Here is a 72,089-nt window from a genome sequence, read left to right as displayed (position 1 = left end):
CACAAAATCATCTACATGATATCCAAAGTCCTTATAATCTAGACCTGTTTTACCTTTTCGCTTTTCTTATCACTTAGTCTATGTCCACTGTCTTTTGCCTCTCTTTGCATCCATAGCATTTAGCATTGTACCTGTCATACAGTAGACACTTAATAAATGCTTATTAACTGACTGACTATCCAGTGGTAACCTTTTGCTCTCACTACAACTGACCATTTCTTTTTTTTTGGCCATACAGTTCTCTGATAACATCCTTTATACCACTTCTGCTGCATCAGTAATACATTATAGTCTTTTCACATTCATAATGCAACTCTCAGTATGTTATCCACATATAACTCTGGAGACTCTGGTAGGATTCTCTGAGTTTTAGCCATGCAGCATCACTGAAAGAACACTGATGTAAACAAATAAACAACAAGACTACAAAGCTCTTTATTTGTTTAGTAGCCTAATTGTGGAGAGAAAATGTGTTTGTAAATGAAGGTGGAAGATTAAAAAGTGCCATGACCAATAGAAGCGAACAGTGTTGGGAATTAAGAGGAGAGAGACCACTTTGAATTGAGGAAATGAGAGAAAGCTTCATGACAGCAGTGAATGGCATTTGAAGTGGGCCTTGATGGATTGGCAACATGTTTCCAAGCAGAAATGAGAAAAGCAGCATCCCAGATGGAAGAAATGGTGTGAGCAAAGGCATACAAGCAAGACATCCAAGGCAATGTTAAGGAAATACACATAATCTGGTCTGGTGAGAAAGGAGGATAAATGAGAGGAAATTATAACACATAAAACTGTTCTTAGCAGGGTACTCAAAGCCCCTAATGATCTGACTCCAGCTCTGAGGAGTTTAGGCTATTTAAAAAGCAGTGGAGAGCCACTGAAGTTTTAAGAGCAGAAGAGTATCATGATTTCACCAGTACTTTGGAAAATAAGTTTGGCAGCAAAAGTTTATGAGATGGCCTTGGAAAGCAGAGAGGCTGGGTGATAGGTGAGGAGGATGATTGGAGATGGAATGGGATATGTACTGAGAGAGAGCTAAACGAGAGAGAAATTATGGTGGATGTGAGAACGGAAAGGATTGGGATGAATGCAATAGATAATGTCTATGAACTCAATTTTAGATGGTATTTAGTTTATCTTCCTTTCTCATCTCTCATCACAAAGCTTGGGTGGCGGGGAGGAAAGGGAGGAATTCTCTATTATTTTACTTTCTTAAAGTAAACATCATATCTCTGTGTTCTCATCAAATGAATGCTCTCCAGTAAGTCTCTTCTCCATGTCTCATTAGTAAAATGGAGACAGGATGATAATACCTGCCTCCTCTCATCTATCTCCCAGGGACATTGTCAGAATGCATTAAAGCATTTTGAGATGCGAGATGAAAAGTGCTGCAGAGATAGAATGTTTCTTTTAAAAATTCAGCCAGCTCTCAATAATCTGCCCTAATTGATGGAAGTGGCAACACGGATAATCCAAAAGCTATTTACATTTGTCCCCAGAATGAATGATTGAACTTCTGATAGTCGATTTGCTTTCCTGACCATGTGTTTCTTTAGACTAGTGTTAAAATTGTTATCATTTTCTTAGCATGTGCCAGCTGGTCAGTGAGGAGATAAGTGCTTAGGGATGAAGTGGGTGGTAGGGGGAAGTCAACCAGGTGTTACAAATTGGTTCCAGGCAAACCATACACAGGTAATTGAGAGGCAACTGAATATTTACTTGCAAAGATGACCTGAACATTTGTTTTCTGATTTATTATGCTGCCTGGTACATCCTAAAAGCTTAAAAACCACAAGTCCTCAACCTGGGCCAGGATGTGGTTTCAAAGAGGGAATAGAGCAAGGAAATCCATCAGATTAGAAGCCTTGAGAAGGAAAAACAGCCTGCTATTTGGTACTTGGGTACATTTAATCATAGATATTTGGGGTATTTTCAAACTTGGAGTTATTTCTGATAGCCCAGGACTTTTACTTGATTTGCATTGTGGGCCCCTTTGGCAGTCTGGTGAAGTTTTCTCTGAGTAATGTTTTTTTTTTTAAATTACTGAAGGAAGATTTCAAATTTTAGTTAGATATTAGTTTTTAAAATGAGATTTTTTTCTTAGCCAAATTCATTGTTGTTATTATTGTTTCGTTGTTTCAGTTACATCCAACTCCTTGTGCCCCCTTTTAGGATTTTCTTGCTACTAAAGTGGTCTGCCATTTCCTTTTCTAATTCATTTGACAGATGAGGGAACTGGAGCAAACAAGGTTAAGTGACTTGCTCAGAGAGACACAACTAGTAAGTGACCAAGCTCATGGACCCTATGAAATCTAACCACAGATTGCAGGTTAATTAGCTTTGACATATCTCCCCCCAAAAAAACACTAATTCATTTCTTAGCCTACCCCTCAAAGAGTCTTGAGTCAAAAGCGCCAGAAGGTGGAGTGTTGACTCCTTAGCTCTACCTTCTTTCCTGCTGTCACAAAACAAGGGCCAAGGGATAGATAAGTAGCACAGTGGATAGAGCAATGACCCTGGAGACAGGAGGATCCGAGTTCAAATTTGACCTCAAAGCTGTGTCACCCTGGGCAAGTCATTAAACTTTGCTTCCAGAATCAAAACAAAACAGACAAAAAACAAGGTCAAAGACAGATGAAGGCAAGGACTATATCAGGGCCCCCACAGAATGTGCCTTTGTAGAGTGAGAGGGAACCAGTCTTTATCCTTTCCTGATGGGCCAGGTATCATTTGGCAGCTAAGGTTCTACCTAAATCCAAAGGCTCAGAGGTTTAATGAGTGGCCTGGTAGCACCCAAGGACCTCATGTTCTTCAATACTAAGGATCATACCAGGAAGCAATAAAGGTGGGCTAGCAAGTAGAGACAGACAGACAGACAGATAGATAGATAGACAGATAGATAGATGGACAGATGAAAGGGTAGATAGGCGGACGGACAGACAGACAGATAGATGTATGTGTATATATATATCTTAAATCATCCATTACCTTCCACAGATGTAGACTGCTGTCACAACATGACTATTACCTATACATAGAAAACCCTTCACTGTTGCTGGGCAAAAAAACCGAGCAGAACAAACATTATCATAAAACAAGCTACAGGAATTAGTAGGCAGAGAGATTTTCATGCTTCTGGTTTTCTCTCTAGCTCTCCACTGGACCTCAATAATGTATTATCTCTCCTGTAATGATAGCTTTCATTTAAATAACATTTTTGATTTGAAAGCACTTTGCCTACATTATCTCATTTGTTCTTGACAATAACACAGCTCCCAGCATTAAGCAATATGCGTATAATTTTAAAGAAAAGGAAATCAGTGCTCAGAAGGATGAAGTGATGTACCCAAGGTCATACCACCAGTGAAGTATGAATTTTGGACAGAAATCTGTCTTTTGACTCAGAAAGTTATGTTTCTGTTATATTATGAAGCCTCTTCTAATGGTGTGTGTGTGTGTGTGTGTGTGTGTGTGTGTGTGTGTGTTTGCTTTAATATATCTACTAGGTTGACCATCATGAACTACAGGCACTGGAAAATTTATTATTCTGGAGTCAACTCCATGATAAGTCTCTCTAAATTGAGAGAGGAAAGTTTTTAGATATCAGACACCCATCTGGTCAATCACTACACCTGTACTTGAACCCTTTCTAGTTGTGTAAGTCCTGCCAGACCTTATTCTCTGTTGGTAGAGTCTCTGAGAATTTTTCAGAGAGGCAGTTAGGTATAGAAGAAAAGCTTGTTGGACTTGGATTCAGAGAAATTGGGTTCTAATCCTGGTCATATCACTGTGTGACTTATGAGAAACCATTTAATCTTTCTTGAATTCAGTTGTCAAGATTGTAAAATGAAGGGGTTGAATAAAATGGATTTTAAAGTCTCTTCCAGCTCTAGAGATAGTTCTATGAATGCAAGCTCACTACTATGTCATAATGAGGAGCTAGAGTGGGATTTTAGTGGAGAATGTATGTAGATAGATGGAGAGACAGATGGAGATAGACAAATAAACAGAGAGAAGAGGAAAGAAGGGAGGGAGGGAGAGAAGAAGGGAGGGATAGAGGAAGAGAGGGAAAGAGAGAGAGAAGAAGAAGAAGAGGGAGAGGGGGAGAGGGAAAAAGAAAGAGGGGGAGAGGGAGGGAAAGAAGAAGGAGGAGGAGGAGGAGGAAGAGGAGGAAGAGAAGGAGAAGGAGGAAGAGGAGGAGGAGGAGAGGAGAAAAGGTAGAGAGAGAAGGGAAAATGAAGAGGGGAAAGGGGAAAGGGAAGAGGGAGAGAGAAAGAGAGAGGGAAAGAGAAAAGAGAGAGAGGAAAGGAAGGAGGGAGGGAGGGGAAGAGAGAGATTCAGAGGTAGAGGTAGAGATAGACAGAAAGACTGAGTCATTGTAAATAAGTATTTATCAAGTACTTACTAACGGATAATTCAGTAGTCCAGTGGATCAAGAGCCAGATCTGGAGCCAGGTAGACCTGAATTCAAATGTGACCTCAGGAGCTTATTAGCTGGCCTTGAGTAAGACACCTAACCCTGTTTGCTTCAATTTCGTCAACTATAAAATTATCTGAAAAAAGAAAATAGCAAACCACCCTAATATCTTTGCCAAGAAAACCCCAAATATGGGATCATGAAGTTGGATATGACTGAAACAGCCGACCCACATAACAATAAAGGGCCAAGTACTATGTGTGTGAGAGGGAGAAAGAAAGTATATGGATATACACACACATACCTACATGTACATGGCAATGTGGAGGGGGTATCTGGAAATATATTAACAGTATAGTTACTGGTGCAAGAACTTTCTCCACTGATGCAGATATTTAACTCATGATAAGGTATAGGGTTAGAGAACTGCCTATGATTCCTGCAGTGGTTCTCAAAGTATGGTCTAGAGAATCCTGGGGATCTCTGAAACCCTTTTAGAGGGTCTACAAATTCAAAAATAGTTTTTATTTCCAATATGGTAAATGTCTATAAATATAATCCAGATAAACAAAAACTCTTTGGAGAGATCCTCAATAATTTTTAATAGGATAAAGATACTGAAAACAAAAGTTTGAGAACCACTACCCTAGAGGTTATGGTATTTGCTGAGGGTCTGTTAGCAAGTTAGGCAGAGGATTCGAACGCTAGTCTCCCTGATTCTAAAGCCAGGCTTTTCTCCATGTTGCCAGGCTGCCTCTCAGTCTCAATTATAATGGTGGGAAAGTTACTGAAGAACACTCTCCCCTGGCTCCTTTCAACGGTACAGTCCTGATGTTTCAACAGACGCCAGGTAATTATCATACTTTGTTCTCAGTTTATTCCCACTGCTATAAGAGGCTTCTTAGCTTTTTTTTGTTATTAAAAAAAATTCTGAATGCAAATTTGATCTGAGAGAAGTGAGTATAGATTTCTTCTGCATACCAACGTGAGAAATAATGGAGCAAGATTGTATGTCACCGATGAAAATGCTGTATTTATGCCTCATTGTAATCCATTCATTGCTTTATGGATCCAAAGTCCCCCTGGGAATGTCACAAATCCACATCATATTCCTGAGTGCCGGATTTGGCATTTGGATCTCTGATTTAGCTGTCAGATATGTAAAATCACATGTAGCCAGACAACTCCCTAGTGATTCCACAGCTGCGGATGCTGAAGAGTGCAAGTTATTCCAACGAAGGTTGGCATTAATTTACGCTCAAAAAAGCCGTACTCCTTGAGCCACTTCCCCCCCCCACCCCAGCCCATTCCAGTGGCACAGTAAAGCTCAGAGAAGGTCTGAGCTGACTCTACAAGAATCACCCCGTTTGGGGAAGGGGGGACTTGCAAGGACACAAAAAGTAGCAACCAGAACTGCTTATGATCTCTTTTGTCGGAGAACAATCATCCTATGGGATCCTTGCTGTGGAAAGCCATCCCAACAACTTTGCCAAAATTCAGTGCATTTTCCTTCAGTCCTTCCTGACTTTCTTTACCACCTTTTTATTATTGTGCTTATTTTTGTTATTGTGCCCATTTTTATTATTGTGCTCATTTTTATTATTGTGCCCATTTTTTATTATTATGCCCTATTTCCTCACTCTTCATGTACCAAAGCTTCAAGGTGACTCATGATTGTAGATGGCTGATGAATGTATTTCTGTTTTGTTTTTACTCTGCAACTCATAGCCCCTCTGACAATAGGCAAGCTACCTCACCTCTGAGACTCAGTTCTATCAACTTTAAATGCAGAAATATTAGGACTGTGTATGAGGCAGTTAGGTGGTACAATGTATAGGGTGCTGCACTGAAATCAGGATAAAGCTGAATTCTAATCTTATTTCAGATACTTAAAGGCTTTTCATGACTCAGTTTCCTCACCTATAAAATCAGGATAATAACAGTACCCACCTCCGGGGATTATCATAAGGATTAAAAGAGATAGCATACATATTCAAAGTATTTTGCAAATATTAAAGAACTACATTAATGTTAATTTTTTTTTTTTTTTTTTTTTTTACATTATTACCTACCTCACAGGGTTCTCTAGACCAGGACTTCTTAAACTTTTTTGCAACCCCTTTTCACCTAAAAACTTTTTATCTGGGTATATAGGTACATAAAATAGGCATAAAATCAAAACATTTACTGATAATAAATCATAATCACATCCCCATGTTCATTTACAAGGCCCCATATGGGGTTGAGACCCACAGTTTAAGAAGTTAGGCTCTAGGTCATATGAGAAATGTTTATTAGACTTTTTAAAAATTGTAAAGTATAATATAAATATCAGCTCTTAGCATTATCATCTCTTAGTCATATGATCACTCTCCTAACATTCTTCTCCCTTCCCCAGATTCATACTTACATTTCAGTAAGGCCTACATACATTTCGTTGTTTGTTGTTGTTCAGTTGTTTCAGTCCTTTACAAGTCCTTGTTGGGTTTTGTTGTTGTTGTTATTGTTGTTGTTGTTTGACAAAAATACTGGAGTGGTTCGCCATTTCCTTCTACAGCTTAATTAATTCTAAAGAATAAATTAAACCATATCCCACAATGCCAGTCCATTAGACAAATTTCTAATGGTGGCTGGTAACCTCCCAAGAGAAATACGTATAACTTAACCCTAGAGGCTACCAGATAAGTGTCCAATTATCCTCTTTGGGACTTTAACCTTAAATTCCCTAGAAACAGTCCAGTAGAGATGTAACTAAATCCATAGGATCATCCATCTGGTCTAGGAGAGGATCTCAGATCTACTCCAACCCCTTTGTTTTACAGATGAGGAAAATGATTCCTGGAGGTGCTGTGACTTGACTAAGGTCACACAGCAATAAGCATCAAGGGCAGGATCAGAATCCTTTGGCCCTAGAATTAGCACTCTTCTAACCCTAGTACCTCTACAGGATTCAGGATGGCAAGAAAGGTCTGGGCTGGCCCAAGAAATAATAACAAACATAACAATATTGAATTTTTCACTTCTCACTAAATGCATTTGGACCTATTTTGTTCAGCCTGTCTGTCCTGTCTGACTTGCTGTGATCTCATTGGGGTGAGCTCATTTTCTTGGCAAATGTATTGGAGTGATTTGCTATTTCCTTCTTCAGTTCATTTTACAGATGAGGAAACTGAGGCAAGTAGGATTAAGTGGCTTGTTCAGGGTTACACAGCTAGTAAGTGTCTGAGACTGGATTGAACCCACAAAGATGAGTCTTCCTGACTTCAGGTCCCACACTTTATCCACCGTGCTGCCTAGGTATCTCCATTTAGACCGATTAGCTTATTTTATCATGGCAAGGGGGAAAGAAGAGTACTAGCTTTAGGCAAATTTGTGAAATAGGCAGAAATCTGTTTTCATGGTTTCCAGGGTGGGGTGATCCTTGATCCTCCCTCCCCCTCCAATATTCTCAGACTTTCCTCTCAACCCCAATCAACTTGTTCCCAGGTCTTGTGATAAGTGGAATATAATGAAGTATGTCACCCACCTCCCAACAGAGGTGATGGATCTGGGAGTGAAGAATAAGGGTTTTTTTTTTTTTTTCAACATGGCCAGTGGGAGAATTCATTTTGTTTAACTATGCATATTCATTACAAGGGTTTTGTTTTGTTTTGCTTTTTTGAGATGAGAAGAGGTAAGAGGGAAGGAAAATTGATTTTGTTCATTGGAAGGATTAAATTAATTTTTAAAAAATCACTGTAAGTCAGAAAACCCAATTCTAGTTCCAGCTCTGCCACTTATTGTTCCTTGGCAACTCATTGAACCCCATTCAAACCTCAGTTTCCTCATGTGTTACATGGACATTATGATACTCATACAATTTACCTCAGGGAATTCTTGAGAGGAAAATACTTTGCAAACTCCACTGCTCTCTAAACATGAGCTATTATTATCCTTCATTCACATTAAGGTGTAAATAAATCATAACAGTTTAAAATGTAATTCATAATAGCTTAACTCTGCCCCAGGGCTATTTGTATTTTTAATAGGAATCAAAGTCTTAAACTAAAGGGTTGAAGCTCTAATAAGGAAAATTTCAGGCTTCATCAGAGAATGGAGATTCCTGAAGTCTGGAACTGAAGCAGAATGTCAACTCTATCAGACGCTATCCTGCTAGAAATGAAAGCCCAGTGGCAGACTGTAGGTCCAGCCTGGTAAAATTTGGAATAGTTCATCACCAGAAAGCACTGGTCACTAAGCTATGGCTTATTTGGGGGCTCCAATAACGCCTTATGACCATCGCTGAACCGTGGATGGGGTTCTGATCTGCATGGGGTCCCCCAAATGGAAATCTTAGATTCCAGGGGTACAAAAGGAAGGAGGTATTTCATTCCTACTATCATGGCTCAGAAACATTTCCACCCACTCACAAGAACAAGAAGAACCACAGAACTTCTTCCAAAGCTTTTAGCTACTGGGGTCAGAAAAATATAAAAAAGTAAAAAAACTTGATAAAGTGCCTTCTACCCTTGGAATAATCCTGGAGATGGGAGGGAAGGTCTGCGCTCCTGGCCTTAGCCCAAGTTGGCCCCTCCCCTCAGGGCTGGCCCCAGAGTGAACAGGCCCTGGGGGCTGGGGAGACAGAGCTCCAATCGGGCCTGCCATTCACCTTGGGGAGCTCTCCTCATTGTGAGTCACCCCAAGGCCATCCTCAGGCAATAGGAAGTTTATAATCAGTGGAGCATGCCCGCATAGTCCAGTCAGACTCGCTGATAGGAGTTTATTTAGTCGTAAATGCTTTATGGAGATCTGTTAGCCCCCAAAAAAAAAAAATTTGACAGAAGAGAAGGAAGAAAATGAAAGGGTTGCCCCAATAAATGATTCACCAGGGTAGTAAAAAGAACAAAGGAATTGCTCATTGTATCTCCAAGCTGAGACCCCTGAAGTTTATGGGAGTCTAAGTGGCCCTCTGGCACTTTTAAAACAATTTGTCTTAAATTACATTTTCTAAGAGATGGCAATCCCTGCAGAAATGTGGGGTTTCTAATTGCTATGGTCCTATGTGGCAAAGAGGAAAATCAGAAACAACAACTTGTATATGCACAAGCAGGCTGTGCAGTTCTCCCTTCCCCAAGCCCCAGCCCCCACTCCTCCCTGCCTCCAACCTCACACAAATACTCACACACTTCTGTGGAAGAGAATCTGGCAAGCTGATGTAAACAGAGCTAGACGCAGTAAAACAACTCAGGGTAATTTATTAAACTGCCAGCCATCCTGCATTGTCATTTAAAATACTACTCAATCGTAGATTTTTTTTTCCTTCTCCTGCCACTCATGTCAATGCTTCCAAAGATCTTGATTTCATCCTCTGGCTACTACCCCCATCTCATCTCATACCCCCACTCATTGATACTGGAACCCCTTCACTCTCTAGTAGAAGGAAGTTTTAAAAGAGCTGTTGGTGTCCAACCTACTCGCAATGAGTCTCTTCCAATCTGGCTGGAATGGGCCTTAGATGGCAAACACACAGCATTCATGGCCAGGGTAATAATAATAATTAATAATAATAATAACAATAATATAATGGTGACATTATAATAGTCATAATAATATGATAATATTAGTAACAATAATAATAGCTAACACATATAAACTGTCTTCACAAATATCTCACAATAACCTTGCAGGTAAGTGCCAGTATTATTGACTAGAATAGTTATGTGATTTGCCAAGGATGACATAAATAAAAAGTATCTGAAGCTGGATTGAATTCAAGTTTCTTCTGATTGTAGGTTTAGGACTCTACCCACATTGCCCCATCTATCTACTTTATTATACTTGAATGAAGCCTTGTCAATTTAGTATTATAAAAAAAAAAAAAAGGGGGAATAAACTTGGAGAATCCTGGATCATTTCCACATCTTGATGAATCATTCGAATATAATTTTTTCTGACACAGCTGACTTTTTAAAAAATTTTTTTTTATCTAAATCCAATCAATCACAACATATCCAGCAATGAAAGTCATATACAGGGTGTCCTTAAAATTTTAGTGTGCTTTAAAATTTTAAATTTCTATAGTTTAAATGTTATATTTTACAACTACACTATAATTTTAGGGATATTCTGTATATAGGGTTAGGAGTGATCACACTGCAAGTGATAATCTGAAAAGAAACTTTTATAACATCATATTTTTACATCAAAGAGAACAATTCATATCATCCTTCTGTTCTAATGTCTAAAGTGGCTCCCTATTGCCTTTAAATAAAACTGCCTAACAAAGACTCTCAATAAAATGTCACCATTCTGCCTTTCCAGACTTACCTCTTATTATTCCCTACCTTTTAGCCAAAGTGAACAACTGCAAGTTATTGTCCTGTGAGCATACCCTTTCTTAAAATTTTTGAAAGGATATCAATTGGAAAAAAGAGTAGGTTTTTTCTTTCTTATCATGTTCTAGAAACTGTAACTAGGCCTTTGGGTGAAAGCTAGAGGGGAACAGATTTCAGTTCAATATAATGAAGAATTTTATAAGTTAGCTGTACAAAGTAGATACCCTCACAAAGCTGTGAGCTCTCCTATCCATGGAAATATTCAAGCAGAGGTTGAATGAGCATCGGGGATGTCACAGAGAAGATACATGCATTATCAAGTGGATGACCCTGGATGAACTCTAAGATCCCTTCCAACTTAAAAATTCTATGGTTTTGTGACCACTTTGACTAAGTCAGCTAATCAATTTTGTCAACCAAATAGTCAGGATTTCTTTCTTACTTTCTTTCTTTTATTCTTGTGCAAAAACAGAATAACTGAGTATTGTTTAAATGACTTTCTTTTCAACCAAGCTGACTGTTCAACTCAGTCAAAAGGTTAGACATAATTGTGCATGCAGAGATATCCAATTTGGAACAGAAATTCTCTCTGAATAGACAAAGGTTGCTCAAAAATGGAAGACATTTCACCTGTAGTGTTTGGCCTCTGGGGCCATTCTGGGTCATGCAGCTTGAAGGATAATGAATGTCACCCAAGTGATTGGCTGCTTTAAGTTGTGTGGATCATGATAAAGGTGGCCCTCTGTGGCAAGGCCGGCTGGCACTTTGTCATGGGTCTGATTTACCAGATTGGGGATTATCCAAGTAGAGACTTTTCCTGTTTGCTATTTGATGATATCAGGGCCTCCTGCAAGACATTCAAGGACCCTTAAAATCCATCAAATAAAGCAGATCTGGGTTGTTTTTTTAAAAATCTGTTAGTAGAAACTGTTGAAATTCACAGCTAAAATGAGCCTTCTCAGTTGTCTCGATGCTTTATTTATCCAGTATATCCCTCCATTCCCTCTTTCATCCCCTCCCCATCTCTCACTACCACAGGAAAAAGAAAGAAAGATATTATTAAACTATACTTAATTCAATCTCTTTGCTGAAAAGGTAACTATTTTTTTAAACCTCTTCTGATGCTCCTAAGGAACTCCTAGAAAATCAAAATATCACTGCTGATAATGTTAGCACATGGTGAGTATGGCTCATACTCTGTGTTCTGGACTGCAAAGTTATCAAAATTATATGACTCTCTCCACACCTCCCCATTTTTCAGGGAAACAGATGTCAAAAGATAGATGAAACTGTGCAAGTAAATCCACTAGACTTGTGTTTCTTATAGCAACCCTCTGGGATAAATCTGCGAAGTTGAATCCCCAGAAAAAGACTGGCTAGTTGTCCCCTTAAGTTTTTTGAGGGGGAGGAGCAGTAGTATAACCCTACAAGATTCGAGTGTTTTTCATCATTATTCACGAGCCCCTATCCTGTCTGCTTTTCTTTATTATTAGCAAGCCAGATTTAATTAGCCTTTTTAAAAGGGTATTTGTGAAATCTTATGATAAGAATTGGTAGTACAAAAATATCCCCAACAAAATTCTAATTCTCCTCTTTCAGGCAAAATTCCTAGGAGGAAATAGGATCAAGTTTAAAGAGTTCATATAGCATAGGGATAACTCAATACCATTTTTTTCTCCCTATGTAGTACTTTATGAAATTCCCCTTCAATGTATGAAGCTGTTTTCTGGACTCCAAAGGCCAGTGACCTGGTAAAATTTTGAGCTTGCCTCTTGCAGTATGTGGAGTGTCTAATTAATTTTCAACTCCTGATGAAAATACTACTTTTGGCTACTGCCACTGACACTGATGGGAAGTCTAAATCTACCAACCTTTCAAAATTCAAAAGTCATTTTCTGATCAAGGGGAGAGGTAGTTGATTTTATAAGAGACTGAGATTCCTAACCTTCACCTCCCCTCTCAAGGGCTTGACTAGAACTCCTTTGCCATCAAGCTGGCTTGATGTTGAATTCTAAATTGCCTTGCCTTGCTATTTCATCCATTCCCCACAAAGGAAAATGTGTGTTGGGGATAGGGAGTAGCTTATGAAGAACTTTGAATGACAAATGGAGGGAGGGATTTATATTTGATCCTGGAGGTGATAAGGAGCCACTGGAGTTTATTGAGTTGGAGGGTAGGAGTTCCTTTATTTTGAAGATAGTACTTCCTTCTGTGGTCATAACTTAAAACCAATTTTTCCACACCTCATTCATAATATTCTATATTTGTTTCCCTCATTGGATCCCATAGCCATTTATACTCTTCTATGCATTTATTGCATTTTAATTTGTAATCATTTTGTTTGCTTCTATGTCTTACCTCCTACAGTTTCTAAGTTTAATAAGGGCAAACTATGTCTTCAATTTTTTTTTCCTACATCTCCCCCAGAACCTAGCAAAGTGTTTTGCCCATAGTAGATATTTAATAAATGTTTGTTGAAGAGATGAATTAATGAGATATATCCTCATTCACTGGCAAGAAATGATCAGCTTGTTTCTCACCAAATCCCTAGGAGAGCAGTAGATTTTACATCTGATGTTTAGTTAGGTGTTAGTCTGGAGATGAATTATTCCATATCCCATCACTAGACTTATAAGGCTCTACTTTCCTCCCTCCATCCATATCCCCACCAGTCCCTTTCTAGTTAAAGAAGAAGGAAAATTCTGCCACAGAACTAGAAATTAGAGCCGGGAAAGATGCATTAGGTTTTGCATTCTTCTTGCACCACTAACCTCTTCCCCCCTCAGCATGCACTTAAAGGGATATAAAACATGGGCTGCCTACCTCGGAGAAAGAAAAGACATGTTCTGCACCATTCCAGTCTCTCAGGTAACTGTGAATTTAGGATAATGTACAGTACATACTTTTCTTCGCCTTGATGATTCCCTATAGAGTCATTATCGTCTATCATGCAGAACTCTCATTATGGAACATTTTCACTGAGCTCCTGAAGTTGACTGTATAAGTCATTCACCACTTTCCTGCCCATGACAAGCCCAGGAACCAGTCCTCTGCCTGGCAGAGCTGACCCCCTCAGCAAGTCCTCCCTCATTACGGGTTCTCAGAATGGGCTGCCCCTTCTCCCCCCGCTCCCATCCCACCCTCTGCAGCAATCTCTTTCACCACTAAGATTGTCCCCACCTCTGTCTTATTTCATTCTTCCGTTTCTTGGAAACAAACGCTCTCCTATGACCCTTCTCTCTTGGTAGAAAAACTAGAAAGTACCTATTTTGTTTTATTCCCATACAACATGACCTCTAGACATCACCTTCTAGTGGAAAAAGCATTGGGTCAGAGGTAGGAGTCTGGATCATCACCTCTCAGTCCCGACACTTTTAACCATCTGACCCTGGGCAAAGCATTTCACTTTGGAGTTTGTCTTTGTGACCAAATATAAACTTAGAATTGGAAAAAACCTTAGAAGTCATTTAGTTACGGATCAAAAAACTGAGACTCAACTAGGCTGAATGACCCTTGCTCAAGCTCACACAAATAGTAAATAACAGGACCAAGAAGGATAGAATGTGAGTTAGAAGGTATATTAGAAGCTATCTATTCCAACTTATACCTCATAGAAGGGCAAATATCCCCTATAATATATTCAATAAGTGACCATCTAACCTTTCCTTAAAGACTTCCACTGGGGAGGAATCCATTAAGGACATGGCCAGGTGATGCAGTAGATAAGAGTGTTGAGCCTAGAATAAGGAACATGTAAGATCAGATCCAGCCTCCAGTACTTACTAGCTGTGTGACCCTGGGAAAGTCCCTTAAATCTCAGTCTGACTCAGTTTCCTCATCTGTAAAATGGGAATAATACTAATACCTTCCTCCCAGTGTTGTTAGGAGAATCAAATGAGATATTTGTAAAAAGTTATATTAAACATAGCTATTACTGTTGAGCAGAGCATTTTACTTTGAGTTAGCTCTAATTGTGAGGAACTTCCTTCTTAGATCTAGCCTAATTAACCCCTTTCTAAATTTTACCTATTGTTTCTAATCCTGCTCCCTGGGGCCAAACATAGCAAGTCTAATTATTTTATAAGACAACCCTTTAAATACTTGAACATAGCTATCATATCTTCCCCCTTTCCCCCCTTTTTCTTCTCCAAGCTAAGCATCTCCCATTCTTTCCCCCTGAGGTAGCTGGGTGGCAAAGGGCTATATTTGGAATCAAGAAGACATTACTTAGAATCCTGCCTCAGAAATATATTGGCTATATCACCACAGACAAGATATCAAGTCTTCTTTAGTTTTCTTATATGTAAAATGGAGATAATAGTAAGTACCTCATTGGCTTGTTGTGAAGATTAAATGAGATTGCTTATGGAAAATGCTTTGCTTTCAAGTCAGGAAACTTGGATTCATAACTGTCCCTCCGGGAGACCAGGTGTACTATTCCTGGGTTGTTATTTTTTTGTTTTGTTTTGAGAAGCAATTGAGCTTAAGTGACTAGCCTAAAGTTATAGAACTACTATCTGTAAAGTATCTGAAATCACATTTGAATTCAGGTCCTCCTGACTCAAAGACCAGAGCTCTATCCATAGTGCTCCTCCTATTCTTATAAGGGAGACATGGCCATGTCTGCCAAAGTGAAAAAGTAATGTAAGGCCCAGGATCTATGAACATATTCAATCTATACTCTATGTCTGTGTTCAGTTTAGCTCTGATAAAACCCACTGAATGCCAATGGACAGATCACTTGAATTCTCAGTGTCCCAAATCAATTCTGCAAGACTTTTATGTTACATATAAGTTGGTGATCTTTATCAGGGGTGAGTGGGTGGGTGGGTAAGTGTGAACTTCCATATCATCAGTTCCTAAATTGATGAAATTACAGATCCAAAATAAATCAATGAGTTATTATAGGCAGAAGAGATAGCTTTGTCTATGATGTGACTTAAGGGATGTCTTCATCCCACCTTGCTTCCCAAAATCTCTCCTATTGGCTTCTCTTGTGCTGGAACTACCCATATTTCTCTTTTCTTTGATTTGAGGAATTAAAATTGACAGTCAAAATATAAACTAAAGTCGAAGGTCATCTGAAAGGAGAAAAAAATATCTTTCTATTAATACAATTTCATAGTAGAATCATAGAATTTTTGATAATTGAAAGAGACTTTGTAGATCATCTAATCCAGTTATATCATTTTATAAATGAGAACTTTGAGGCTCAGAAAGGTCATGACTTACTTGATGTTATAGAGAAAGTCAGAGCTGAGTCTACAACACAGATATTCTGCTGATGCAAGGATCCTTCTGTCTCAATATTCTTTATCAGACCAGGGGTTTCAGTAAAAGAAGAGGGTATCAATTTTAATTCAGAACTGCCACAAGAGATGGCCTATGGTGGGGACATGAGATAAGGATGTCTTGGCAACATGAGGGCATAGAAGCAAGTAATTAGAGTTAGAATAGGGAAAAGAGGATCAAAAGTGAAAAGGGGCTCAGGATCAAGGATACTGAAAACAGATTTGCCTACCTCACGATTCTACCCAGTTCTGGCCCCCGTCAATACTTGGGTTACTGCCACAAACTGCCGGTAGATACTATACCAAGGTACAAGAGTCATCAGCCTGGAAATTGGCCATCATTCCATTATTGAGGATGTGGGCTTTTTACATTTCCTAATGAGCCATGCTGACTACTTGGAAGGCACCTTTAGGTTATAACCTCAGCAGGAATGGACCACCCCAGAGGGCAATCAGGCTATTACCTGAGTGCCTCTGAAGTAAATGGCTATTGTCACACTCCCCTAGGGTACAACAGCTTGCTGTTCCTTCATATTCTGCCTAATGGCCTGGCAAGAGGGGTAACTTAGACAATCTGGACCATTCTTTGTAAGGATTATCCAAACCATGATTCTATTAATGGTCTATAGGAGCTTGGGGGAATGAAAGATTCTTTCCATTTTTAATATCATTCCCACTCTCTTACTCATATCTAGCATTAATCTCCACTTTGATTATATATTGGTCTCTCTTAGGGAGCTTAAGATAATCAATCATTCTCCTTAAGAGAGTTCTCTATGCCATAGAGCATAATATATTAATAGCTCTCTGGGTACAGCACTTTTAAAAATTCTTAAGCACATCTTCACAAGAAATTGGTTAACTAAGAATGAGATGAAAATTCAGAGAGATGTTGATGTTACCAAGGTCAGTCAGTCAACCAGTCAATCAACAATCACCGGATACGATGATGATGGAATAGAATCTAACACTGAAGAGTTTGCTGAGGAGGAGTTTTTTGCTCCATCTCCCAGCCTTTCAATCAGCGGGGCAGACGCCACTGGTGAGGTCTGAGTCCCAAAGCTTAAGCAATCTCCTTGATAAATTTCCTTTTATGGGGGTTGAGGGATGAGGGAGATACTGATTGTTGAGTAGAATCAAAAGACCTGATCCTTCACTAAAAACAGTTTTCAGGACATCTGAGATAGAAAGGGACTAGGTTATGAAGAGCTTTAAATGTCCAGGGAGTTTATGTAGAGGCAGCTAGTTGATTCAGTGGCTAGAGCACTATCCAGGCCATCAGGAAGACCTGAGTTCAAATCCAGCCTCAGATACTTATCAGTCGTGTGGCCCTGGTTGAGTCAGTTAGCTTCTGTTTGGCTCAATTGCCTCATCTATAAAATATGGATAGTAATAGCCCCTATTTCCCAGGATTGTTGTGAAGATAAAATGTGATAATATTCATAAAGAACTTAGCACATTGTCAGGGTACATAAGTTGTGGTATATAAGTGTTAGTTATTGTTGTTGCTGATGATATCATTAGATTTGTGCCCAGAGGTAAGAAGAAGCCATTAGAACATACTGATGAGGGTGGGAAAATGCAAAGGGTTACTATGATCAGAATTATACTTTAAAAAAACTCACCATGGCTCCTGAATAAAGAATGGACTAGAGAAACAATCATTTAAAGACTACTGTTATAGCCCAGGTATGATGTGATGAGGGTTTGAACTGACCTGTAGTTGTATAGGTGGAAAGAGGGGGAATGTATACAAAAAACGTGGAGATAGATATAAAACATGGTAACAGATCAATATGAGGTTGGGGATTGAATTGGCTGATAGGATGGTGGGTCCTCCACAATAATTTCTCTTTCCCCAAATCCTTGCTTCTTTCTAACATCTCCGTTACCATGGAGGGTACAACCCAATGATTCAGGCTTACAACCTGAGTGTTATGCTCTGTTGCTTACTTCCATTCTCCATTTCCAGTCACTTGTCAAGGTTTATCATTTTCATGGTCTATCTACCTTTCTAAAATGTCTTCTTCTCTCCTCTGATACTGCATCCTCCCCTGTTCAGGTTCTCATCATCCCACCCCTAAACCATTGCAATAGTCTGCTGCTGGTTTTCCTGCCTCAAGTCTCTTAGCAATAGAGTCCATTCTCCACTCAGCTCAAATTGATCTTCCCTAAGCACGTCTGGCAATGCCATTCCCTTATTAAGTAAACTCTAACGACTCCCTATTTCCTCCAAGAAAATATACAAAATATTGTTTGCTTTTTAAACTCCTCCATAAACTTTACTTTATTTTTCAGCTTCTATTCCCAACCTCCATACACTCTGTGATCCAGTCATACTGACGTCCTTATTGTTTCTGGAACAAGGTCTTCCATCTCCTGGTTCTAGGCATTTTCAGTGGCTATCTCCTAAGCCTGGAACTCTGACTTTTCATTCCTACCTTCTACCTTCTCTGGTTTCCTTCAAGTTTCAGATAAAGTCTCACCTTCTGTAGGAAGCTTTTCCAACCCCACTTATGTTAGTACCTTCCCTCTGAGATGACCCTAATTTATCTTGTTGGTACATAGTTTATATATTATCTCTTCCATTAGGCTATGAGCAGAGCAGAAATTGTCTCTTTCTTTATATTCCCCATAACGTAGCTGGGCACATAGTAGTCATTTAACAAATACTAATTGACTAATAGGAAGGTTAGGGAAGGAAACGTAATGAAATGTTGAGCTCACTATGCCTTTGGGATCATAGAGTTAGAGCTGTCCAAAAGGTGATTGGTACTCAGGACTGTCAAAGACTACTCAGGAGAGAAACTAGAGCTGGATATATAAATCTGGGAATCATCTGAATAGAGATAATGATTAAGTCCATGAAAGCTTAGTAAAATGACCAAATGAGATAGTAGGAAAGAAGAGAAGAAGAGGAGTCAGGACAGATCCTTCAAGAACATCCATTGTTTAGTGAATCTGACAAAGTTAAATTAGTAAAGAAAATTGAGAAAGCATGGAAGTTGGAAAGAGAACCAAGGAAAAGTAGTGTTACAAGAACTTAGAACACAGAGTATAAGTCAAGAGCTTAAAAGAGACTCCAATTCCTACCTCTTAGTCCACATGGGCACAGAAGTGATTGATTTTTCCCATATAGGGTGTGCAAAGATCCACAATGCTAAGCCAGTATCAGGAGCTCTCAAAGACAAAGTTTTCAGCAACTTCTAGCTTTTAAGGACTTAATTATAATTTAAAAAAACCATGAAAGCAAAATAGGGCATCCAAAAAAGTGGGACAGCTATTGAATTTTATTTTTACTTAACAAATGCTCTTCTAGCTCTTTTCTGTGCAGATGCACTAATTACTGGAGTGGAAAGGGAGGGATAAACTGCTGTGTAATTTTCCAATTGACACTAAACATAGGAAAACCAAAAATTCTTGTCCCAGGGTTGAATAATAATTTTGTCCTTTACCTTCTAAGTTTGAGGGCTCTTCAAGCAAAAAGTTTGAGACCTAAGCCAATTGGCCATCCTAGATCTTTCCATAATTAACCACAGTCAATGAGCAGAGTTATCAGGATGAGATGCTCTTTATCCCCTTTTCTTATCCCAGCTTTCTATCCTATCAAGAAGTAAGGAAAACATCAGCTACTTCCTAAAGGCCATTAGCAAACATTTTGGTGTTCCTAAGCTTTCAATAATATAATATAAATAACTTCATATCAGATGGAAAACTTCCAAACTCAGAGCCATTTCCTCCACAAAATCAACAACATTATCTTACATTTCCTTTTTAGTTATGGGACTTTTGATTTGTGTACTCTCTCATGCAAAAGATTGTGCTCTGCTTTTATGTTAGAGTATACTCCTTTCCTTTTGCCTTCCAGCCAAACTTATAAAATTGGAAGATAAGGTGGAGTCTGATTATCCCTCTCTGGCAAAGCCAGAAGAAGTAAGAGTAGTGTAACACTATAAGCATGTGTTACTTTGCCTGCACATTGATGTTATATACCAAAGTGCTTTCAGGCACACACAGAGCCCTTATCTGTTTAACTTCACCTCACTGTTTCCCCATCCATCTCTTTCCAGCACATGTTTTACAAAGGAAATGATGGCTGCCCAGAATTCTACCCTCCCTTCTCCCCCTTCCTTTTTGCCACTATAGCTGACCACTTGGCTCACTATAACTGATGCTTTTTCTATGTCCCTGACAAATAAAAGGAATTGGCAAAGGGCTTCTGTTGTCCAGAATGGTAGGTCCCTTGAAGTACAGAGCATTTATTATAGGGAAAAGAAAGAGCACTGGCTTAGGAGACCTGTTTTTTTTGAATCTTAATCTCTAATGCATACTCATTTTTTTAACTTGGACAAATGGCATAAGTCCTTAGGGCTTCATTTCTTCATTTGTTTTTTTTTTTTCTTTTTTGCCCTTTGTCCTTGAAGAAGACTATGACATGAGAAAGATGATGCAATGACTTGCAAGTGAATTGGATTTAAATGAGGGTGTGCAAAGTTACCAGCTTCACTCTCTGCTCTAGAGTCAGTGACAAGATGGAGATCAAGATGAGTGAAGGAGGTCCCTTGTTTACAGGGAAATAGAGGAAGTCCTCTATTCCAACTTGGGAAATGAACCAGTCAACTAATAGGGTATTTAGATAGCAGAGTTGAGGGCTTGTGCACTATCTCTAACTCATTAGATGTTTAATGTCCTAGATGAAAAACTACAACCAGAAACTTTTTTCTGGTTTGGGATACAACTTGGAGAAAGATGATATCAGAGATTAAGAATGAAAATAGTTCAATTGGAAAAAAAAGTTTTAGTGCGGAATACAAATAGTTTATGAAAAGATTCCTAGCTACCTGATACTTTCTTTATTACCTTAGCCAGGCCAAACTGCTCCCAGGCAGAAAAGTGGGTCTTATACCAGAGAAAGTGTCCTCAGGACTTCATTTCTTCATTTGTTCAATGAAGGTTGTTATTTGCTTGTATTTTAATGCATAGGGTTGTTGTGGAGATTGAATGGAATTACATGTTAGATGTTCTATAAAGCAAAGTGGAAGCTTTCTGCCCTATTTCTAATTCAACTATGGAAAACTATAATCAGAAATCAATTCTGATTTGTTATACAACTTGAAGAAAGATGGTATCAAAGATTAAGAATGCTAATAGTTCAAGTGGGAAAAAAAAGTTTTATTGCAGAATTCATCTATTTGGTCCATTTATATTTGGTGGCTAATATTATATTGCTATAATTTATTTTTAATAATTTAAAATTATTATAATAATTACTATAATATATTTTAATATAATTAGTATAATTTATTATTAATTAATTATTCTATAAGATTATATTATATTCATATTATTGATATTTATATTAATAAATACTGGCTATCATCAGCACTGTTGTTGTTGACTTAGAATTCTGGCCCAAATGAGCTAATTCTGTGGTTTTCAAAGTGTGGTCCAGAAAATCCTTGAAACCCTTTGGGAGGGTTTATAAATTTATAAATTCAAAATTTGTTTTTATTTCTAATATGCGAAATATCTATAAAAATAACCCATATAAATAAAAACTCTGAACAGATCTTCCATAATTTTTAATAGTATAAAGATATTAAGAACAAACGTTTCAGAAACATTGATTGAATTAATCATGAAAGAGTCCTTTGTAATCACCTCCACCTGGTGATTCCATTAATATTTTTATTAATATTTAATAATGTCATAGCTAATTAATCAATAAATATGTATTAAATAGCCACCACATACCAGGCATTATGCTAAGTATTAGAGATACAAAAAGAGGCAAAAGACAGTTGCTGTTCTCAAGAAGTTTTATAGTCTAATGAAGAAGACAACATGCAAACAAATATATTCAAGACAAGCTATGAGCTAAATAGGAAATAAGTAATAAAAGGAAGGCATTGGAATAAGGAGGAGATGGAAACAGTTTCCTGTAATTGAGAGTTGAAGGAAATCATGGAAAAATGATATGACATAAAAAAATTAGTTGGAGCTAATAAGGTGATAAATATGGATGAAAAAGAGAATATTTCAGTGATACTTAGTGTGTAGGATTCTCTTCTGGACAGAATTCATCATGTTAGAAACCAAAAATCATTGGTCAACCAGAAGGAATACCATTGGGAATGGCAGCTAGATGGCCCAATGGATAGAGTGCTGGGCTTGGAGTCAGGAAAACTTGAGCTTAGATGTGGTTTCAGACAACTAGTAGCTGACCTTGGGCAACTCTATTTGCCTCAGTTTCTTGATCTGTAAATGAGCTGGAGAAGGAAATGACAAACCATTCTAGTATTTCTTCCAAGAAATTTCTTCAAATGGGATCACAAATAGTTGATCACAACTAAAATGACTGAACAACAAGAATAAAACTAAGAGGAGATAATCTCTGAGATCCTTTTCAGCTCTAAATCTACAATCCTATGCCCACTGCAGGGCCTGCAATCAGAAAGACTCTTCCTGTGTTCAAATCTGGCCTCAGACACTGACTAGCTGTGTGATCCTGAACAGGTCACTTAACCCTGTTTGTCTCTGCTTCCTCATCTGTAAAATGAACCGGAGAAGGAAATGATAAACTATTCCAACATCTTTGCCAAGAAAACCTCAAATGGAGTCGTGAAAAGTGGAATACAACTGAAATAACTTTTACATAGAGGTTGATTTGATTAAATACAAGCCAAAGTATACTGAACTGTTAGTATTCATTTGTCAGAATCCATTTTGGGAAGTTCTGATGCAAAAGGGAAGCTTTAATATCCAAGTGTTATACAATTGAAAGCAATAGGTCATACAATATTTTAAAAACAAGGCTGAAGAAAACATTTAATTTATATGAGGGGAAATGTCTTAAAGTTATCATATCATAGACAACAAAATTAAGGAATGAATGTATTGGTGAATTAGTTCTAATGTATTTGTTTGATTTTTTAAGTTAACTGATATAGCCCTCTAGACCATTATAGGAAAATGCGATATACACAACTGGGAAACAGGAAATGAAAGGTCTTCTGAATCACAATGAGGCATAAAAGGAATAAGCAGGAAGAAAAATTCTAACAATCTAAACCAAGAGTTTAGCCTTCAAATGTAAACTGAGCCTTGGACTAATATAGTAGAATCCTAGAATCACAAAATTGATGGATATATTAAAATAATCATTAGATGTTTTGTTATCAACCAGGCCAACTGAACTGCTAGTCTGCCATTTGATAAAATTAATATAATCTGTCATTAGAAAATCAAAGATTTAGCTCTTAAATGGTTCTTAGAGGTTATTAATTCCAACCTATTTTACAGGTGATGAAACTGAGACCCAGAGATATTGTGTGACATTTCCAGGTTGACACAGCAATAAATTTAAAGCCTAGGGTTTATTTTTGATTCTTTGTGCACCAACCAATAGGATATGGCATTACAAGAATCTTGGTAGAAAAGGTAAATTAAGCATACCTAAAGCATTAGCCACAGAATTAAAGCAAATGTGTGGGGATGAAAGACACAAGAGCAGAGAATCTATCTATGAGAGGAATCCATTTCCAGGCTCCAGTGGGAAAAACAGTCAAATGGTCTCTTATGAAGGTAGCCACAAGATGGGTTAAAAGACACTGTGCTTGATCAAAATTTGAGAAATAGATACAATGATGAATAGCAAGGGATCTTGCACAAGTCAATTCACTTCTCTGTGAGTTGGACTCCTCGATTTGTAAAAAGGATTCTTACACAATTTACCTCACGGGGCCATTATGAAAGTGTTTCATAACCTTGAGAAAACTCTACCCATGTGAAGGAAGGGAACTTATTACTCCATCATTCCTACAAGGTGATTTTTACCCTCAGATTTCTATTCTGATATCAAATGATGAAATGTACCTAAACAGATTAATCAAAGTTATGTAACCAAAGTAAGATATATTTCCATCACCTCTTAATTTTCTCATTAATATGGGCATAGCATAATCTTAGAATTTCGCAAGTATTTTGTAATCTTGTAACACAGACACTACAATCTCCTGGTTAAATATGCTATCTAAACAAAAGTACTGAATTCTATATACTAAGAAAAGCTTATATCCATGTAATGTTATATAATATATTAAAACATACAAAGCATTTTGTATAAAATTTGATCATTTGATTATCAAAACAAATCTATGAAATACAAGTCAAGGATGTCATTATTGTCCCCATTCTGGAGCAATTGGAAGAAAATAGAGCCTCAGAGAAACATGTTGGTGACAATAATGATATAGCATTGACATGGAGCATTAAGGTTTGCAAAGCACTTTATAAATATTATCTCATTTTATCCTTACAACGACCTATTTGGGAGGTTGTTATTGTTGTTCAGTCACACAGATAGTAAGTGTCTAAAGTCAGATCTGAACCTAGGTTTTAGACCTGGTACTCTATCCACTGTACTATATCGCTACTCCTATTTGGGAGGTAGGTGATGCTATTATCCCATCTCACAGATGACTAAACAGAGGTTAAATAACTTGCCCAGGATCACCCAGATAATGAATGCCTCCATAGCCTACTCAGCTTATATACAAGCAGAGAACACTGGGAAAATGAGACTAAACATTCCATAAGAAGCTTTAGTATGACCATGTGTAGCTGCAAAGTTGCCAAAATAAACCTTATCATCATGTGCCTTAAATTTTGGAGATGCTTCTCTCTTTTCTGAGAAGAAATTTCCAATCCAGCTTCCACTGTGGTCTGCTGAGAGGAGTTCCCACAACTTCTTGGCCCTGAATAAAAAAAAAGAATTACATGAAGGCAATGTGTTCACAGTCATCGCAAAATCACTGGATCCATCTCCTCTCAAGGGGAAGGTTCATCCTTCACAATAGCCAACGAGAAGGGAGTTCTAGACCACAAAAACTGAGGCTGCCCAAACTGAGAGGAGAGCCATTTTCAATGTTGCTAATCCACATTTATTTCATGCAGTTATTTACAATATACTTTAGATATAGATGTAGGGATAGAGACAGATTAAATAAAATAAATAGTACAAACTGATAAAATAGCTAGTAGAGATAGAGAATAGCTAGATTGATAGTTGATAGATTAAAATTAGATGGATGGATAGACAAATAATATGTGTATATATTTTTTTCTCTTTCAGCTGCCCCTAGACACCATTTTAGTCATTTTTTCCCCTTTTTTCTGCTTTAGGCCATGACTACTCCAATTCTCTAACTGATACTCTATCCCCCATATTACCATCTCCTGAGACTGGCTGCCTCTCCCTGCTTCCTCTGGAGCCATTTTCATCTTTCTCCTAGGATTGGATCTTTTTTCCAGTCTTTTACCAGATGTGATTTTCTGCTCTTCTGGCACCATGCCATAGGACTAGCTCATGGAAATGCTCAACAATGAATGTGCAGGAGGAAGACTTTGCTGCTCCACCATTATGGATATCTGCTCCCCTCCCCCTTCCCTGCCCCCTCCTCACATTCCCGTACCTCCTCTGTAAGCTTAATTATCCACAATAGCATATCCCCAACAAACCACTTTCAATGAGAAACAGATACTAAACCAACCTTACCCAAGCCAACTCATTCTCCTTATCTACTCCTGGTTTTGAAGCTAAGACCCTGGATTCACATATGTCTCTGTCACTCATTAGCTCTTTGATTTTCAGCAAGTTTGACCTCTCAGAATCTCAGTTTCCTCACTTTTACATCAGGATGATAATATTCACTATTATCTCTGACAGGCAATACCACCATTGTGGATAAGTAAGTTGATCTTGTAGCCAGGAAGACTAGTGTTCAAATCTTACTTCTAATTCATACTTGCTTGTCATTTAGCTTCTCTGTGTCCCAGGCAACTCTTTAATCCATAGAGGACAGGAGCTCATCTGCTTCAGTAAGGAAATTATCCATCTCACATTGCTGTTAAAGAAAGCTTGTTGATGTTGTAAATCTAAAATTACTACACAAATGTCAGTTATATTGTTTTTATTTCTCATTTGTTTATCTGTATTCAGTGGTGTTTAAGTGACTAATAAACAAACAATAAAAACCAGTCATTCTATTTTTACAGTGAATAGAGCAACATTAACTTTATTTCTATTAAAATTTTAATTGAATTATTTATTTTTATATGCACTTAAAATTTGTCTCCTCCTGTCCCCCCATTGAACTAACAAAAAAGAAAAAGAAATTTCTCATCATAAACATAAAGGTCACCCATTCTTAAGGCCACAAACATAAAACTAAAGAAAGTTTTCCTTTGCTCCAAAGAACACTCGGCATTCAGATAAAGGGAGGGAAGGGCAAAGAAAGGAAAAAGAAAAGCATTGTTATAGCACCTACTAAGTTCTAGGCTCTGTATTATATACTTTTTACAATATTATTTCATTTGAGATAATGAAGAGAGGGTTTTTGAAGTCCACAAGCTTAGGTTTGAACTATTCTACCACAAAGTATTTATTGAATTTATTGAGTCACTGTAGGGTATAAAGAAGGAATATAAGGCATCATATCTATATCTGTCCTTCAGAAGCTTATACTTTTAGCAATGCAATGTAGAGGCAACAAAACAAGACATTACTTTCTTGCCCAAAGGACAGCTAGGTGGTGCAATGGATAGAGGGCAGGGCCTGAAGTCAGGAAGACTCATCTTCCTGAGTTCAAATCCAGCCTTAGGCACTTGCTAGCTGGGTGACCCTGGGCAAGTCACTTAATCCTGTCTCCCTCTAGTTCCTCATCTATAAAACGATCTGGAAAAGGAAATGGCAAATCATCCAGTATCTTTGCCAAGGAAAATTTCAAATGGGGTCAGGAAGAGTTGGACACATCTGAAATGAATGAACAACAAAAACAAAACAAAGAGAGTGGATCAGATGGCCTCCGAGGTACTTTTCAATTCTAAGTCTATGATCCTATGCCCATTTGATATTTCTCTTACGTCTCTCATAATACCTCACACAGTGCCAGGAACATTTAAGGTCAGATAATACTAGTTGATTGAATAATTGGCCAGTCCCTCTTGTATCTTTAAAATGAAAGCACAAGTCTAGTGCATGAATAAACCCCACATCTGCCCGTGAACATTGCAGACAAGATCCTCCAAAAGGCAAGAATCTGCTCCATGCATTTCGGTACGCAAGACCGATGATTGTGCTCAAGTTCCTGCTCACACACACACACTCACACACACAATTACCCAGTTTTCACATGCAAATGTCCATCTGCACATGGAAAGGCATATTTGGTGAATGCCAATTTCCTAGGTGCAATCCAGGTGCCCAAATTTGAAAACTTGGCATCCAGAGTTAGAAGCTGTGACTCAGGCACTGAGTCTGTTACGGACAGGGATTATTATTATAATTAGTCCCTATGGATATGTCTGTCACTCAGCAACAATGGCGGATGATTCATCCTCCCCAGCCCACTCCTCACTGCAGACCCCTTCTATAAGAAAAACCAGTCACATCTTCTTTTGCTGTTCTTTTCCCCCTTTTCTTTTTAATTGAAAGCCCAGATGTGGGTGACCCATCTGCAGCTTGTGTCACGTTTTCAGTGTCTTCTTTATTTAGAGCTGAGAGAAAAGGATTCATTAGAGAGAGGAAGTCCATAGTGAAATGAGGAAACATTTGATCAGATCATTATGCCATCACAATATGTGCAATAAGGGAGATGCTGGCTTGGGCTGCCAATAAAGAATGTGTTTTGCACACCATTTGAACAGGCTCATCAGTGACTTTTTAAACATTAGCTGGAACAGGCAAAAAAAAATGGGTTTCAAAATCTGATGGCCACTCACCCAAAAGACAGGTGGACAGAGAGTTAGCCTTGAGATGGGGAAGATCTGGATTCAAATTCTCATCACTGAGCAAGTCTAACTTTTCAGTGCCCCATGCAACTTTATGAGACTAAGTTGTGCAGAAGAGTAAACTCTACCAGCCTTGGTAGAGGGAATTTCCTTCAAGAGGAAAGGTATCAAATATAAGATCTTGAAGCCCCAAACTCCTATGTACTGTCAAACAAGATTAAAAATGGAATTGGGAAATATTTAACAAAATAAATTTAAAAATAGAACCTAATATTAATTATTAAATATAAAAATAAAACATAAGGAATATTAATATTTGGTTTTCTACATCAATATGTGGTGGTCTGAAGGCAACCTTATATACTGCTTAATGGCTACAGTTCAAATTTGATCCCACTGCCCTGAACAATGAAATCCCAAATCCATTCCCTATGCTTATCACCTACATCTTCTCACCAGGTAGAAAAGCTAAGGGAGGAAGATCAGTCAGCCCCAGACAATTCTTCGGTTATCTTGGCTTTCCATAACTTTTGTTGCAGAAATTGTTCAAGAGTACTACAGATGCAATGTTTTAAGATTTCCTCCTCTCCCCAGATTTTTTTTTTTCATCTGGCCCAGTGGTAGCTAGTCTCATTCATATAGGGACTAACTTGGTTCTGGTCTATCACATGACAGGAAGGAGCAAGTTATTCAGGACCACAATGCAGGGATTCAGGTATTTAAGATTCCTTCTTGGGCTTTAGTTCTAGTACTGATGACTAGACCATTTTGTAGAGCAGAGGCTCAAGGTTAAAATTTATTGCTTCCAGCCTTAAGCTAATAGCTATAAATTTCAAGCCCTGTGGAAAACTGTCAGCCATGGCAATGTCCTGTTGTTCTCTCCAATTTTTCAACCACTATTTCATCAAAATCTATATGATGTCCTTGTTAGGGAGATCAGCCTCATCACCTTCAATAGATAGAAAAACTGAGGCATAAAGACTGGGAAGAAGAAGCTATCTAATGCACTTCCCTTCTGCTGCTCAATTCATTGCTTCATCATATACTGAAGTGGTTAAAAAAAAAAAAAAAAAAGAAAGCTTTGCTGTTCTTAGCAGACAGAAAAAATCCATGTCTTTGTCCTGATAACAAAGCATAACCTTGAGGATTGTTAAGTGGGTGCTTCAATAGATGCCCCTGACAAAACCACTCAGACATATGTGTGAGACATTATATAGAAAAAAAAAAGGAAGATTTCAGCTTTCAAAATCAGCATTTCAACTAGAGATCTCATTGGTACAGATGCAAGCACTAGACTCACAGTCAAAAGGCCTGGGTTCAAATCCTATCTAATCCCTTTACTACTTACACAACAGCAGGAAAGTCTCTCGGGACTTCAGTTTCTTTCATCTGCAAAAGGATGGGGTTATTTTATCTCTGAGACCCTTTCAAGCTCTGAATCTACGATCCTACAAACAATACTGTGCCAAATTTACTCAAGCAGTTATACATCAAGTACCAACATTATTGAGGGCACTTTATTGCATACCAAATACCCAGGTAAAATGATAAGATATTTTCCATGGGGAGAATAGCATTTTGGATAGAGAGACAAATGTAAAAAAGGACAGATAAGATTATAGAAGGCATATTTGGGGAATAGGAATTGAATTGCAGTTTGGCTTTAAGAAAGTACAAAACAAAGATAAGATTAGAAATATAGAATGGGATCAATTAATAGACAATTAATTGAACATCATGCTAAGTTGTTTTTTGAGTCATTTAAGTCATGTTCAGCTCTTTATAACCGTGTTTGGGATTTTCTTGGCAAAGATATTAGAGAGGTTTACTATTTTCTTCTCCAATTCATTTAAAATGAGGGAACTGAGGCAAATAGGGTTTAGTGACTTGCCCAAATCTACACAACAAGTAAGTGTCTGAGTCTGAATTTGAATTCAGAAAATTGAGTCTTACTGTTTCGCAGGCCCAGAACACTGATCTTTGCTGATAACCTATCTTGCTAAGTAAGTATAAAGTAGGCAGCTTTGAGTGATTGGTTGATTTTGAACAGAAAGTTGTGACCAGAGCCAAGTTTTAGGAAAATTAATTTTTTGACACACGCTTGCTTTGTGAACCTGGGGATGTTACTTAACCCTTAACCCCTCAGTGGTCCAGGTAATGCTTAACTATACCTTATAGAATAGTTGCCGATCTAAATGGGTTGAGAAATTCTTCCTTAGGAGTTCCCAATACCAATGAAATCACAGCTATTCCATTATTCTAAAAGAGCAAGAAAATAAAGGTCTGCTTTAGGGTGAGGTTGAGAAGAGGAACATACACAAGCAACATGATGGAGGTAGAGGCCCTAGGATTTGGTAACTAATTTGGTAATACAGGTGAAGAGAGTCTAAAATAACTTTAAAGGGATTGGGAGGATAAGTAGATTAAAAGCAACCATTAGAAGAAGAAAGGAGCAGGATAAGTATCCAGACATAACTGAGCTCTTCAAGAAAGCAGATGAAAAAACTACAAAAATAAAATAATTCAAAAAAGACCAGTTGTCTGGATTTTTTTATGTAGAGGCAAATAGCTGTATATAGACCTGAGTGCATTACAGTATAATTGATATGCTCTGATGACTCTGAGTCACTATCCTACTTGTCATCACCATCCTAGCTGGCATTTGCAAGGAGCTCCAAGGGTTATTTTATAGATATTCTCTTCTTTGATCTTCACATAACACAGTGAGTTACATGCTATTATTATCAGCCCTATTTTACAGATGATGAAGCCAAGGCTGAGAGGTTAAAGGATTTACCCAGCATCACACAGCTCAAAAACAGGTTACATTACATTTTGTTTTGCTTAAGAAGTCAGAGAATCCATTTTAGAAAGCTTTTCATCTGTCAAGTAAGTAATCAGTCACTAAGAATGTATTTGTTAAGTGCTGACTATATGCCAGGCTCTGTCCTAGGCATGGAGATATAAAAATTGAAATCCAATCAGGTTTCCCCTCAGGGAGCTCATATTCCACCCAAAGTTATTAAGCACAATTTTTTAATGTTAAAAGAGTAAACCAAACTATCTGAAACAAGTCATTCTTCATAGCACCTGGATAACTGAGACTCTCCTATATTTAATAACATGTTGCCATAGTGTTTAGAGGGCAGCGAGGTGACAAAGTGAATAAAGTGTTGAGTCTGGAGCCAGAAAGACCTAAATTCAAATATGGCTTCAGATACTTAGCTGTGTGACCTTGGGAAAGTCATTTAATCTTGTATGCCTCAGTTTCCTCATCTGTAAAATGAGTAGAGAAAGAAAGAGCAAATCACTCCAGTATCTTTGCCAAGAAAACCCCAAATGGGGTCACAAAGGTTTGAACATAAAACTGAAAAGACTGAATAACAGCATTAGTGGTTGGAGAACCAGCCTCAAAATCAGAGAGTCCTGAGTTCCATCTCTATCTCTGATATGAACTGGCTGGGTAGCTCTCAGCAAGTCACCTTTTGCATGCCAGGGAAGATTGCAACTGGCATTGGGATAAGGGTTTTCCTTACCTGGGAGTCACTTTTGCTAATGAAATCATAGGTTGAGTGACTATCATTGACATTTTTTTTTTCATTCTTAATCCAGATAACTAGAATCATTTATGTCACCTAAATGTGAATTAACCAAAAACAGCAACTGGACTTGATCCCGACTTCCTTTATTCAATGAAGATGTTCAGGCTGTCTCCATAGAGAACTAAGTACTACAATTCTGAACTCAAACATTGTCTCAAAGACCTATAGCTCAGAAGAAACTGCTTAACCTCCTTCAGGTCCCCTCTCCCTTCCCAAGAATTCCATCCAGCTTGATACAGAACCCTTTGAGAATCTGCTTATTGCCATATGATCTTTTAAGTAGCAAGCATTATTTTGACAAACTCATCAGAGTATGTTCAGAATGTAAATGCCCTATGAGACATAATTGGTACAGAAGTTGCTGATCAGGTTTTCTATGCTGTCTGTAATGAGAATCAGAAATACTCACTAAACCAGTGATAAAATGAACTGGTTCTGTGAACTGAAAGAATGCAGTCAACACAGAGTAAATGACATTTCATTGTTCAGTTTGGCCTTGGAAACAATTCCAGCTTCTCGTCCTTTTGAATTGAAGAGTTCAGCACAGACACCGTCCTCCAACAGGTTCATTGGCTGAAATTCTTTAGAAATTGGTTGGGAGAGCAAAGACATGAACAAATACAAGCTAAATCTCACTGTCCTTGTGAAAAGTAGTTACATCATCAGACATGTGCAACAGCTTAGACGCTCTGATAAACTGGATACATTTACTCCTTAAGAAAAAAAGAAAAAAGAGGGAGCATCTGTCTGGTTGTAACTGAAACCATAATGATACTCTGTTGCAATATGATTCAAATTATAATTCATATTCCTATTTTATTATAATATATAATTTATAAACATAACAATTCATATTTAAAGTCTTTTAAAAATTATTTTATTTTCAATTTATTTACAAAGTACTTTCACATGACCTTATTTAGGGTGGAAGCTGTGATAAGAAGAAAAAGACTCGAGTTCAAGTCCCAGCACCATCATTAATTCACTGAGAAACCTAAAAGTCTCATTTACCTCATTTCTACCATGAGAGAGAATTGTACAAGATGATCTTTGTCTTGCTAAGATTCTAAAAAGTGACTCTTGGATAGACAAAGAAAATTAGACTGCGACATAACTAAGTGGCAAGGTATCGATTCCTAAGATCTCCAATTCCTCATTTTGTTTAAACCACGGGATAATAATAGCTAACATTCATATGCCCTTTGAGGATCATGGAGCACTTTATATGATTTATCTTATTTGATTCTCACAACAACCCTATGAAGAAAGCAATATAGTTATTTTTATCATTCCCATTTTGCAGATGAGGAAATTATGTTAGGGAGCTGGGAAAGAAGAGGAAAGGAGTAGAAAAGAAGGAAAAGGCATTTATTAAACACTTAGAATGTGCAAGGCAATGTACATATATTATTTTATTTGGTTCTCACATGATCCCTATGAAGTAGGCACTATGATTATCCCCATTTTTTGAGGAAGTAGAGGCACAGAGCCTCTATTCAGGTTTACACGTCAGTATCTGAGGCCAGATTTGAATGGGATTTTCCTGACTCCAGACCCACTGCTCAATTCACTTCACCATGTAGCTGCCTCAGAGAAATACGTAGCTTGATCACAGTCATACATTGAATAAGTCAGGCAGGACTCAAACGTGGGCCTTCCTGTCTCCAGTACATCATTCATTATACTGTAACACCTCACACTGCCCTTAAAAAACAAAGACCTTAGAGCATCCTGCTTTGTTCAATAAAAAGAATATGTGTTGTGTCTTCATGTAGGACTACCAGTTACTTAGGTGGGGGGTGGGTAGAAGTGAAATCAGAACAATTTTGTAGGCACCAAACAGACAGAGATATTATAAGTGTATCCTTCTACCACTGGAAATATTTTCACTCTGGGACTTTAAAAGGGAGTCCAGATTGTTCATTTTTAGCTTTTTCATAAGACCATATTTTATTTATCTTTACATCCCTAGAAGTATCAGTGTTCTGCATATAGTAGGTATTTAATACATGCTTGCTGACTTTTCCAGGAAATTAAGACTAAGTTTGAATTTGTAGAAAGCCGAAGGGAGCAGAGAGAGGATTTTTTTTTGCCAGATGCTCTTCTTATTAAAATAATAATAATAATAATACAACCACTTGAGCATCTGAAAAGGACAGTTTTCACAAAAGCAAATAAAACCCACCCAAGTTGAGACATTTTTTCCTTCTGACAAATTCCCCACCCTATCATACCATGTTTTCATCAGCTCATAAAACCCTTAAGACATAGGGGGCTGCCAAAAGGAACAGTGAGAGATGCTTTTATTACAGGGGTAGGAGATGTTGTCATTTGGGGGGTGGCACTCCACATCCCAGAAAGGCAGGCCTGCTTCTTGGCTGTTTGTTGAAACCAAGAGATGCCAGCAAAGTCTTCAGCTTTGGCCTTTTCCCCCTCCCCTCCACTACTTAGTTGACACATTTGATTCCCTCTGTTCAACTGAAAAACAAAATCCCACTCTCTGGCTGTTATCTATATTGCTTTTCATTCTGGAGATCCCAATGGGATCCTCATGGAAATCAAACTGGTTCTTGTTCATGAGATAATGTTGGCCCATAGTAGGTGCTATATAAATGCTTATTCCTTTTTTCCCCCTCTCCTTTCCCTTTCCTTCACTGTTGAATACAATCATTCTGAGAACCATTTCTTAGCAGTTTCTGATATTCCTAAGGTACTGAGGCAAGTCAGTTCTTGGCATCTTGATGTCCCAAGCCTTTCCAAGTCCACTGACAAGTTAGTCATTTCAATATAAGGCCCATTCTTTAATGATAAGGAGTACAATTAGATTAGTTTTCTGGAGGCAAAAATCAATATCCCAGCGTATGTGGGGCAGATTAGCCATTGCTAATTAGAGCTTTTAGACATTAATCAAATACCATATATGGGGTTAATCAACCAGTGTGGGAAGGAAAAAAATCCATAGTGTCCCAGTTCTCCCCTTGAATTCTCCAACCTGGATCACCTTGAAATTGGAGCTGAAAATAGAAATCCCTGAAGGAAGACCACATTTCCTTGGGCTTGGAGGCAGTGAGCTTTCACAGGCTGCTAGAAGGGCCTTCATGAGCACTAGGCCCACATGTTGTCGTCAGCATCCTTCTAACACAAACACAGGCTCCAGCTCTCACCCTGACACACTTTCTTTTGACTCCTGTGGCAGCTGGAGACATGTGCCAGCTGCAGGCCAGTGGGGCCAGTGGAGTTGACCAACTTTCCTAGGCATGTACAATAAATAAAGATAAACACTCATTAACTAATGTATTATTCATTAAGTAGCCCTATTGCCCCATTGTGCTGCATACTTGTATTCATACAATTATTCCTGTGTGTTTAAATAACCAATGCTAGGCTTGTGTTTACCAACACAAATGAGTGATTAATTAGTATTCCAGTCAAACAATGTCTTATATATACTATTCAAAATAGAGTAATAGATCAGCTTGTCTTCCTCAATATGGAGATAGTTTGGGCAATGTTAATTTTAAGGCCACATGGTTTATTGCTTTAGGTTTCATAAGAGCTACCAGATATACCTGGCATGAATAATTACGTTGCTAATAATACTGGACAAATCCAGATGTGATTTGAGGTTTGGGAACACATTAAACTCTTTCTAAAATATTTCTAAACACCTGTTCTCTTAATTTTTAATCCATTTACTCATTTGAATTTTACCTAGTAATAGCTATTTATTGTCCAAAAATCTCTTCCCATATTTTAAAAGCCTATTTTTTAAAGGCACAAAGCATGTGTTCAAGGGATTATTATCTTTCCCCCATCCCCCCCCCCCTACTCCTCATCCCCAGCAGAAAGCCATGCTTGGCCAGCTGTAAATGAACTGAAATCCCTAAAGGGTCACATGAGATTTGACACTCACAACCCGTGAAGATAGAGCATTTTCCCGACTTGGAGGAAGCACGTTCTCCTAACCATTATTAGCATTATCAGCTTTAGATTAATAGAGTCACAGAGAAAGAGTTCCTATGTCATCGTGCTCTTTCTAAGACAAGAAGAGTAGAGTCAAAGGAGAGGGAGGTTTTAAGTGGGCTTTCTTCTCCTCCTACCACCTTTTCCTCCTTCCCTGAGCTGGAGTATTAACACTGGCCATTATCAGAAATGAGAGCACAGAGCCTGGCAGAGGGGACAGAGTAAATCCCCCCTGTTCTTCTCAGCTTAGTCACATATGGTTTATAAAAGTGAAGGGCTGGATTCCCAGAATGCTCCTTTCCCTCCCCCATCATCTGCCTCACTCTGGGAGCAGGTCAATGCCCAAGATACGATAGGCAGGCTATGTAAACAGAGATATGACTGGACCAAAATATTTACACTGGGGGCCATGAGACTGCAGCAGACCCTTGGAGAAAATAACAAAGAAGAGAATGTCTGTGTATGGGAGCAAAAAACAAAACTTAAAACTCACAAACATCAAAAGCAAAGTCATAAATAGATGCTTTGGGGCCTAAGATAAATATACTGAAGAGAAAGGTTAGGTATTCTGAGTTTCTGTTGGGGCCCTCTCTAAACCCAATAGTTGAAGTACCATAATGGTAAGAATGGGGATCCAGCTGGTAAGGTGGATAAAGTACCAGCCCCAAAGTCAAAAGGATCTGAGTTTTCTAACCTGGCTTCAGACACTTACTAGCTATGTGACACTGAGCAAGGCAATCCTATTTGCCTCAGTTTCCTCACTTGTAAAAGAGAAAGAAATGGCAAACCACTCCTGTATTTTTGCAAAGAAAACCCCAAATGGGATCACAGAGAGTGGACATGACTGAAAACAACTCAAGAATAACCATAGGAAGATGTGGCTTCAAATTTTGGCTGTACTGCTTACTACCTATACCATCTTGGGCAAACAGATCTGTCTGATCCTTGTTTTCTAATGTAGCAAACAAGAAAAGTAGACTAGATCTAGTTTCCCTACTTTAACCATAGACTAATTAGGGAGCTTCATAACAAGACTTGTAGGAAGGATGTTTGGGATACTATTCAGAAGGTGCTTGGAAATTTATTCCACTTAAAAAGCATTGAGAAAAGGAATGCTTCTAAGTCACCTTGCCTGGGAGATAGTGTAGTTCAGTGGGAAGAATCCTTTCTAAGGTTCAAATTCTATCTCTGGAACTTGCCTAAACCTAGATGACCTCAAGATGAGTTGGTCTTGGACTTCAATTTCCTCAATGGAAAAATGAAGGGCGTTGGATTAGATAGTCAGTCTCAAAGTTCTTCTGGCTTTAGAACTATGCTCCTTGAGCAAAACTTAGTGAAGCAAATAGTCCTTATTGAGGGACAAACATAATCAGTAAGACTAATCTTCTTGAATTATTAAATATAAATAATTCCTAAAAATCAGCAAATATGTAGAAAGTATTTTTAAAGTTGACTATCAAAATTGATAAGGATTTAGATGCCTACTTATATAAATTCCCAGTTATATAAAATATAATCATTCTTTGATTATTTATAATCAAATCATATTATAATCAAGGAATTATTTATCCTCAATAAATTCCCCCTTCCTTTCAAGTAGAATTCTGTCCTGATATTTTTTTTGATATGAACGTGCCCTGAAGAAAGAGGATACACTCTAGTGAGAGGGCACCCCAACAAATGTCCCATCACTGCATGTCTTCATAAACTTTTCATTGCCTCCAGTTGAATTCAATTCAACAAGCATTTATTAAATCCCTGCTATAGATAAACATTGTACTAAGAACTCAGGATGCAAAGACAAAACAAAGTCACAGTCTCTGTTTTTAAGGAGCTGATATTTTACAGACTCTTTTTCAATCAATCAATATTTATTAAGTAACTACTATATGCTAAGCACTATATGCTAAGTTCACAGTCTAATGCAGGAAATAAGTAAGTAAATATACACAAATAAGATATAAATAGGAAACAATTAAAGAGAGAAGCATTTAAGAGAATTTGGGAAAGGCATCCTGTAGAAGATGGGATTTTTGGCTGAGATTTGAAGTAAATGATACAACTGGATGTGATACAACATTTTCATATGCACAAAAGGATGTGTGAAAAGTAAAGACCAGATATTATGGAGAGAACTGGGGAAAACACTAATAACCTGGGAGATCAGGAAAGGTCCTATGTAGAAAGTCATACTTGATTTGCCCTAGAATTCCTTCTATTAGAGATCCTAAGAGGATAAGTCCTATTCTTCACTCAAAGGTCAAATTCTAGGTTGTTGAATCCTTTCCCCAAGGCCATTCCCAACCACCATATGGGATCAGGCAATCCAAATTAATAACTCTATTTTATCACAAAACTGATTCTCAGCTATAAGATATTTCCAGTTAAGAAATCTGATCTTATAAGGAATTGGAAAACAAGTGGATACTCATCAATTGGGGGATGGCTGAAAAAGTTATGGTATATGCATGTAATGGAATATTATTGTTCTACAAGAAATGATGAGCAGGCTGATTTCAGAGAGAACTGGAAGGATTTACAGGAACCGATGCTGAGTGAAGTGAGCAGAACCAAGAGAACATTGTACATAGTAACAACAAGATTATGTTATTATCAACTGTGATAGACTTGACTTTTTTTTTTTAACAATGAGGTGACTCAAGCCCATTCCAATAAATTTGTGATGGAAAGTACCATCTATATCTAGAGAGAGAACTATGGAGACCGAATGTGGATCAAAGTAGAGTATTTTCAACTTTTTTGTAGTTTTAGTTTGCTTGGTTTTTTTCTCGTGATTTTTCCCTTTTGATGTGATTTTTCTTGTGCAGCATAACAATTATGGAAATATGTTTAGAAAAAAACCTATGTTTTATATTTATCAGATTGCTTGCTTGGGGAGAAGGGAGGGGGAAGAGAAGGAGAAAAATTTGGAACATAAGGTTTTGCAAAGGTGAATGTTGAAAACTATCTTTGCATATATTTGGAAAAATAAAATATTAAAAAAAAAGAAATCTGATCTTACAGCATAACAAAGTTCAACATTTTCTTCCAGATCCACCCTACTGACCCTCTCTTTATTCAGATAGATACTATCACTTCTTCTTGTCCCCACATTTTGGAAGGCCTCTTTCTCCTTCCTATTCAACATCTTTCTAAATGGATATTTTAGAAATGCCATCTTCCTGAAGTTATTATCGTCACTGCAAACTCTAATTACCTATTCTTTGTAAAATTAAGAACAACTCATTAAAAGAATTTAATAACTCCATAGTCATCTGATTTTTCTGGCCATATGCTGAGAGTCAAAGACATTTGAAGATTGACAAACCTTGTGGTTCCCATCCTCATATTGATCTCCTTTCATAAGAAGCATAAACTATGCCCTTCTAACAAGCATTAACACACTGCTATGTATTTGTTCCTGTGGTACACATTAACTCCAGTTCCCAGTTCCGGAGCCAGGAGCCCAGAGACCTCCATCTCGATCCCAAGTCTTATTTCCATCAACTTCCTACAGCAGGATCTATATTTATAATTCATGTTTCTCCTTTGGTTTCCTTTCCAGGTCTCTCTGGACTAGTGCTTTAACAAAATCTCCATCCATATCAAATACATGTAAGTCCTTCCTTAATTAATAATGAAGAATGAAGAAGATGATGATAATAATGTGAAAGAAAAAAATACTTCCCTTTTATCTTTTGTCTTTTATCTGAGTGGGGGGAGGTCACAGGAAAGAGAGTAACTCATTATTCACTAGATACCATCTGGTATGGTTCTCTTTTCCATTCTAAAGATGAGAAAACTGAGTCACAGAAACATCACATTCTTGTGCTAAAATGACTCACTGAATAAGTGGCAGTGAAGGCAAGGACTCAAATTCCCCAAATGAGCCAGCCCTCCCTCAACTGCTAGGTTTTTCTGGGATTCTGAAGATAGTTACTAATTTAATTTTCTTTACCCAATAATAGCAACAAAGATTTTGAGCAAAAATGGAGTCTTTCAGGTCATTGAGTCTAAAATGACCCCTCCATATTTTACAAAAGGGGAAACTGAGACTCTAAGAGCTCAAGTCCAGAGACACACAGTTAATAACTAAGTCAAATTTGAATCCATATTTCTCCAAATCTGTCAACCATTGTACTAAATTGCATTTACCTTATATGATAATATATACATATATAATATATACAAATAATAAAATACATTTGAAAGCAGCTCTACTTTAGATTTTTCAAGTATAAACATGCTCAAAAAAAAAACCCATCAACAGTAATGGTATAGGCTGAAGAATTTTATACTGCTTTGGGTTTTTCCTAGTGCTTTTAATATAATAGATTACCCAAGTTCTATAGAGACACAAAAATGTATTGAAAAGTCCCACATGCTTAACTGTTTCCCCTCTCAGCTCTGCTTCTGATTCTTCAGACCACCAAACTGCTTCCAGTAGAACTTATCCCTATCCTCCTCACTCACAATTGAGTTCCTCCTAAAACTTCAGTTTGGAGGAAGGGCCCATCTTTCATTCCTCCCTCTGCTCTTTCTGGGTGTGACTTCACACCATCCTTCAGCACAGATCCCTTTTCTGGTCTCAAGTTTTAACTTCTTTTTTGAGTATGGCCTTTCCCCCCTTTAGACTGTAAGCTTTTTGTGAGCAGGGGCTGTTCTTTTTGCTTATATTTGTATTCCAAGTTCTTAACCTGGCTCAGAAACCACTCAATAAATGCTTCTAACTTATTGACTTCTTGGCTTTCTTTTTCAGAAGTGGAAAGCAGCTCAGGGAAGGTGAATCTTGTCATGAAAATGTTACTGTTGTAAGAGATGGAAAGGTCATTTTCCCTACAAGGAACTAGTCCAACGATAGCTCCATAATAAGGGGCCTCTGTGATTTAGCCACCCTTGCCCATGTTTAGGGAAGGCTGCAGATTGTTCAAAAGACCATAGGGCTCATTGAAACAACAAAATGGCAGAGTTGGAAAAGATCTTAGGAATCATTTTGACCAAACCCTTCATTTAACAAATGGGGAAACGAAGGGCCCAGAGTGTTTTTGCAATCTGGCCAAATTCACACAGCTAGTTAGTGGCAATTCATGAACCCAATTCTCCTCACTCTAACTGTAATGCTTTTTCTGCTATAATTTGAGGGGCAATTCAGATTTCCAACCTGATTGCATATTCTCGACTTCCCCTAAAACATAATGATCGAGGGCCAAAACCAATAATTAAGGACATCATCTCTAGTTCCTAAATTACACTGCTTCTTAGAGATAAACAAATACACAGAAATACTGATTAAGAGTATAATTGTGTTTCCAGCCACCCAGTTTTGTAACCTTGAAATCATCAATGACTCTTTCCTTTCTCTTCCCTTTCATATCTGATCAAATGCAAAGTCTGATGATGTACTTGGCTATTTCTGTCTCTCCATCTCTCAGATAATCACTTACTCTTCACTCATGTGGTTTACCACTTCAGTTCAGTCCTCATCTCCCATCACCGGATAATTGTAATGGCCTCTAATCTAATTGGCTTCCCTCCTCCAGACTCCTTCCTCTTCAATCTATTCTAGAAAGTTACCAATCTTTCCCAAATATAGTTCTGACCATGTCACTCTCTGGTATCAGAACCTTCCAAGACTCCCTATTGTCTATAGGATAGCTTCTAGATTTCTCAGCTTGATCTTTAAAAGCCTTCACAGTTTGAATCTAGCCTATCTTGTTAACCTTATTCCACATGAATCCCCTCTACACATTCTACTCTCTAACCAAAATGAAATTTCAACTGTTTTCCAAAATCAATACCCTATCTCCTAATTCTGCGCCTTGTTCTAAGACATGCATGAGATGCATCCTCTATTTCTGTCTCCCAGTGTCCTTCTCTTCTTTCAAGTCCTAGTTTAGGTACATTTTCCCCATAATTATCCCCCTGATTCCCAATCTAATACTCTCTAATGTCAAAGTACCTTATATCTGCTTATTTGTGTTCATATTGTCATCGTATCACAGATTTAAAGGTAAAAGACCCTTGAAATCCTTGAATCTACCTCCCACATTTTACAGTGAAGAGACTGAAGTCTGAAGAAATCATGATTTGCTTGAACTCACACAGGTAATATGGGATGGAAAGAGATTCAAATTTAAGTCTTCTGAGTCCTCTACATTCTTTCAACTACATTTCTCTCTCCTAGATATAACTCCTGGAGGGCAAAGCACATTTCCCTGCATCTCTAGCACTGATCACCATTCCTTACACATATCACCCATGTTTAATAAATATTGGTTGAATTGAATCTAATCCAACCACAATGAAGAGAATTAAATTGAAGAAATTGTTTAATGACTTCACACAGTGATTTAGGAATAGAGCCAGGAATCCAGAACAGATCTTCTGATTCCCACATTCAGTCTTCTCTCTACCACATTATCCTTTTTCGGGGGTAGGGGGAGAAGAAATATATAGTTATCCCTTCTACATCACAGAGGTATGGTGCTTCCACAATCTATGGAATTTTTGGCCCTCCTTTCATACCAAATGAGAAGTCTGAATTTTTTTCTTTTTCTTTTATGGCAGGGGTCCTCAAACTTTTTAAATAGGGGCCCAGTTCACTGTCCCTCAGACTGTTGGAGGGCCGGACTATAGTAAAAACAAAAACTTTGTTTTGTGGGCCTTTAAATAAAGAAACTTCATAGCCCTGGGTGAGGGGGATAATCGTCCTCAGCTGCCTCATCTGGTCCGTGGGCTGTAGTTGAGGACCCCTGAAATTTATGGGGTATTTTTATTTCCTTAATGTAAAATTTGGATTAGGTTTTTGGTCATAGTCAATATTATACAATACTATACATATTTTTAATGCATTTCTGAATATCTAAACTTTTTCTGTGTGTCTGTGTGGCCTTCATGTGTCATCTGCAATTTCAGCAAAACTTGCCAAAAAATTCATTTAATTTCTTATGAGAACCTTTGATATATCGAAACCACAATGGAGGAAATTGTGATGTGAAAGGAATAACTGTGTATACGCACATATTAGATGTATGTATATGTATATATTTATACATCACATATTATATAATGTATTTTATATATTACATATATAACATATATGTGTATTTTACATTATATATGAACATATAAATATTGTGTATCTATATCTGTATTTAGATATTTAAATATATTCAAAAGTTCTCTGTTAGAAAGTTTGCATTTCATTCAGGCAAGAAAGAAATGCTTGAAGGTAAGGGGGAATACAGGTAGAGATATTCCTTTAGCCTTTTCTTATTAGCACAAATTAATTTCTCAGGTTAGTTAATTATCACCCAGGGAAACACATAGAGACTGTCCCTGAGGAGAAGAAATCCAGGACAATGCGTTTGTGAGTATTAGTGTTCCAGGAATGTGGGAACAACAAAATGTAAAAGTCTGGACACTGAGTGACCCAGCAGGCAGTTCCCAAACCTGGAGGGGGCAGGGAGGCCCTGAAGACAGACTTTGCCCATCGACACAATTTTGCCTAAGGTCAACCCTGCTGCCAAATCATTGCCCCAGTCCATATGTACAGCAGCTGTCATTATGTCATCAAGGCCCAGTTACTTAGAGGAAAATATAAGCCCTTCTCTTGGATGGACAAGTGATTGGTGCTTGGGAAGCTTCTACAACTTTAGGTGCCTTTAAAATCTACTGCACTGCCTAAGAGATTTTTGTCTGGAGGGATTCCCTGAGGTTATTATTATTTTTTTAATGAGATTGGCTTCTAAAATATGCCCTGAGTGCTTAACCCTTCACCTGGACCAAAACAGGCAGATCTGAACAGACAGGCTTATTTATTTATGAAATTGGAAGAGTTGCTGCTGACTGAGACCTGGTTGATCATTTCCCAAAGAATACCATTTAGAGACATGACCAGTTAGAGAGGAGGAACATATGTACGTGTCACTACAGAAAAAACACCATCCTAGGTTCCATCACTGTACACAGCAGTCAGAAGAGGGGAGTGGAAAGCCACTAAATTGAAATAACAACAATCTCAGGATAGGGCTGAAGAGTCCTTTTTGCCCTGTCCTCCCTTCCCCATTCACACCTTCTTCATCTGAAAGCAAAAAGAGAATATTGATGAGTAAATAGAGTAAAAAGGCTTACGTCAGGAAAATCTCTATTGAAATCTTACCTCTGACAATTACCAATTGTGCAAATATGAGTAAGTTATCTAATTTCAAACTCAATTTTCTAATCTATAAAACAGAGATAATACTTGAAATATCACACAGAACTTTTTCCAGGTTCAAATAAATTAATGTACGTGAAGCACTTTGAAAAAATTGAAAAATTTTGTAAATGTCTATTATCATTGCTTCAAATCAGAAAAGAAAATGTTTTAGATCCATGGTATACTGTCAAAGATGAGAATGAAGAATATAACTTTTTTTTTCCTTTAGCAATCCCTGAGAAGCAACAAAACCACACAAGAAAATGCCTCTCAGGGATTTATTTAATCAAGGACCCAAACCCCATGCCATACTGAATATACATGATCATTTTCAGGACTAGAAGAATTTATAACCACAGATAAATTTTCCCCACTCATCTACCGGAAGGTAATGCTAAGAAGTAACTAAATTTAAGGAAGTGGGATTAGAAAAGGCCTTCTATCTCTAATCTCATTATTTATTCTTGCTACTATAAAGCTAGTAAAATTTTACTAGAGAAATTTTTACATGACCTCAGTACACAGGTATATTAAATAGGTATACAAATCAAACATTTACTGATAATAAATCATAATTTTGCAACCCCCACATTCAGTTATTAGACCCCATGTATGGTCACAAACCATGATATAAGAAGCTGGGTTACATCAGCAAGAGATAGAAAGAGAAAATCCACTTAAAATTACTATAGACAAAAAAAAAATACTTGGAGGTCTACTTGCCAAGACAACCCAAGAACTATACAAACACAATTATAAAATTTTCTCACACAAATAAAGTCAAATCTAAACAATAGGAAAAATATCATTTGTTCATAACTGGGCCAAGTTAATATAATAAAATGACAATTCTGCATAAATTGGTCTACTTGTTCAGTGCTATACCAATCAAACTACCAAGATATTATTTTATAGAACTAGAAAAAATAATAATAAAATTCATCTGGAAGAACAGAAGGTGAAGATTATGAAGGGAACTCATGAAAATAAGGATGGTGGCTTAGCAGCAACAAACCTAAAATTATATTATAAAGCAGCAGTCATCAAAACCATTTGGTACTGGCTAAGGAATAGAATAGATTAGATATACACATGACACAATAATCAAGACCCATAGAAATCTAGTATTTTATATCCCCCCACCAAAAAAAAAACCCTCCAGTTTCTGGAATAAGAACTCACTATTTGACAAAAATTGCTGGGAATACTGGAAAATAATATGTCAGAAACTTGGCATAAACCTATATCTCACACCCCATATCAAAATAAAGTCAAAATGGATACACAATTTGGGCATAAAGAAGGATATCATAAACAAATTAGGAGAAGAAAGGATAATTTATCTATCAGATCTTTGGAGAAGAAAGGAATTTATGACCAAAGAAGAACTAGAGAACATTATGAAAGGCACAATGGACAACTTTAATTACATTAAATTAAAAAGTTTTCGCACCAACAGAAACAAGATTAAAAGGGAAATACAAAGCTGGGAAAAAATCTTTACAGCCAGTATTTCTGATAAAGATTTCATTTCTAAAATATATAAAGAACTATGTCAAATTTATAAGAATACAAGTCATTCCCCATTTGATCATCAAAGGATATGAACAGATAATTTTCAGATGATAAAATTAAAGTCACCTATAGTTATGTGACACTGATATATTGTTGATGGAATTGAGAAATGATCCAACCATTCTGGAGAACAATTTGGAGCTATGCTCAAATGGGCTATAAAACTGTGCACATCCTTTGACCCAACAGTGCCATTACTGGATCTATATCCCAAGGAAATTTTAAAAGAGAGAAAAGGACCCACATGTGCACAAATGTTTGTGGCAACCCCTTTTGAAGTGGCAAGAAACTGGAAATTGAATAGATGCCCATCAATTGGGGAATGGCTGAATAAGTTATGGTACATGCAGGTAATGGTATTTTTCTATTTAAAAAAAATAAAAAAGGAACAAGCTGATTTTAGCAAGGCCTGGAAAGATTTACATGGACTGATGCTGAGTGAAACAAGCAGACCCAGGAGTACATTATACACAATAACAGCTAGAATGTGTGATGATCGACTATGAAAGGTTTGATTCTTCTCAGTGGTTCAATGATCCAAAGCGACCCCAATAGACTTTGGACAGAAAATACTATCTGCATCCAGAAAAAGAACTAAGGAGACAACATTTACTATGTTCACTTCTTTTTTCTGTTTTTGCTATCTCTCTCATGATTTTTCCCTTTTTCTCTGGCTTTTCTCTCCCAACATGATTCATAAAGCAATGTGTGATAAAAATAAAATAAAATAAAGAAGAAAGTGGACTATAGAGAACTACATGATAGTCAGATCTAGGCATATGTGGGTAGAGAAAGAGATGGAAGAATATAATGTTCCCTCTGTATTAGCAGAAGACAAGCATCACAGCCAAAGATACAGAAATAAGCCAAGAATATGGCCTGCTGTTGTTTCTTTTCTAGACAAGAACCTTGTGGTAATACTGGTGATAGGAGTGAGATAAGACTCACATCCCATTTACTTTTTTTTTCTGATTTCAAGATTATTATCATTAACCTCCTTGAATAAAAGGCCAAAATGAAAAGAATTGTTAAAAAGTTTAACTATGTGCATCAGGAAGTCTATACCCAACGGGTGAGGTATTTGGTAGTGCACTTTGGAGTCTTTATAAAAACAGGAAGCTAGTTCAGGACCCAGGAGATTCAAGGGTATGGCTGCCAAGAGGGAAAAAAAAGTCATACCTGAGAAGTAATCTCTTATGGGAAAGGAGGCAGAGAGTATTTCAGTCTCATTACAGTCTCTTCCCTCTTCCTAAATTTTATGAGGACCTTTTGATCTTCAAAGAGTCAAAAGGAATTTGGACTTCCCAAATTAGAACAGCTGACCAAGAGCTAAAGATAGATTGGATGGAGGCTCAAAGTTCTCCAAAGAACCCAGTTGAAAACTACATTATGCCTAAGAAAACATCTTGAGGAATCAATATTTAAAATTTTTTAAAGTATGAAGATTTAGCCTTTTCTTTTGTTTTTTCACTGAAAATATCTTTAAAACAATCACAACAACAATAGGAGTTCTGATATGTTAAATATATATATGCATATATATATCTATTTCTTCTGCTTCCAACATACTTCCAGTTTCTTCTACTAAGTCTCTATATTTTGAGATCTTTTGCTTCCATGTTGTTTGAGGATTATGGGTATTCAGAATAACACCTGTTAAGAACATCATTCATTCATAAAGTTTTGGGGATAGATGATATGTCTAGATGAGTCTGAGCAATAGTTTTGTCTGTACTAAGCTATTTCTAAAAGTTTCTTTAAGAAATTCTCAAGGATATTTCTGGATTCACATTGATAGGAAAAGGATTTATCTTCTGTTGGGTTATGAAGGTTATTGAATTTATGGATGATCTAAGATAATTTGCTCATTTTATACAGGGAAACCAAGGTAGGCTAATTTAGGCAAGAATGCAAAGGATAGAAGTAACAAGGGTAGGACTGAAACCCACACTTTTTCAGTCTCCAAATTTAATGCTCTTTGTAGTATTCCACACTAATAATCTGAATTTCTGGAATCATTAGAAAGACCCAAGGAGTTCTAGAAAAGATTGTAAAAGAATGCAGCTCCCTAATCTCACAGCCTTCCCTTTGAGCTAACAGTTTCCACACTGGCATGGTGCTAAATAGCAGAGATTCCTGTATATCCACATACCAACTGTGTCTTCTCCCCATCTCTACTTCTAAGCTACGACCTACAGCCAGTTTCTTTTTACTCTGAAAATCCTCTCCTTAGAAAGCTTCCAGATGTTGCTCCTTTATCCTTCCTTCCTCAGCTTTCTGTGTTTTATATTATATCCTTCTTTCTTAGCGACATAGTCTAAGCTCAGATATTAGAGTGGAACAGACCTACAGTCAGGAAGAATTCAAATCCAGCCTCAGACACTTATTAGCTATGTGACCCTGAGCAAGTCACTTAACTCTGTCTGCCTCAGTTTCCTCATTGTAAAATGAGCTGGAAAAGGAAATGGCAAATCACTCTTTTCTTAAAAAAAAAAAAAAAAAACCTCCACATGGGACACAAAGAGTCAGACATAACTCCACAAAAAGCATAAAAAAAAAAAAAAACTTGGTGGAAACCAGTGTGTGCTATAAACTGTGACTGAGTTATTACAGGGAGGGCAGTCTAAATAAGGAGATGCTATTAAAACCACAGAAGCAGACACAAGGAAAAGACTCATGTGAATCAAATCAACTAGAATGGGAGAGAAGAAGAGTGGTTCTCAAAGTGTGGTTCAAAGAATTCTGGGAATCTCTGAAATCCTTTTGGAGAATCTACAAATTCAAACTTAGTTTTTTATTTCTAATATGATAAACATAATGTACATAAACAAAAACATTTTGGACAGATCCTCAGTCATTTTTAATAATATAAAGATACTGATAACCAAAATTTGAGAACCACTGCTATGGAGCAGTATCCAGAGCTCTAGATTTGAAGCCAGAAGACCTAGGTTTTTTCTACTATTTAATGCCTACATGATCTTGAATATGTCACCTTCTCTGGACCTCAGTTTCCTCATCTGTAAGAATGGATATTGTTTAGAATTCCTTCCAGGTCTAATTCATATAGACTAAATGGTACAGACAAAAAGATCATGGAGTTAATAGAATTCTGAGCTGAAAGTCACTTCAGACATAATTATGTCCAACAATTTTAATTTTACAAAATGGGAAAGTAAATTAATTAATTAATTTAATTTTACAAAATGGGAAAGTAGGATTTGAATCTAGAGTCTCTGAGTCTGGATTAAGGGCTCTAAGGAAGAAGCAAAGGGCTCCTAAGGAAGAAGCAAACAATCTTTTTTTTTGTTCCATAAATAAAGCTTACATTTATATATATAATATAAAAATACTTTTATTCCATAAATAAAGCTTACATATATATTCATATTATACTGTCTATATTATATAAAAATACTTTTTTGTTCCATAAATAAAACAGATTAATATATATTTTTATATTATATTATATATGCCATATATGATTTATATATATACATAATAATACATAATTTATATATATGCATAATAATACCATTATGTGGGAGATCCTAGATGTTCCCTGAAACAAATTGTGGAATAACCGACCAGGCAAGCCAATAATCCCCTACCATTTAGGAGCCCCAAGAGCACCTAGATTTTCCTCCAGGCTGGAGGGATATCTTAGATCTAGGATTTTTTCTCACCAGATTGCAGAAATAGAAATGTGTGGCAAGGGAGAAATTCAAAAACTTTGAGGTTACAAAGTCCATGATAAGGCATAGATGACCCATTCTTTAGTTTGGGGATATTACCCAGTTTGAAGAGTAACACAAGCTGCTTTTTTTGCAGCCCTTTTTGCAGAAATAAGATAAATGAAGCTATAATCAAAGCAGTCCAGAAGGATAACATGAGCAGTCCAAAGTCAAAAAACAAAGCCCACCCCTAAATACATATTGACCTTCAGCACTGAGTCTGCTTCAAAGGGGCCCTAGCAGTCCAGAAGGCAAATAGCACAGAGGTGGGCTTACTCTTTTTTTACAACTATAAATGTGAGTTTTACCTGCCAGCAGAGCTGCTGGAGTTTAATAGGCTCATACTGACGCTTAAGTGTTTTGAAACACCTATTACAGGGGACTATTTCAAACTGACTTCTTCCAAAGGAGAGGCAAGGGAAATTGGCCCCCAAGAAAAACAAGAAAGGAATTGCATGGAGTTAACTTACAATGACACACACAAGAATATTGTGAGTTGGTGTGATTGCCATTTAATAAGGCTCAGTCCCCCACGTGGCTCAGTTGGATTCACCATAATAAAGACAATTTCATTCTATGGCCATAGGCTATTCCCTTAGCCCCTGACAGCACTTTCACAAATGTTAGCCCAGCATAGGGGAATACTTATGTGTGTCTGTATGTCTGTGGGTCTGTGTATTATGCATGGAGGCTTATCTTCCTCTTCAACTGATAGTGGCCTCCCTTTCTATCTTGTATTTGTTTGTATTTATTATCTTTATATTTATCATATATATATGTATATATACACTATTTGTGCATTTGTATTTGTCTCCTTCCTTAGCCCCTTGGAAAGTAAGATACTTGAGATAATTTCATTTTTTGTATTTATATCCTCCGCATGTAGCATAGGGTCTATCATGTAGCAGATGCTTAAAAAATACTTGGTAATTAACTGGTTGATTATATATTTGCTCTCATGGTTTTAGAATCAAAGCTTACATATGTAGTCATTCCAACCTAGGTCTACTCTCATAAAGAGTTGTTATACAAGAAACAGACAAAAATTAGACTCACTGGAGCACTTATTCCATGTCATTTATTTCATTCTGTCCAGTATTTTTGCAGTATAAGAAGAGTCTCAAATAAGAGTATGGAAAAATGAGAAACTGAGGCAAATACAGTTGAGTCACTTTCCCAGGATCACACAACTAGAAAGTGTCTGAGGCTAGATTTGAATTCAGGAAAGAATCTTTCTGATTTCGGACCTGATATTCCATCCATTGTACCACCTATCTGTCCCACTTGAGTCATATGAAAGAGTAATAATAATGTATTTATACAGAGCTTTAATGTTTACAGAGCACATTTTCCACAACAACCCAACAAGTATTATTATCCCCATTGTGTACAGATGAGGAGACTGAGGCTGAGGAAGGCTAATTGAATAGTCTGGAAGAAAAGTGGTGAAAATACTTTGAACTAGAATACCTAGAGTCTAATCCCAGCTCTGTTACTATCTTCCTATGTGACTTTGGCCAAATCACCCCACTGCTCCAGGCCTATTCCTTCATCTATAAAATCTTTTTCTAGCTCTGAGGCTATATGACACATTCAAGAATTAAATTAAATAAACAACACCATACTACAATGTTGCTGGAAAGGACCTATCACTTGACTGACCATCCCTATGACTGTCCCTTGCCATATATGTGTTGTTTCCTATATTAAACCCTTCATGAAGGGTTTAATAAATGCTTTTTTCATTCACTGAATTATTCATCCTATAAGTGGAGAAAGAGACAAAAAGACCCATGTTCATCTGTGGCAATTAATAAAATGGAAGAACATGACTAATGCTGCCCTGAGTCAGAACCACAATTCAGCCAGGTCATTGATGCTATCTCCAACAGTGGAAATCAAAGCACAGAATGGCTGCCCTGGATAATATTAACCTCATGGCAGAGCAGAGTTCAGGGTTATTCATGGTGGGGGAGACACCGAGGAGAATATATGGCACCTGCTGTGGAACAGTTTACATTCTCACTCGTACATCTGAGCATTCAGATTCAAATTCAACTACTAGGTAGCAGGGACAATAAACTTTTATTCTCCCCTGAACTTATGACAAGGGGAGGAGAGTGGAAAGCTTTCCTAATCCCACAACGTCATCTCTGTACTCTCAGTGTTGAAGAAATCAGCTTCTAAATTGAATAAGTCCACCCAGGTAGTGCTAGAATAGGTATTCTTAACCTGTGTATGTGTGTGTCCTGGATCCCATTAGCAGTTTGGTAAATGTGAACCCCTTCTCAGAATAATGATGATAAATACATAAAATAAAATGCACAAGATTACAGTTATCCCTTCTCTGTCGTGACTTTTCCCATTATAGTTTTAATATGTCATGGGTAAGCATAAGAAATCAAATGGGAATTTAGGGGGAGTTTTGTGGAAATCCCAGGTGATGTGAAGGACAGAAAATGACAGAAAAAGTTTAGAAACTCAGAAATGCATAATATATGTGTATGTGTGTGTGTGTCTGTGAGTGTGCATATATATAATACTTTATAACATCAACAATTTATCTTTGAATGTCATAACAATTCAGATCTTCTCTGTTATGAAAGGGGGGACCAAAAAATTTTACACAAATTTTCTAGATTGCAAGAGCATCCTAACCCTGGCAATGTGGAAGGGATAACCATATATAAAAGAAATCCATTATATTGAAATAAAGTTATCAAAAATTATTTTTGATTCAAAGACCCCATAAAATATATTCAAAGTTAGGAAACCCTACTCTAAAGGGACTCATGGGGACTAAAGAGACAATTAGTTTGAAGAGAGAATAAGAGATTCTGGTTTTGTTGGTACAGGGTGAAAGCAGACTACCCAGATGCTTAGAGAAGAATACTAATTTAGGAAGTCATTCTGTCCCAATCTGATCAGGAAAATCAACTTGGAATTTGTAGGTGTAGCCTGTTCCTATCTGCTGGGTACCTACTGTGAGTGCAAAGGTTGGCAGAATTAGTGATCAAAGGATGGGGGCCCTTTCCCACTGCACTTAAAACTGGATGGAAGGTAATCAGTGTCTGATAAATTAAGAGCAGGAACTGGTTTTTGTTTTGTCTTTGCAACACTAGTACTTAAAATACATAGTGTTTTACACAAAGCATTTGCTTAATCGATGATCGTTGGGTTAATTAGATTAGATAGGAGTATCCAAGATACATAGGTCACATTTAGATCCATTAATATTAAAGCTGCATACATAAATAAAATATGTGGGTCATATGTGCGTACATGATATATAATGTCCATGTTAGGGAGTCCTATAAAATGTACTTTAATTATACTCCACTGTAAAATGCAGCATCCAGCTACCTGAATAACTTCCTCACTCATCACCCTGGCCAGCCATGATATTTCAATCTAGCTATTGGCCAGATTTCTTCAGTGATCTGATATCTTCTGTACCCACAATACTCTCCTCTGTAGATAGCTCAGTAACGTCAAATCCACCAGTCCTTGGTTCCCAGTTTGGACCCTGTCAGTGATCCAGACTGAGTGATACTATTGTCATAAATGGAGAATCAAGCAGCAAAGGAATGGCCTCTGGATTGAATCCTTTCACCCATGTCAGAGGTCCTCTGAAGCTCTCCCCATCCACCAAGAGGGTACCAACTAACATGTACCTTCCTTTTTATCTGGATCTTGGTCCAAAACCTTGCCACCTAGGTCATTGTCTGGAGAAGGGAAAGGGAAAGGAACAGCATTTATTAAGCACCTCCTATGTACCATTATTTAATAGTCCATCTGCATCTGGTGGGTAGGTCCTTCTTGAACTTTACCTCATACAAATTCCTTTATCAAATTATCTATCTGACAAGTAGCAGAGATCAGTGCCCTAGGAAACTGGATGTAGGACAGACTAAATTGAAGCAATAGAAGAAAAACTAAAAGTCAGAATGTGGGAGCTACCCAAACAGGGGCATTACAAGGCATGTCCCTGGAGAGTTAAAGGAACATACTGGGTATCAGGTGGCGGTGGGAAGATAATGGTGGTCCAAGAGGGAAAAGGGTTTTGAAAATAAATATTACCTATCTTATAATTTTCCCTGGAGCCAGACCTGGCCTTGAGCAAGAGAGGTCTGGGATTTATAGCCCTGATGACACCATTGCCCTTTATGTTACACTAATAGGGTCTAATAGCTATTTTTTTTTTCTGACCTCACACTGGCGGCTGTTGGATGTCATATGGTGTTAGCTGCATTTGGCGATCTCTGCAGGGGACCTTCAGCATGGACCAGTAGTCTCTCCATTGATGGTTCCTGACAGTTCAAATGCTCTTTTCCCCATCTCAGTGCTGACACATCCAAACACATTGTTCATTAGCAATGGAGACCATGGGGATTGGTGATCAATGTGCTCAACAGGGAGATTCCAGTGGTAGGGTCCTTCCAAGCTTCAGCACCACTCCCCAACTCAGTCTTTCCACTTAATTAAATGAGAATCATGTTAAATTCCACACCCCAAAGTTTGGTGGTTTTCACAAAAAAAGTCTGGACATGTTCCCCTTAATACCAGACAATTAACCAGAATTTTTAGGACTAGCTAGGGACTGTTTCTCCCTCTTCCCTCTTTGATAGGGGAGGGTATCTCTCACAGGGGCAGGTAGAAATGCAGGGGATAGAGTGCTGGACCTGAAATCCTCCAAGGACATAAGTTCAGATCCAGCCTCAGACACTTACCAGCTGTGGGATCCTAGGCAAGTCGCTTAATCCTATTGGTCTCAGTTTCCTCATTAACTTGAGAAGAAAATGGAAAACCATTCAGTATCTTTGCCAAGAAAGACCCACATAGGGTCTCCTGATTGAAACAATTAAACTTCACCTCTCATAAGGCATCCTTGAAACTACTTGGAGTAGATTTTTATCAAAGCCATTAGGTATTATAGTTCAAAGAATAGTGGATACAGTCAGGAAAGAACAAATTTTAAATCTCATCAAGTCAATTAAAAAATGTAAAGTGCTTTGCAAACTTTAAAGAACCATATAAATTCTAGTGGTCATCATCATCATTATTATTAGTAAGTCTATAAACTTCTTTGAGTCCAAAACTAAACTCAGACTCTTACTGTGTGACCCTGCAAAAAATCACTCTCTTCCTCAGTTTCCTCAATTGTTAAATGGGGCCAAAAGTAGCAGCTCCAATGAGATAATATCTGCTTGGCACACAGTAGGCCTTTAATAAAAGCTTGTTTCCTCCTTCCTTTCCCTCAGCCTCCATTTGCTCCTTTTCTATAAAATAGTAAACGTAATAGTAGCATCTATCTCATAGGATCAAATACAATTTTATGAGGATTAAGATACATGTAAAAGTGCTTTGCAAATTTATAGTCTTATTGAAATGGGGGTTATTATTATTTTCTGTCTCTTACCTAAACCGTGGGGTGTTGTAACATCTTTTAGTATTAAGGTACCTTTGCAAAGCTCTCTGGAAATAGAAACTGCTTAATATGACTTGATATTAAGCCGCGTCGGGAAGCAGCTCTGGTGTATTGCCAGGTTTGTTTGTCTTAGTCTGTACATACAGTCAGTTCTGCTATAATGATTGTTTTGAAAACATGAATTTGTTCCAACAAGATTGATATATTAGGGAATAATTTAAGCATAATGGGAATTTGTGTTTGTTTATACTTGATTTTGCCTAGGAGAAATAGCAGAAGAACATAGAAAACTCGCCACTTCAATCCAATCCAATCCAATAAACATTTAAGTACTGGAGATACAATTCATGAAAAGAAAAACAGTCCCTGTGCTCAATGAGCTTACAATCCAGAGGGGGAGACAACATATGAAAGAAGGCAGGAGGAGGTATGGGGAGGATGAAACACCACAGGCTGCCCAGATGGTGTCCTCAGGATGGGGGCATCTTGTTCTGTGGAGCTGCTATCAGGGAAAACAGCAGATGCACAAATGTCTGCCCTCTTTAAAGGAAAGCACTAAACGGATTTCAGTACCATATCCTCAAGCCGCCCAATCAGAGAGAAGGGGAGGCTCAGAGAGATTTAAACTCAACTTAGCAGTATGATGGTGAGTATAAAAGGTGAGGAGCTTATCCTGTCAAGGGCATCTAGTTCTGAGACAGAGCAGCAGATGCAAAGTAATAACTTACAAACCACAATCCTTCCTGCTTCCATGAGGAAATTTCCGAAGGAAAATGCCCTATTCATTTATCTCGTAGGAGTAGTAGAAGCTGTAGACTGAGGAGGACTGGTCTGTCTTTATGTTCTGTCCTACCTTTCACCATGTCCAAGACCCTCCTCCCCAGAATTGCCCCAAACTTCTTCACTTTGTCAGTCCAGATCCGGTGAGAATCTGGGCACAGCTGAGCAGCAGTCCAGATACCCTCACTATTTATTGCAGTATTTGTATATTTCTTAAGCATTTAACATGCAAAAATTGTGCTTCTGTTTATATTAAGTTCCTATTTTTAAAAATGTGTCACTGTTGAAGTTTTTGAGAATTGTGTCTTTAACCTCATTTTCTCCATAAACCCTACATATTTTTGCATAACATAGTGATTTTTAGGAAGCAAAACTAACTGTACTTATTATGAACTTGCAATCTTCTCCTTTATAATGTGAACTCTTTGTGAGTACAGTTTCATTCTTTTTATCCAGTATCTAGAATCCTAATTGGCTGATGTAATAAAATGTACTTTTCAAGAGTCAGAAGACCTAGGATAGAATAACAATTTAACCTCTATACAATCTTGGGAAAAGTTAAGGAATCTAAGATTCAGTTTCTTCATCTGTAAAATGGAGCTGATAGAGTGGGGAAGGAGGGGAAAATTTGGAGCAGAAGGTTTTGCAAGGATCAGTGTTGAAAAATTACCCATGCATATGTTTTGTAAATAAAAAGCTTTAATAAAAATTTTTTTAAATGGAGCTAATAATTTTTCTGCTACCTACTTCCCAAAATTGTTCTGGAGGGAACCCACAGGGAATAGAGGAAAGAGTACTGTGCATTTGAGATCAGAAAACCCAGTTTCAATTTCTGGTTCTGCTACTGACTTCCCATATGATCTTACACACAATTTATTGGGACCTCAGATTTTAAGTTTGTAAAAAGAAAAAGTGGAATTTGATTGCCTTGAGGTTCCTTCAAGCCCCAAATGGAAGAATCCATGCTACTATCATTCTATAATATCTACAAAGAAATCAGTAAACCTCAAAATGCTATATTTATGTTAACAATCATTATAATACTGTGTTCTGGGTATGAGTCTCTGGAAACTAGGAAATGCTGAGCTTTAGTGTCTCTCACTATGACTTCAAGAAAAGAAACCACAAACTTGTTCAGTCTCTGTTCCCCTATCTGTGCAATGGGAATAAAAACTCTGACTTTTATTGTAGGTCATGACTAATAGGGATATGAGAACAAGCTGCTTTGCTATATTCCTAAGGTCTGATATTTAGGGAAATGGAAAAACAAAAGGAAAAGACCAATCTTATTTCTTACAGTGGAGCTTACATTTCAACTAGAACTCACTATTATTCAAATTAATCTCTACATATAGCACCTACTGTATAGAGAACCTTTTGCTAAGTGCTAGGTGAGATTAAATTTATTTATTTTAATAAGACTGTTGTCTGATTTATTTAATTTCAATTTATTTATATTACAAATTTAATCATTATCAGCAAACATGGGCATTTCAGCTATACAGAATAAAAAAGGACTATGGAATTATGAGTTTGTTATATATAATTTGTTTTTAAGTACATATTAAATTTAACATGTTTATAATAAAATTGCTCAGTTTGTCTGTCTCTTTTGAATTTCTTTTTTTGTTTTAAACCATATATGTTTTAAGTGTCTTATTGGAATTCTTTTTTTCCTTCCCTTTGCTCCCCACTATCTCTATAAACTAGTTTAGCCTTCCCTCATAATACAGAAGTATAGTCAAGCAAAACAATTCAATACATTGGTCACTTGTAAAAATATCTATCTTATTCACTACATTGATCAGTTTTATAATCTTTCCAATTTCCATCATTTTGGCCAAATTGTAAATTATTCTCTAGCTTTTGCTTACTGCGATCTATATCAGTCCAAATAAAATTTCCCAGATTCCTTTGAATTAATCATAGTTGTCACTTCTAACAGCAATAAGATTATATTAAAGTCATATACTTTCATCCATTTCCTGATCATTTCTAGTTGTTTTGGGGGAGGGTTTGGTTTTGGGGCTGTTTTTTGCCACAAACAAATGTTTTGTACAACCATACAAACAAATATTCCTACAAACATTTCTCTATATTTGCAACCTTTCCCTCTGACTTTGACTTCTTGGGATGTAAGGGCAGATATATGCCCAACAATGGTATCCCTCCTTCAAAGAATATGTACAATTTAGAGATTTTGAGAGCATAATTCCCAATTACTTTCCAGAAAAGCTGAACCAATTCACAATTCCAACAGCAGTGTATTAGTATGTTCATCCTCAGACAGCCGCTTCAAATATTATTATTTATAACATTTAAACAAATCATGAAGGGACAATGAAGGGGAATTGGAATGAAGCTGAGAGGAGCTGTAGGGAGAAGGTGGAGAATAGTTTGTTATTGCTGTTTGTCCTTCATTCTCAAATATCAATAAAGATCAGGGTTATTATTCCCATTGCACAGACAGGAGAACAGAGGCTGAACAAATTTGTAGTTTCATTTCTTGGAGTCATAGTGAGAGGTGGTAAAGCTCAGCATTTCCTAGTTTCCAGATTCTTGTGCACAGAACACAGCATTATAATGATTGTTAATAATTATGTAATATTTTGAAATTTACAGATCTCTTTATGAACATAATAGAATGATAGTAGTATGGATTCTTCCATTTGCAGTTTGAAGGGACCTCAAAGCCATCTAATTCCTCCTCCTCTTTTTACAGACTTGACATCTTGACATGTGTCTCAATTGGATTTAATTAAGGCAGAACTGAGAAAAGTCATGAGTCTCACTCTTTCCTCTAAAGTCATAGGAATTAGGGACAGGGCAAAAGTCAAAACAACTAGAAATTGCCCAGATGAACTCCAAAAACCTTCAAATTTAAGGATCCTGGGAAATGGGTTCAATTCTACATTTTTTGTGAGGTGGACTCAGAGTATAACAGACCTGTGTTCAGGTTCTGACATTCTACCTGTATTTTCATGGGCAAGTTACTTGATCTCTCTCGATCAGTTTTGTGATCAGTAAATTGAAGATGATACCCAAGGATTCCCTTCCAAATTAATGATTCTATGAATTTGTTCAGCTTTGTTCAATCACTGAGGTCACTTCGGACTCTGTAATCTCCTTTGGGGTTTTCTTGGCAAAGATATTGGAATAGTTTGCCATTTCCTTTTCTAGCTCCTTATACAAATGGGGAGACTGTGGCAAACAGGGTTAATTCACTCAGGGTTTCACAGCTTCCCTGGCTGTATTTGAACTGGGGTCTTCCTGCCCCTGGACACTATGACAATGACAAGATAATGCAATCATCCTCTACTAAACATACTCCAGAACCAATAACAATGCATATTTATTTAGTACTAACTCATCTTTCCACAAAATATTAGTGTTTGCAATGCTTTTTTTGTCATTTACAATAAAGCCAGGGTCACATAGCCAGCAAATATCAGTCAGGATTAAAATCAGGGTTCCCTCTGACGTACATTTCCTCAAGGTTTTCCTCTAATAAACTGGGACTCCTAGTATTTTCTTACTTCTTGGAGCAGACCGGGTCCTACCTAGCATTTCTTCCCATTTCCTTCTTGTCCCAGCCCCAAAGGGTTAAGATTAACAAGTCCAGACTCAGACATAGCAAAACATCCCATTCAACTCAGAGCAGTTTTCCCTGCTGCTCATCTGCTTATCCCTTGTCGCCTCAGTTTCCTTTTCTGTAAAAAAGAGAATATCCAAATAGAGGACACACAATTTCTTCTAAGCATTGATATTCTCTCATTCTATAACTCACAGGGTGAGAATAAATCCCTTTTGGAAAACAAAACAAAACAAAACAAAAATAAACCATCTCTCTGAGTCAGCCAGAAGGCCTCCCAAGAAGAATCATTTACCTCAAAGGGGTGAGTGTTGCCTTTATAAGAGGGATTGTATTTTACTCTGCCGTCGGACTAGGCTTATTTTTAATCTATTGGGAATCCTCTAGGGATTGACTGCGGGCCTAGAATGCTGGCTAAAATAGAGAGTGAGAGAGCTTAATAGGTTCTTTTATTTTCTGGCCACAGCCTACCCTTCCCCCCTTTTCTCTCCACCCCCCCCCTTTTAAAGGCACTTTAGAAGCAGGGATTTTAAACATCCCTAGAGGTCAAACAAATTGCATTTTTGCTACAAAGGGGGGGTAGGGGGAGGGGTGGGGCAGATGGTAAATTGGCTGCTGAGCAACTCAGCAAGTCCTTTTCCACGATGTCTTTCTCTTAGCCCCCAACTGGCAGAACTGCACCATCAGGGCCAGCCTTTTGAGGAGGATGGGGGTGGGGGACAGATTCAATCGAAAACAGAGAAACGAGGCACACCAGGAGTCTCCCTGGCTGGGAAATTATTTCCTAATAAAACTACAAAGGGAAGAGCGATAGCTGGGCAATGCTGACAAGTATTGTTGTCTTGTATCAAAATCTCTTTATAAACCTATTGGAAGAACAGAGTTCCATTTCGCTTTGAAGTCCCTGTTCAAAGCCCTTTATGTACACACAGTTCCCTGCCAGGAGAACAGGGGTGGTGGGGGATGGAAGAAGGAGAAAGAAGAAATTTAGCTAAAGCCTCTTGCAAACATATACCTTCAAACTGAGGATTCCCCACGTTCTCGATCTCCCTGCTCTAAATCTTAAGACGCCTCCTGAGACCAAAAGGATCATAGGATCAGATCCAGAGCTGCAAAGTGACCTCCCAGGTCCATCTAATCCAACTCTCCCACTTTATAGAAGGGGAAACTGAGGCCCAGGAGGTAAAGCCCCCAAGGCTACACAGGTAGCAGGCGGCAGAAAAAGAATTTAAACTCTGCCCTTCTGAGTCCAGAGCTGATTTTCAGGAATAGGTGATTGGCTAGAAATAAAGAATAAATCTATTCTCAGCATCGGCAAATTAGCACCATAATACAGACCCAGGGTTTAGATGAAGAGATAAAATAATAGTGCCCTCTCCTCCATCCCTAATCTGACCATATCAACCAAAGGGAGCAATATAGCTGGAAGTGAGCTTATTGCTGTTCAGTCTAATTTGATTCCTCATGATCCCATCGGGGATTTTCTTGGCAGAAATATTGGAGTGATTGGCCATTTCCTTTTCTAGCTCATTTTACAGATGGGAAAACTGAGGCAAACGGGATTAAGGGACTTGTTTAGGGTCACACAGCTAGTAAATGTCTGAGGCTGGATTGGAACTTGTCTTCCTGATCTCCATGCACTGGACCATCTTGTTTACTGGAAGTAACTCTCTCATTTCACAGTTGAGGAAACCGAGGATAAATGGCAGAACCAGGATTATCTGACTAAAATTCAGCTCTCAATCCACTAATGCCTTATTCTTTAGCCAGGAAAAATGGTTAAGTCACATTTCTACAGTATTTTCAGGTTTAGAATACTCTCTTCTAACAATGCTCCCGTGGCAGAGACATTAATAATATAATTACTCTCTTTTTAACAGATGAATAAACTGATCAAAATTAGACAATTTGCCCAAGTTAAGTAGCCAAACCAAGACTCAAAACTATTCCTTCCAGTCCCTCAGACCACTAGAGCCACACTAAGTTTTTCAGCCCAGATCCTGATTTAAGCTCTGACAAGAATTAAGTCTAATTTCCCACTGTGCACGAGTATCACATGTTGTCAGAATTCGCTCCACATTAACTAAATGTAACAGGAGAATACCATGGAGAACAGGTGAAGGTAGCAACACCTCTCCCCATGACCCCAAGCACCATCTGGGAGGAGAAAAGAACGCAAAATACTCCCTAGAGAAACTCTTTTCTCTTTTCTCAGGCCCTGAGCTTCCAGAAGCCTGGATTTGGGCTAGGAGCTCAACTCTGAAGGGTGTACTGGGGGCAGATGAGGGGAGTGCTGAGAATGTAACATTTACTCTGGCCTTTCATCTAACTGTATTTAATAGCTGTGATATTTTCTTCACTAAGAGTCTTCAAGGAGGCCCATCACCAATCTGGGACTAATCCATATGCTTTTAACCACTACCATCCCCATTCTGTCCCTATTGAAATGCTCAACCTTCTTTTCTCTCCCTGCCAATGTCAATTCTTTCCCCTCCTTCTATCATTATCATTTCTTTCCTCCCTAACCCTTTGCCTCTGTCCCATTTGTCCCCAACAAACATCATTTTTAACAAAGTCTTCCAGCTAGAAATACAGCTGGTAAAAAGCTTAATCAATGTTTATACTATTGTTTCAGGTATAAATTAATAATTTGCCATGGTGTTAGCTGTTTGGTATTGACTCTCAAATCAGAATGAGAGCTCTGCTTTTCCTATTAGGTATACTGGGAGTTTTGTTTTACTTTGGTTCTTGTATGTCAGTTAGCAAGCAAGGATGGATATGATTTTTCTCTGGCAGAAGGGGGGGATGACTGGGAGGAATGCTTGAATCCACAAAGTAATCCTAGGACCAAAAAAGTTTGAATATCTCTATAGTCCCTGAAGGGATCTGTGACTAGATTTCAAGGTCTTCATGTACCTAGATGGGAAAAAAAAAGAAAATATTTTTTCAATGTATTTGGTTCCCTTTATTACCCTATGTATTTGATTTTATGCATTTAAAAATAGTATTTTGAGAAGAGGTCCATAGGTTTTATGAGACTGTCAAAGAGGTATATGACATAAGAAGCTCTTTTCTTTTAAAAAAAAAAAGTCTCTCAACATTAATTTTAAGCTGCAATCAGGATCCTTAAAGACTCATTAAAACCACATTATTTCTTTACTGTCCCCATGTATCCAGTCCCCATCTTTCAGATCATTCTGTCTCCCTGATTTCAAACCCTTTATCTTTTTTCCCTTCCTACATATTCCCCATCTTCACTCTCGTAAAGAGCAAATGTATTTCCTACCCATTCTTTGGGATTCCTATTCTAGCATTATTCTAGGACCTTGTCTCATTGCCTCACCAGAACTAATTAGGAAGGTCCTTGCAAAATAGGAAAACACTCAGCAGAATTCTACAAATCCACAAAACTATTAGAATTTGATTTGCTTCCACCTTAAAAATCCAAGCTTAAAACTTCCTTCCTACATATCTTAAAGCCTCATGAAAATATTATTTCACACTGTTTCTCAAGGAACTGCTGCCAAGAGTACCGAGACCATAGCTTTGGGGTTTAAAGGAAAGACAACAGCAAGGAGAAAGTGGGGGGTGTAGATGGGCATCTGTTGTCCTCTGCAGGTCTTCCCTTTGGCAGCAAATCCCTGAATCAAAGCATTACCTTATGCAATGCAAATGGGGTTCTGATGAGGTCATTGCATTCTGCTAGAATATTATCTCTGACATTTTATTCATAATAATTATAGAGCGCTTTCCACCTTCAAAGTGCTTTGCAAACAATAATTAATTAATTAACACTCATAACACCCTGGTGAGGTAGCTTAGTATTATTAATTTATCCCTACAGTATATTATTATCCACCTCTTTACTCCCTCCCCTTGGGTAGGAGCTGCTGAGTTTCTCTGCAGTAATTTCCTGTCTTTAGCCGTCTTCCATTTTCATACACCAGCTTTCCATTGTGCTTACGGTTGAGGAACTAACCCTTTACACAATTTAGAATGAAATCTCTACAAAACAACCACAGACTAAAAAATAAAATAAAATAAAATTCTCATTTTTCTCTTAACTTTGTGCTATTGGCATTTGCTTATCTTGTTTCCAGCCATTTTTCCTTCAATCTACCATGCTCTAGCTTTTCTTCCTCATCCTTTTCACATTCACTTCTGTCCTTGGTCTCATCCCCCGACCTCCATTTGTTTTTCTTCATTCTGGTATAAGCATTCCTTTATGCCTCTTCCTCAGCTTCCCTTTTATTTCTTCCTTCCTTTCCTCTGCTACACTGTCTGTCATTTCACCCACTATTCACCATCCTAGTTATTTGGATTTTAATTATGTAAATTAGTCTACTCTGAGGGGTGCTTAAGGAAATGCTATCATTTAACTCCCTTTCTCCCTGCTTCTTCATTTCTTTTTTATCTCTTCCTTCTTGGCCAATACTTTTCCCCTCTTATTCTTAATTCTCTTTCTATCTATTCCTCTGAAAGGCTCCTCTAATCCCTACCTTCCCACATGCAACTCCGCTCATATTTCCTCCCATTAATATTACCCCTTACACATGTTTTCATCTCCTGTTTTCATTTCCTTTGCTGCAGGTCAAATCCCATTACAATGGGTTCCAAAGGTGGCACTCAAATCCCTGAAGTGTGCTGGATTTTTTTTTAATTGTAGATGGATCGTGGAAATCCAGAAATTTTGATTGTAATTCAATGGTATTTCATGAAACAGGATTTGACTTCCATATTACCATCTACCATTTTTCATTTATCCCTATTCCTTTAACTCTTCTTTGGTTTCCATTCACATCCTCTCCTATTTATAGTCTGCCTCCATCACCTGGATCAGCTCTTGTAAACATAATCTCTACATGGTCTTTCTTTCTTTTTTATTTATTTTTTTTTCTGTATGGTCTTTCAAAAGGAAAGCATCAAACTGGATACTAGTCCTGGTTTGGCCACTAAACACTTGTGTTACTTTAAGCAAATCACAGCTTCCCTGCGCCTCTCATCTGTATAAGGAAAAAATGGATAACATATCTAAGGTTAACAATGTCTATTTGATACCTACAGGTTTTTCATTTTAAAGGAAAATGCCCAACCCACTAATGCCTCCAAATTTTCTCCAACATGCTTTAATGTGAATACCTTCTCCCTTTCTTCCTCAGGTTTTTTCATGTGTTGCCTTGCTGCATTAGAATATAAGCTTCTTGAGGTCAGAGACTTTCTTCCCATTTATATTTGTATCCCCAGAGCACTAGATCCAAAATCCAGAGCACTAGGAGTCCACATCTTATCCTCAGACAACTAGCTGCAATACCCTGGGCAGGTCCTATAACCAAGTCATATAATTTCTGTCTGACTCAGTTTCCTCAATACAGAAATATATAGTATGTTATATATTATAATATATGTAATTATATATTATAAAAATATTATAATAGTACCCATCTCCCTGTGTTGTGGTAAGGATTTAATGAGATAATATTTGTAAATCACTTTACGAGCTTTAAATTGTATAAATGCTAGGTATTATTGAAGGAGGATGTCATCTGCTTGTATCTATCTCTGCCGAAACCTTGGAGATGTGGTATATTTATAGCCTGGCACTATCCTTTTCAGCCTTATTACACATTAATCTCTTTTGGAAATACTTTGGCCCACTATGCATACCATTTACTCCACAATATAACACTACTGCTATGTCTATATTCCAAAGAGATTATAAAAAGGGGAAAGGACCCACATGTACAAAAATATTTATAGCAGCTCTTTTTTAGAAATTGAGGAGATACTATCAGTTGAGGAATGACTGAACAAGTTGTGGTATGAGATTGTAATGAAATAGTATTGTTCTTTAAGAAATGATAAGAGATTTCTCTCTCTCTCTCTCTGAAATCTGAAAAAATCTGAAAAAACGTACATAAACTGTTCTGAGTGAAGTGAGCCAGAACCAGGAGAACATTGTACACAGTACCAGCAATACTGTTCAATGATCAACTATGATATATTTAGCTCTTCTCAGCAATACAATGATCTGAGACACTTCCAAAAGACTTGTGATGATAAATGCTCTCCATATCCAGAGAAAGAACTATGGACTCTGAATTCAGATTGAAGCATGCTATTTTCACTTCTTAAAATTTGTTTTTTGTTTTGTCTTTCTTGTGGTTTTTCCCTTTTGCTCTGATTCTTCTAAAAGAAATGACATGACTAATGTGGAAATATGTTTAACAAGATCATACATGTATAGTCTATAACAGATTGCTTGCTGTCTTGAGGAGAAAAGAAGAAGGAAAATTTCTAACTCAAAATCTTACAAAAACTAATGTTGAAAATTATATATATACATATATATATAATTGGAAAAAAATAAAATGCTGTTTAACAAATAAATACTTTGGCCCAGAGAAATTTACCTTCTTGCTTTTTTTTTTTTTTTTTTTTTTTTTTTTTGGTATGGCACTTCATCCTCCTCCTCCAAATCTTTGTACTATCTTCTATGTCTGTAATACTTCCTTACCCTTTCCTCTTAGAATCCATACTTTCCTTCAGGTCTTGTTTCAAGTATCACCTTCTAATGGAAACCCTTTCTCATCCATTCCTCCTCTCAGCTGCTATTTTTTGCCCTTATTTCCAAGTTTTCTGGTATGAATGTAAACAGGGGGTGGATAGTTCATATCTATTATATCTAAATGGCTCATATCTATCTCATACCAGATACACATTTTCATAAGCACAAATTTATTGAAACACATATACATATTCATATACACAAATATAAATGCAAATGTGTATTTTTTGCATGTATCACTGTGTATATATGTGTATATTTCTGTACACACACATACATATATAAATATAGACCTAATATACACACAAATATAAAATAACTTTCCTTGCTAGATTGAAAACTTATCCAAGGCAGGGACTAAATAAACAGGTATTTTTGCTAGTCAGTAAACAAATTTTGAGACACTATGCTAAGTATTGGAGATACAAAGAAAGAGAAAGCCAGATCTGGTTTCAAAAAGCTCATATTCTGTGGAGAAAACAACATGTCAACCGTGGGGTAAATACAAGATATACATAGAATAGACAAAGAGATTACAAAAGAGGAAGGCATTGGGAGCTGGGGAGATCAAGAAAGGCCTCTTGGAGTAAAAGAGTTTTGAAAATCATAGTGAAGGAATTCAGCTATTCTAAGAAGTGGAAGTGAGGAGGGAGAATATTCCAAGTACTGGAGACAGCCAATAGAAAGACATAGATACCAGAAATGACTAATGTATTCAGAGAATTACAAATAGGCAGATATTGCTGGAAAAAGGAAGCCACTCATATCCAGGATATAAAGAATTTGAAGGCCAAATTAGGACACTATCTTTTTTATTTGAAATGGGCTGAGCCAGCAAGGGGAAAGTTCATTTCTTCAATTTATCAGATATTCTGCCTCCTGAGAAAAGGGGGAAACAAGGGCTGATTGTAACAAAGAATAATTTAGAGATAGGACTATGCATAGTAATATGGCTCGAGGACTGACTCTGAAGTTAAAAAACCTGGATTCAAATCCCACTTCTGATACTCTCTGCCTAAGTGACTTCAAGTAAGTCACAACCTTCTTAAATCTGTTTCTTCATCTGAAAATAGCAGTTAAACTAGCTGGTCTCTGGCATTCTGTTACACTATGACATTGTCATCTAGCATTATGTTGTCATTTATAGTAAAATGAAAAGAGCACTGATTTCAGAACCAAAGGACCTGGATTCAGCTCTTTCCTCTAGTATGTAATAGATGCACAGGTTTGAATAAGTTGATTAACTTCCTTAAAAATTGAGGATATTGGACTAGCTGCTGTCCAAGGTCCCTTCCAGAACGAACTCTGTGACCATATAGTTCCATGAATTTGGACAGGGCTTGAGGTGTTTGTTGTCTCACCAAAAAAGCATGGGAGAAAAGGGCATTAAATAGAAGGAAAAAAGGAGTTGCTGAGAAAGGATGAAAGATGCAAATTGCATCCTAGAAAGGAAAAAAAGGATGTGCCGGTGAGACAACAGTGGGAAAATAGAGGTCCAGGATGTTTCAGTAGACTAAGCCACATTTGGTGCAAAGAAACCAACAGAGACTGAGATCACAGACTTGGAACATCTCTGAGTCCATGTTATCTTGATGTCACTACCCTGTAATGAACATAGTTAATAATTGACTGACTTAAGTCTTTTTCTCTCCCATTCACTTCAAAGCAAATTGTTCAGGGCTGGAGATGATAGGGCCAAACAAAACTAACTCATTAGTCTGCACACTCACACATCAGTTCCAAATTGCTGTGTAATTATTAATTAACTCATCTAAATGTGTCCAGGTTCCTCGCAAGGTTTGCTTAAGTCCTTCTTCAGTAAAATATCGTAGCTATTCCTTCTTCAGCTTACTGCCTTTTTTCTTTTTTGTTGTTGTTCACTCATTTCAGTCACATCTGACTCTTTGTGATCCCATTTGGGGTTTTCTGGGGAAATCTGCAAAATGGACAGTTACAGTCATAGAATCTCAGCCTCGTTTCCAGGGCTATGGCCATTCTGGTTTCCTTCACATAGACTCACTACAGTTTGGCAACAACCTTTGTAAAATGTAGTTTCCAAAAGTGAACACAATAATCTAAATGTGGTGACAGGAGAGAGTATAGCTGGAACTTCTTGTTCTCATCATTGTGGGTCTCAAGTCTATATTATTCCCATGATTTCTTTGTTTATTATGATACTGTGGAAAGAGCAATAGGTTTGAATTAGAAGACTTCAGCTCAAAGTCCAGCTTGCATATTCTTTACCCAACAGAAATAGAGATAGATTTTACGGGGGAGTTTCTACATGGTACATGCGGAACTTGAGATGCCTATGGAACATCCAAGTGGGGATTTCTTGCAGGCACTTGGTGATGGGGGCTAGAATTCAGAAGAGAAATTAAGAGTTTGTGTATGTGTATGTGTAAGTATATATATATATATATATATATATATATATATATATATGTATATATATACATATGTATATATATACATGTATATATGTATATACATATGTATATATATACATGTATATATATATACATATGTGTATATGTATATGTAAACATGAATTTATACAGATATACATGTATATATATATCTCATCTGCATTGATGATATCTGAATTCATGGAAACTGACAATATGGTGGGGAGTATGGAAGGCAGAGAAAGGGAGAATAAAAAGGATAAGAGGGGAGAGAGGAGAAGGGAGGGAACAGGAGAAAACCTAAGGCAGCATTTTGAAGAACCTTCGTTCTAAGGGGCAAAAGATGAATGATGACCTAGCAGTGGACATGAGACCTTGCCTGAGGGTAAACTCACTTCATAACACTCTCACAAAAGCATAAGTAGTCGAGGAAAAAACCTTCTGGAGTAGGGAGTAAAAAAAACTCTGATCTAAGCAGTCTTTTTTGGGAAAGAAGGTGGATGAGCAACCTCTTCATCTAGTACAAGAAAGATCCCACTATTCCACAGTTGTAGCAGGATATACAAAACAAGAGCATAGGATCAAACAAGGTAAGGGAAAAGAAGGGAGAAGAAGGTTTTCACTTGTATCTCCCTGTAATCCAGTCACAGCAGCCCCAAGAGTTGTTTGGGAGCTATATCTAACATTCTTCTTCCAAATGACATGATCTACAGTTCCTCTGACTCACTATAAATATATGAAATAAACTGTGTTTGGTGAGTCTTCTATTTATTCTTGGGTAATTTTTATTCCCAGAAAGTAAGCAATGATATTTTAGTTTCTAGGGTGTCCCCATTTTAAGAAAACTTGGTGTCCCAAAATCCTAAATTGACAAAACAGAGAACCTGGGGGATGATTCTACAAGGTTATTTTTATATCCTTTAAAAAAGGATTTGATTTACAAAAGCCCACAGACAATTTGGCAAGGAAATTCAAGTTATACAGAACTAGACATACCTATTCCTTTACCCAGATTCCAAGGAAAATGCTTGCCTCATAAATGTGCTCCTTGTCAATGGAAGTGTTTAAATGATAGACAGTTGAACGTTTTTCAGGACCGCTATGGAAGAGATTTATTTATTGGGCCAAGGGTTACATTAGATGACCTCTCGATTTTCTTCTAACCCTAGGATTCTGTGCATTAAACATTTATTCTCTCCTATCCATACCAATACCTTTGACATGGAATGTATCAGTATCTTCCCTACTTCTCAAACCCTAGTTTCAACTCTTTAAAAAAAAATCCTTATTAGCACTCACCTAAACTGTTGGTTGCATTAGCTTCTTAACCAATCTTCCCATATTCAGTGACTTTCCCTTCATCTGGTATAATAGAGTAAGAACGTTGGATATGGGAGTCAAGTAGGGAAGAAAGGAAGGATACAAACATTTGTTGAACACCTAGTATGTACCAAATGCTATGTTAAGCATTTTACAAATATTATCTCAGTGGAACCCCAAAAGTTCAACTTCCACCTCTGATACTTACTAGCTATATGAACAGTGTCAAATCTCTTAAACTCTATGAACCTCAATTTGCCCAATCTGTACAATGTGGAGATGATAATTATCTATCTAACTGACAGCGTTGTTGTAAGACTCAAGCAAAAGTGATACATGTAAAATATTTTATAAGTCTTAAGACACTATATAATATAAATATCAGTTATTATTCTTTATGCACAGATCTGGTCATGTGACTCCTCTGCTTAGAAATAGTAAATAGATCTTTTTTTTTTTCCATTGAATACAATTCAACTCCTTTGTCTGTCATTCAAGGCCTTCTTTTCAACCAAGTGTCTTAATACTTCCCTCTATAAATTATAGGACAGCACTCTGTTTCCCAAACATACTTTCCAGTCTCTGCACCATTTTTCACACTATTTCTTATATTGGAACTATGATCTATTCCCTCTCTTTAAAAGGCCAAAGTCATATGCTTTCTTTTCCATTACCTGATTTCCTCAGAGAAACAGCCTTCCTCCTTGGACCTCACGTAGCATTTTGTTCTTTGCCTTTAATGCACTTACATATATAATACTGTGCATTTTAATTATCTGTGTTTGTTCCTTATCTCACTTATAGAGTCATAAAAAAGGGACTGTATCTTACTTAAACTTTGCTTATCTCCCAGCTGTTATCACCATATTCTTTCTTTACAGAGCAGGTGCTTAACAGACATTTTTTGAGTTGAACTGAACTCATACACCAAGACTCCTAAAAGAATTAAGTTTAAAATCTTGACTCTGCTACCCCCTTCAAGCTATTATCTAATCTCCCTCTATCTCTCTCTGTCTCTCTGTTTCATTCTGTCTTTTGCGCTCTCTCTCTCTCTCTCTCTCTCTCTCTCTCTCTCTCTCTCTGTGTGTGTGTGTGTGTGTGTGTCTCACTCTCTCTGTCTCTGTCTCTGTCTCTCTCTCTCTGTCTCTGTCTCTCCCTCTCTCCTCTCTCCTTTTTCTTTCTCTCTCACTCTCTCTGTCTCTCTCTCACTCTCTCTGTCTCTTGTCTCTGTCTCTCTCTCTGTCTCTCTGTCTGTCTGTCTCTCTCTCTTTCTCCCTGTCTTTTTCTGTCTTTTTCTATGTCTCTGTCTCTGTCTCTCTCTTTAACAAACTTCTAGAAAAAGCATTATACACTGAATTCCTCTATTACTTCACATACTTTTCATTTCTTTATAATATAACTACTCATTCCACTACCATGATGAAATTTCTCTCTTCTGTGTCTTTAGTGACTTCCTAGTTGCCCAATTTAATTAGCTCTTTTCTCTTTGTTCTCTTAGTTCATCTAGTCCTCATCCTTTCTGATCTTTCTGAAACATTTGACATTGTGAATGGCTACCTCTTTCATTCATTCCTTCCATTCCCTAAATGACATTGGCATCACCCTAAGTCAGGACTTGTCACCTCTGATTATATTTGTTTTAATGGCTGTCTCTTAATTGATCACCCTATCTCTAGTGTCTCTCTTCTGTACTCTATTCTTTACTCCGTTACTGAAGCAATCTTGCTAATACACAAATCTGATAACACTATTTCCCCCTTAAAACTTGTTCCCTATTTCTTATAGGCTTTAAAAAGAATAAGAATAAATTTTTTAAAAAGACTATGATTCAAGAATCCAACTGACTTCAACTAACTATCCCATAGCACTGCCCTTCATGTATTCTATGATCCAATCCATATCCATATATATATATATATATATATATATATATATATGCCTATAAACAACTTTCAGGGTCTAATTTAGGTGTCATCTCTTCCAAGAAACCTTCTCTCATCATCCAGGCTAAAAATTATCCCTCCCTCCTTGATGCTCTCTGGCCATTCAGTTTAATCTCCTTTATGCGCTGAATTATTTTAAACTTTTATTATATTATTTTTATATGTGTGTTATCTCTTCTCCTAGATTGTAAGGTCCTTAAGGACAGGAAGTATCTAATTTTTCACCTTTGCATTCTCAGCATCTAGTTACAAAGGCAATTATATAAATGTTTAATAACTTGAATAACCTTAGTAATTATAACTAATGCGTTCATTCAAAAAACATTCAATGTCTACTTTGTGTGAGGTACTGTGCTATAAACCAGGAATACATAAATAAATAAAATATAATCCTGATTTCAAGAAAGTAACAGCACAGTCTGGGGAGAGGGAAGAAGATAGGTAACTAATTAAATTTAGAGTATAGTAAGTTTTAGAGGACTGTATTAAGTGCTTTAAGATCAGGTGAGATAGCTTAATTAATTCCAGCTGTTGAAGTCAGGGAAAGCTTTTTGAGGGAAAGTTATATTTGAACTGGATGGTAAAGGACTAGAAAGAAGTTGATATGCATAAAAGAGAGGCAGCATTTCTGGCTTCATAAACAGCATGAGCAAGAGCGTGGGATGAGTTCAAGAGATGGTGAATCATCCAATTTGGCTTGTATGTAAGAGTACTTGAAGAGATGGTGTACTAAGGATGGAAAGACACTGGAGCCAGATTATGGAGGCCCTTGAACGGAAGGCTAAGCATTTTGGCAAAAGGAGCTTCAGAAGAAGATGGTGGCAATATAGGATCACAAACAGAGAGCACAAAGGGACCTCAGAAGCCATCTAGGGCAATCCTGTCATTTTACAGGTGAGAGGCCCACAGAGAGTGGTTCACAATGGCAGAGCTGGAATTCAAATTCACCTCCTCCAAATACAAAGGCAAAACGCTTTCCACTGCCTTCTACCATCAATACCTATGTCCTGTGGACTGAAGGGAGAAGCTGGAGGAGAAGAAACCTTGCTATACTTCAGGCAAGGGCTAAAGATAGACCAGAAAGTTCAGACTCAGCTATAGGCAGTGAAAATGGTAAAGAGGAAGCAAACTGGAGTGATTATGTAGTTTTGCATAGTGCTTTAGGGA

Source organism: Sarcophilus harrisii, chromosome 1 (assembly GCF_902635505.1).
Source record: "Sarcophilus harrisii chromosome 1, mSarHar1.11, whole genome shotgun sequence".
Taxonomy (NCBI): Eukaryota; Metazoa; Chordata; class Mammalia; order Dasyuromorphia; family Dasyuridae; genus Sarcophilus; species Sarcophilus harrisii.
This window is presented reverse-complemented; position numbering follows the sequence as displayed.